This window comes from Lytechinus pictus, chromosome 4 (assembly GCF_037042905.1).
Source record: "Lytechinus pictus isolate F3 Inbred chromosome 4, Lp3.0, whole genome shotgun sequence".
Lineage (NCBI taxonomy): Eukaryota > Metazoa > Echinodermata > Echinoidea > Temnopleuroida > Toxopneustidae > Lytechinus > Lytechinus pictus.
This window is the reverse complement of record NC_087248.1, coordinates 23,939,825-24,011,913: the sequence shown is the minus strand read 5'-3', so window position 1 is coordinate 24,011,913 and position 72,089 is coordinate 23,939,825. Positions and strand designations below refer to the sequence as shown.

The 72,089-nt window shown below is 34.5% G+C and overlaps 2 protein-coding genes across 2 annotated transcripts in view; both read left to right on the top strand.

Annotated features, from left to right (window-relative positions):
- LOC129258287 (uncharacterized) overlaps positions 1-1,150 on the top strand; it is a 4,555-nt gene extending 3,405 nt beyond the window's left edge. Inside the window, exon 4 of the mRNA XM_054896579.2 lies at positions 1-1,150. This exon is cut by the window's left edge and continues 850 nt beyond it. Within this exon, the coding sequence (XP_054752554.2) occupies positions 1-808 (808 nt within the window). The 3' untranslated portion in view covers positions 809-1,150.
- A 27,058-nt stretch (positions 1,151-28,208) lies between these two features.
- On the top strand, positions 28,209-64,755 carry LOC129259306 (uncharacterized). Its single transcript, XM_064098996.1, has 17 exons — positions 28,209-28,380; positions 35,825-35,989; positions 39,202-39,369; positions 40,280-40,447; positions 41,358-41,528; positions 42,435-42,599; positions 45,142-45,309; positions 47,851-48,018; positions 48,960-49,127; positions 50,069-50,236; positions 51,152-51,319; positions 52,260-52,427; positions 53,368-53,535; positions 54,435-54,602; positions 55,504-55,880; positions 59,360-59,461; positions 62,656-64,755. Exons 1-17 carry the CDS (start codon positions 28,264-28,266, stop codon positions 62,669-62,671), a joined length of 2,793 nt encoding a protein of 930 aa, XP_063955066.1. The 5' UTR covers positions 28,209-28,263; the 3' UTR covers positions 62,672-64,755.
- Positions 64,756-72,089: the final 7,334 nt, after the last annotated feature.

Here is a 72,089-nt window from a genome sequence, read left to right as displayed (position 1 = left end):
CCGTGAAGCAATGTCCAAAATGCAAACATTTTCTCAACTAATCGATGAGATGGTCCAATTTTTGGTTGATCATCATCTTTCCAAGCGCGATACGTCTGCAGGTGATATTGGCAGAGAACTGGATGTGAAACGTAGGGAGATTCTGTGTCTTCTGTCTGATATCGGTTGTCTTGCCTTGCGGGGACTCCATGAGAGGAGACTGGTGTTCACTGAACAGGAGTTCCAGCGCTGGCCGGGATCTATGGAAACAGGTTGCCAAGTCGGAGTGCTCACTAAGCAAACCAAAACACCTTCGATGAGAGAGAGAAGACACCGTTCTCATTCTGCAGTCACATCTGTGCAGTTCCCTCATAAGCTCTTTCAGGAGTATCTATCAGGGAAGTATCTGGCATATCTCCACAATTCAGACAGGAGCGAATACGACAAGTTAATGAAGGATATCATCGGAAAAGCAAGAGAATTCCGGGAACTTCTGTACTTCACCTCAGCCCAGCAGAAGGAGGTCGGATTGGATATCGTATCTCGTCTAACCAAACAACGCATTGGTGATGAATTCATTGTTGATGTAGCATATGAGAGTCAAGACCAAACAGTGGCCAAAGCTGTGGCAGATCACTTATCGACTTCATCCAGGAAGAAACTTGAGATCCGGATGGGGATGCAGGCACACACGGTATCAGGACATATGTTTATCATGAATCATCGTGTAGTGGTAAGCGACTTTGTAAATGCTAACTATACAGGCATTCACCATGCATATCAAACCTATCATATTCACAATGTACATAATAAATTATTAATAAAATAAACGTGTAAGGGAGTATAAAAAACAAATTGATTACTTTGTTTCCTTTGAAAGCCCTAACCCATTTTAGCTTTCTTGCATAACGCGTATTATGATAAACAACGCGCATACGCAGTAGTAAGCGCAGTCGCCGACCAGTCGGGTCGGCGTAAGGTGTGCGGTGGCCTTTATATATTAGCCTATGTTGGTCATGTGGATAACTAGTCCAGTTAAGTTAAGGTTACACTGAAACCGAATCAGCTGCGAATCCATCCGAATATTCGGGAGGGTTCTGGACTATTCTTTTTTTCATCCGCGAATGCGAGTGAAATTCGGGATGGATTCGGAAAGAAAAGGCGCCGCTTGAAAAAAAATAAAATAAAGGAAAGTAAAGAAAAGAAAAGGCGCCGCTTAAAAGAATTATACACTGATATAATATTAGCAACAGTAAAGGAAAGACTATCCCTCAGCAAAGCACAATCATATCATTTTTCTTATATTTTCTTTTAACTATACCATTTTCCCAACAACTTCGCCGATTAAAAATGACCAGCCGTGCGCTGCCTGCATATTACTGGCGCCAATCAAGAATAATCAGCGCCATCTAAATCTAAATCGGCGCCGGACAATAATAATCAGCGCCATTTGGTTATAAATAGGCGCCAGTCAAGAAAAAATCGGCACTGCCAGAGTCTTAACCGGCGCTGATCAGGGATAATCAGCGCCACCTTTACCTAAATCGGGGCTGGTCATGATTAATCAGCGCCATCTGGCTATAAATCGGCGCTGCCTGAGTCTTAACCGGCGCCGATCAAGAATAAGCAGCTCTACCTAAATCTAAATCGGCGCCGGACAAGAATAATCAGCACCACCTGGTTAAAAATCGGCGCTAGTCAAGAATATTCGGCGCCTCCTGGTTCTAAATCGGCGCCAGTCGATTATGAATTGCCGCTGCCTGAATCTTACGTGACGTCGGTAAAAAAATATAATCAGCACTACTTGTTCTAAATCGGCGCCGGTCAAGACAAATCGGCGCTGCCTTTGCCTTAACCGGCGCCACCTAAATTTAAATCGGCGCCGGTCAAGAATAATCAGCGTCCCCTGATTCCAATAAATAGGCGCCGTTAGAATAATGAAGAAGGGCCTATTGCCAACCAAATCTAGATTGGCGCCGGTCAAGAATGATCAGCGGCACCTGGTTATACATTTTATTGTTAAATGATCATAACGAATAACAAAGCTTTTCGCATGCCTTACTGAGTGGACTGGGGCGGGGAAGACTAGTTGCCCACATGTCATGAAATCTTTAATTTGTTATTTGAAAAAAATCCAGAATCATACAAAAGTGTAGAGCAAATTCTTTAATTTTGATCTTATTTTGCAATGCTTTAATAAAAAAGGGTCAGTCACTTTTCTTCTTTACACATTCCACATTGTGCCACCTCTATGGCCTTTAGTGCAAGACAGCTAATAGTGTTTCACAAGAAAGTGTTCAAGATTTGACAAAAATATATTTCATAATTTTTCACTGGCGTAGGAATTTTTCCATCATTCTCAAGTAATTAATATTTAATTTGCTTAATTGCACTTCTCCCCTCAATGGCATTCTGTACAGGCCCTAAAAGCAAGCCACTGCCTGCAAAAGTGAATCATTTTAAGGTTAGATCAGACTGGGCTTTTTTAAGAGAGTATACAATTAGGGATGTTAATTACGCATATTTCTGCGCGTGTGGCCCTTTCTTCTTTAAACGCGTATCGCATATGTATTTTTATTTTTATTTATTTATTTCACATCTTTATACAGGGTAACCAATTCAGCTATACACGATAAAAACATTAACAAAGATAAAAAGCTGGTTTGCAATTGGGCCCTGTTAATCAAAATACATACAAATTATAAAGTACATAATATGCAAAATATACAAGAAATAAACCTTTAAAAATCCCAATCCTCATCAGAGACACACAAACACACACACACACCTCCATTACACTCTGCAGACTTGTAACATATAATAAATTCAACATTATGATTACATATTAATATTACATATTAAGCGAAAAGAAATTTTATAAATAATATACAATTAAGATACAAATGGTGTCGGAATATTTTTAAGAATTTAGAAGACGTTTGAATATTGCTAATGATTGAGCAGATCGAGTGTCTTGAGATAAACAGTTCCATTCACGTATGCCTACCGGTATAAATGTGTTTTTGTAATACTGCGTTTTGAATTTCGGGGCTCGTAGCATTAATTTATTAGTTCTTCGTGTTATACGCACTGATACATCATTATATAAATTTGGTACTTAATAAATGGGGAGCTAATCCATTTACACACTTATATACCATACATAATGTAGATTTCCTGTACAATTCTTTTAAAGAAGACCAGGAGAGAATTTGAAAAATACGCTCTGATGGGGTTTCCATGTATAACCGCTCACGATGTAAGCTGCACGTTTATGGAGTTTTTGCACCGTATTATAATTAGATTCAGATATATACGACCAAACATTTGAACAATACATTGCGTGAGGGAGAACGAACCCTATGTAAAATCGTTTAAGTTGTTCCACATTAAATATATGTTTGTTTCTTCTAATTAACCCAAGCTTTTGTTTCATTACTTTTACAATTGAATCAATATGGTTTTTGAATGTCAAAGTATCATCAATTATCACGCCCAAACATTTGTGCTGTGATACACGCTCTAAACTGGTGTTATTTATTATTACAGATAGTGTTTTGGCCCCCAAGGTTGATAACCGCTGTCGAGAACCAAGAAGCATTACTTTGGTTTTTTTATCATTTAATATCAATCTGTTTTTACATGTCCACTCATATACTTCTCTCATTGCGGAGTTAAGCTGATTTTCTACAGATTCTATGGTACTACCACTAACATACAACGTTGCATCATCAGCAAACATAACAATCTTCCCTGATTTGATACAAGAAGCCAGATCATTAATATAAATTTTAAATAGTAGGGGCCCTAAAACTGAGCCTTGTGGGACCCCAGAAGAGGTTGATTTTATACTCGATTTGATCCCTCCTATTTCTGTGTATTGTTTCCTAAAACAAAAATAAGATTTAAACCAAGCGATAGCATTATCAGAACATCCTATTGCAACCAGTTTTTGTAATAAAACATCATAGTTTACAGAATCAAAAGCCTTTCGCATATCAATAAAAGCAATTCCACAAAACTTACTCTTGTCAACTTCAGTTGCCCAATCGTCGACCATACACAATAAAGCACTTTCACAGGAATGCATTGGTCTAAAGCCAAATTGTTTATCACTAAAAAAATGTATATCTAATAAATGTGCCTGCAAATGCTTTTGTACCCACTTCTCCAAAATCTTGGAAACAATTGATAACAAGGATATTGGACGATAGTTTTCTACACATGATCGATCTCCAGTCTAATGGATTGGACGAATTTTGGCAAGACACCAGGCTTCCGGGTAATACCCTTTAGATAATGAAAGATTAAAGACATAAATAAGACTATCTATTACAGATGTGGAACATTTCAGCATTTTCAAAATTTTAACCGATATTTCATCAGGCCCTGTGGCCTTTCTCACAGAAGAACCATCGATTTCTTTTGAAACAAAATCGTATGATATAAGAGGAATTTCAAAAGTTTCGTTCTGATTATCAGAATTTAGTTCTGATAATGAATTGTCAGTTACTATATTTGTATACGTGGGCACAAAATCACTTTCTTTCACGTCACCCAGCAATTTCGAAACACTACCAATAAAGTAATCATTAAGTTTTTCAGCTACTATTTCAGGCTGAGTGACTTCATTGTCATTAATAAACAATTTTATAGCAAGTTGTCCAGAACTAGAGGACAGTTGTTTTAGGATTGACCATAATGCACCTGGGTCTCCAGACTTCTCTATCAATAAGTCTTGTACATACATTTGTTTAGCTTTCTTAATCAAACACGTTACATTGTTTCTCACTTTTTTGTACTCTTTCCATAAACTTGAGGAACTAGACTTCAGGGCCTTGATATGAAGATGCTTTCTTTTATTCATCAAGGCTATTATTTTACCGGTGATCCAAGGAGAAGGGGTTTTTCTCATTCTTTTACGTTTGTATGGCATATGTTTATCAATCACTGACATTATTTGTTTGTACCACTGTTCCCAAGCTGTGTCGACGTCATTTACACCGTTTATATTAGTAAAAGATAAGTTTGATAGATCATTTACAAAGTCCTCCTGATTGAATGTTTTCAAGTTTCTACATTGGATATCATTGTGAACACGGTCGAAACTCTTACAATTTAAACAAGTGTAGATCAAGTAGTGATCACTAATATGAGTTCTTATTACACCTGTGGAGTTGTGTTCATCCGGACATGTTGAATATATATGATCTATTAGTGTTTTAGAATACTGGGTCACACGAGTGGGAGATTTGATGAACTGTGACATAAGGGAACCCTGCATAACTGATAAAAGGGTTTGCGATGCAGAATCTAGATTCTCACTTTGTAAGTCGCAGTTGAGATCTCCTATTACTACGAGTTCACAATCAAAATCTAAAGCTTTACTCATCATCGCAGACACTGAATCGAAAAAATCAGCTGGAGAGTTTGGGGGACGATATAAAACACATAATAAAAGAGATGCTCCCTTCCGCAATTTGGTTCTTATCCAGATCGTTTCCAATCCAAAGTCAAGTTCTTTTATGTGTTGATATGAGAGAGTGTTTTTTACATAAACCAACACGCCCCCACCATGTCTGGTTCTATCTCTCCTTAGCATGTCATAACCGTCAATTTTCAGCTCATTGTCACCTACAGAATTGTCGCAATGAGTCTCAGTAAGGCTGATTACATCAAATGGAAAATTTTTGAATAAAAACTTGAATTCCTCTAACTTATTGGGTAAGGAGTTTATGTTTAAATGACAGACTCTCAGACCGAATTTTATTGTAAGTGAAATGCTGCCGTCATCGGCCAGTTCAATGTATTCTCCTTTGTCGTCAAGATCAGAATTGCCGTCTTCAATGTGAGACTTGGTAATTAAGTCACTCAATTCATTATTAGAGGCTAGAGTGGAGTCGAGCGATTCGCATACATCACTCGTTGACCGCGACTCGAAACTAACGTTTTGCTCAAATACTGGCATTGATGTTATTGCGAATTCAACCTGTGGGGCTTTGGGTTTTACATTCATTACGGGTTTAGGAGTCTTCTGGCTGTGTCCAGGCTGTCCATCCAGTCTCGTGGAAAATATCTTCCTTTGGGTTTCCATCGAAACTTTTGATGCATATAGTTTCGAAAATGTGGATTCTGGTCATAATTCACGATTGACGCATAATTTCTTGAAGTTGGACGAGACCACTCTTTTGAGTGAAGTGTGTTGCTCCTCAATTGGGCAATTATATTCTGGGCGAGTAGGCGAACACCATAGCCGTTGAGATGAACGCCATCTGTCGTCAAGTGTAGGCCAGGTTCAATATTGTCGTTGTCGACGAAGGACCATTCACGCTGATTGGTCAAAAGTTTCAGGCATTGGTTAATGTTGTTCACTTTGCGGAAGTCCTCTTCTTTTTCTTCCGAACGGTGAATAATAGATGAAATGGCAACTGAAGAAACAGAAGTGGTTCTAATAACCTGGTCGGCTAGTGATGCCATTTTAGTTACAAGCTCATTCTTGTCATCGTGAGATAGGTTGTTAGTACCGAGATGAAGTATGAGTTCATCCGGTTGACATTCAGTCGCAGTGGAGCATATCAAATCGAATGTATCCTCGATCCGCGCACCGGGTAGTGATTTTGAAAGAACTTTTCTTCTCTTGGAGAGTCTAGAAGAAACAATACTCTTTGTCATGGAGTCACCGACGATAAGTACATCGACCTTCTTATGGTTCTTGCTCGAGACTTCAGTCTTATTTGGAGTTTGAACGTTCTTATTTGTTATGGCATTTGAGGTTATTGATGCATAATGAGCTTGATGTTTGTCCCGATAATCATTCAGTTGTTCTTCAATGCTTGGACAATGAAGAGGATTTAGTTGCCCCTCCTGCAATTCAGAACTTGACACTGCATTCAGTTTAGATCTGGACTTATTGAGTTGATGATCTGAAGATGGATTAGTGATGATTTGTTCTGGGGTCTCTAAATCAATGACTAGATTGAGAGTCTCATTAAGGATGGGACTTTGAGCTCTATTGTTAATAGGACTCTCGGCAGTAGATCCTATTAAGTTTTCATCTATTGAAACGTGGTGTAAATGTTGGTCGCTCAGTTTGGTGACAATGTCACAGATGGATACTTCCAGTGAGTTTACTCTATTGGGTAAATCTGAGCAGTTTTCACATAAAGTTTCATTTGTGTTGCAATTGATCATATCTGCTTTGCATAGCAAGCAGCTACTTCGAACTGCGTTCTTCATGTGGTTAATGTTCCCACTTGTAGGGGCATCATGTACAGCCTCATTATGTATCAAAACAAAATGGTGAACAATTGTCCGGTTCAAGTTAGGATATATTTTCACAAGATTGTTCTCTATAATTTCATTATCAGTATCGGTATCACTGCCTGGCAATCCTGATCGGCAGATAAGATTAATGAGAAAGTTAATGCTAGATATGGTTCCTTTTGGGAGTTTATATATAAACGAGTCAGTACCTGGATGTCCTTTGCATTTGTTGGTAGCAATGCCGACCACCATAATGGCCCTCAAATGTACGACTTCTGTATCCAATAATCAAATCATTCCAATACAACATATATGTCACATCACGTTTTGTACTGTAACGATGGTCCAAACCAAAAGAAAATTCAAAAGTGAGGACGTACTTGCCGATAAGTTAGGCCTATTGCTATGTAAGCGTGCATGGGATCAGCCAGTAGAGATGCACAATATGTGTGGGACTACACGGAGCATATATGTTCATATTGTGGTAGCACATCACATACCAAGTTCACTCACGTAACAGCAGAATTTGAGTCATATCACCACAAGATACCAACATTTGTGAAGCAAAAGCACTCAAGGAACAATTCGCATGTCAGAATCAACAAAATTATGATCATTTGCCAATCAAAAGTGTAAGATTTCACGTAGAAAAAGCGAAGGATACCAACCTATAAAACTGGATTGGTGATGTATAAGGAGCACATGGATGCAGTCAAAGTCAAATTCATGTAGACTGACAATGTGCTCACGTGGCCAATTCAGACACTGAGCTAAAACTTGTGAGGTTCCTGAAAAATGCCTAAAAGAAAAAAAGGGGGTGCAAAACGTGCACGAGAGCGGATGCGGGAGGAGATGGAAAAGGATTCCAAAAAATGTCTGAAAATAACAGACATGTTAAAAAAAAGAGCACCTTGTAAGTATTCACATTTATCATGCTTATTACGTACTCTGAGAGTACTTCTCTTTAATACAATGCATAACACACAGTCATTCAATAATGATATAAAATTAAATGGTCTAGCCTATTTCAATGAGTCTTTAATTTATTCCGTGTTATTGATTTTATGCTAATGAAATGCCCGCTTTTCCATCATGAGTTTAAACAATTAGAAATATCCCTAAAACTTATGACAACACTTTTTTTATCTAACAAAATACTTAAAAATGACAAAAATTGTGCTTCAAATCCTTTTATTTTAAGGGCTTGTGTCACTGTTCACTGCTCCCGGCTTCCTATTCCCATGGCAACCCTTTGGGTGCTCTGCATTTCATATCACAAATGCAGATTTGGGACTAAAGTAGTTAAACGTGCTACAAATCCAAAGGCGGAAAATCGGGGGGGGGGGGGGTGTTACACCCACAAATGTAATAATCGCCCACAAATGTAATAACGCCCACAAATGTAATAACACTTTACCCACAAATGTAATAATTTCACCCACAAATGTAATAATGCACTTTACCCACAAATGTAATAATTTTTGATCGCCCACAAATGTAATAATGACTTTACCCACAAATGTAATAAATTTGAAGGGATTTTTGGCGAATCCGTTCTAAACTAAAATCCTATAGTAATGCGTTCATATAGCACAAAAGTGCAAAGTCTTTTTTCCAGACCCGGTTAATTAAACATTGTGTGTGTGTGTGCGTGTTTGAGTTTTGTCAGACGTGTATCAATCAGATATGATTATTTACGTCTGGGACCGACCTTTAACGTCACCATCCGAAAGACGTGACCAGGGCTCGAACTTCGAACCTCTGCATCAATTTGTAACTTCCCAACAGCTTGGATTACAGGCGCACGCCACAACGCCCAGTATATACATTATAGTACATTATTACATTATAGTACAAGTCCAAAGTCTTTTTCCAGACCCGGTTGTTTCAAAATTATAATATATGTCCAAAGTCTTTTTTCCAGACCCGGTTAATTAAAAAATTATAATGCAAGTCCAAAGTCTTTGTTCAGACCCGGTTGTTTCAAAAATTATAATATAAGTCCAAACTCTTTTTTTCCAGACCCGGTTGTTTTAAAAATTATAATATACGTCCTAAGTCTTTTTTCCAGACCCAGTTGTTTAAAAATTATAATATAAGTCCAAACTAAGATACGATAATGATATTCCAGTGGAAAAAAAAGAGAATCGAGCTTAGTCTTTTCTCCAGACCCAGTTAATCAAAACTGGTGGAATTAATGTCTTTGTTGTTGTTTCAACTTATACGGCGTATATTGTGAATATATGTGCTTAGAGTAAATTGAGAATCAAGCGTAGTCTTTTCTCCGGACCCGGTTACTTAAAACTAATAACTAAACCCTATAGCAATGCGTTCATATAGCACAAAAGTGCAAAGTCTTTTTTCCAGACCCGGATAATTAAACAATTATAATATAAGTCCAAAGTCTTTCCTCCAGACCCGGCTATCAAAAAATGAATTAAAAAACTTCAAAGCTAGGATAAATTTCAATTTTCCAAAGTTTCACCCAGTAAAAAAAATATGTCTTTACCCCACACCCAGTTTTTTTTTTTTAACTACGACCCCTACAAAACATTGTAATAATTCATGGGTAAAGCAAACATCCTTCTCCAGACTTGGTTATTATTTGAAAAAAATAAAATAGTTTTTACAAATATTCTAAAACGAATACCAAACAATCTAATTACTGTGGAATAACATGAAGACCGATCGTCGAAGATCGACTTTCCTCCAGACACAATTATTTCAAGAATAAAAAATCAATAAAATCTAACCCCAAAAACGATTCTTAGAACCAACAATCCTCAAATTAAGACCATCCATGTAGAAAAGCTTGTTGTTGTTGTTGTTGTTGTTTTAGCTTATACGGCGCGTGTCATTCAGTAGTGAATATTTGCGCCAGCATAATTTGCGGTAATTTTATTTATAACTTTTCTGTACTTGAGTCAATTCAGTAAAAGGAAGGTACAGCGCTGCATTATTCGCGCAATTTTGGAGAATCACAACAGACTGTCATCACAAATCACTTAACCACTTTAGATGTATTTTCTGGCCAAGCCCGGATGCGAAATTATTTTTCCCACCGAGTTCTGGACCAACATATGAATATTCATGACTTGCGTCTTCGGATTAAGAGTACGCATGCGCGGTCCGGTCGTAAGCATTCACGTTCAGTTGCTCAGAATGAATTAGCATCGTCAAATTACCGGTACCCATACATAGTTACATAGGCCTTACAGGCTTAGATCTATATATCCAATTCTTAAACACTTATCAAACCAAGGAGATATCACCTCTAGAGGTGATATCTCCTTGATCAAACTAGCTGCCATTAATGGCAAGACATGTGCTAGGCTAGGGCTCGCTTAGGCTAGCGCATTAACTTTTTGAGAGGGCCTTGGCCTTGGGGACTTTGAGCCTTGAAATTTCAAGGCATTTTCAAGGCATTTTCAAGGCATTTTGTATTTTGTACTTTCATTTGTTTTAAATAAGTAATTATAAATGTTTCAATTGTTTTTTTTTTTAATATTTAATGACACTAATGGTCAATACTACCAGTCACCAGTAACATTAGCAGCAGCAGTAGTAAGTGTACTAGCAGTGTCATCAATTGTAATTGTCACCATTATCAAGAGTTTTCAAACAAAGAATATATCAGTTATGAAAAATAGCATTATGTATTGGTAATGTGTTGTAATCCTGACTAATGATGATAATGACAGTAAATAATAATGATCATGATCAAGATAATAGTGCTTTGATGACAAGAATAAATTTGACATCTGACTGCAATTTTGACAACAATTTTCATACTTTAAATATAGCTAACTCTAAAGAACGATAACAAGGTTGATATCTATTCCATTATGATTTTCCTTGTATTATTTTCTTTGGCCAACAAAAATGTTTTAAGTCTTAATGATATTCTGAAAAGATTTGGTAAACTTGAACACAGTCTTCAATTTGTCATATCCAAATGGGTTATGTCAATGGCATGATGAACCAGAAACTTTGAGGGGCCAAGCATGGCATATAGAGCAAAATTTCTGTCAAAAAAAGAAGAAAGCGATTGAAACGAGCGAGTGAACAAAATTTGTCCCCCTCTTTCTATAGGAAAGCTAATTTTGCGATCGGATTGTTTAAAAAATAATATCACATTTACTCCATCTTTTACTTTCCCTCCCCCCCTTGTCTAAGTTTATTCTTGGTGGTGGAACTTCTTATCTCTCTATCTCTTTTCTAAATTGTATAATTGTTTTGGATCAGATTGACAAAACAAAGGGGAAAAAATGTTTACTTCTTTTTAACCATAATTTATATCGTTCAATAGTGAATTTCATGTCTCTACAATTTCAAGGAAATAAACAACGTATTTGTTTTGTGTCAATATAGTTTCAAGAAATAATAATTAATAAAAAATAATAATTGAATAATCAATAATTATTGATATTATCAATAAGTATTAAAAATTAAGGATTGATTAACTGTTTAAAGAAATAATTAACATTTACCCTCTCCCAACTAAGGAAATGGGGTGCGCCCTGTTTATTTTATATCCTTTTGAATATAACTTTATTTTGTTAGTATTCTTTATTCTGTTTTTTTAAGGTGAAATAAGTGTAGAAGATACAAGAAATGAGAATTGAAATTTAAAAGTGGTTGTAAGCAAAAAAAAAAAAAAAGAAAACTGACAAGAATCATAAAAATGACTCATTTTCAGTTTAAGCATTTGAAAATTTTAGCTTGCGCTCTTGCACCCCCCCCCAAAAAAAAATCCCTGTAGGATTTTTTTTTCCAAATGAAATATGCCCTTTTAAAAAAAGAAATATATACATTTTAGGTTCGAAAATCACAGATTTTGAATCGTGCTTGCATCAATTATTGTTTAGTACAGTACTAATCCTGCTCATGGTTACAAAAATGCATAGAATGTTGCTTTATGGTTGGAATATCACAATTTTTTGGCTCGCTTCCTGCACTCGCATCAATTATTGTACTCGTTCTCTTCCCGTTCACAAAAAAATGCTTAGAATGTCCAGTTTTCAGGTTGGAATATCACAAATTTTTGAGCTCGCGCTTTGCGCTCGCATTATTTTTATTGGTGAGTTATGTATCCTATTTAAAATGCAGTAATTAACTGTTTCCTTTACTGGTCAGTATATAAAAAAAAATAGCGAGCGTACAGTTATTTTTTAGTTAGATACACATCTTTTTCATGATTACAAAACCAGCTCAGAATATTTAATTTCCATGTCTTATTACACGACATGTCAAGAAGTTTTAGCTGGTGGTTCGCGCTGGCAACATTGCGCAAGGATGCCCTTTTAACAATGATTAGCCCCATAATTGACCAGAAATCAAGTTTTACAACTTCAGAATTGATTTTTTTTTTCAAAACCGCTTGCTCGCTATGGCTATGCTTTGTCGCTGAGAAGTAAAACCTAAATCAAAATATCTATCTTATAATTAAAAATCACTTTAGAAAGTCTTTGCTCAACTTAATTTCTACAAACACACAATTACTTCACGCAGTTCATAATCTCATTTTAAAAACACATGAATCTGTTTGCACAAAAACTCATTTTGATAAATGAGTGCCTTTTGGCGTTGACCCCCCCCCCCCAATAATAATTTTATGCTGCCCCTGTCCCAGGGAGTGGAGAAAAACATACGTTGAGAATGCCAGGATCAGATGACCGTGGTAATAATAATTATTGCAATGTAAATCGCCTAGAAAAAGTATGGATTATGTGTACACAGGTAACTATATCATTATTTTAATATGTCTCTATCATGAAATTATTTTTGTTTTAAATGTACAAAGGTTAAATTTTTTTCTCGCTCAGTCCCCTCGCTCACATACATTTTACCATGTGTGATGTCTGCCGCCTAAGTATTGTTAGTTCATTGTTCTGGATATCGTAAGTTTGAAATGCCTTGGCCTCGAGGTTTTCAGGCCTTGGCCTTGGGTTTCCATGCCTTGGCCTTGGCCTTTGGTATTGAAGCCTTGGCCTTGGAGGTTTGAGCCTTGACTACAACACTGAATAGCCGACTAATGCCATGGTTAACTTCGAACTGGTTAATTCCGAACTTTACGTTTAATTAGGGTTAGACAAATGTTAGCTTATTTGCCATGGTTTGTCTAGTCCGTATACAAAACCAGTCCTAGATAAAAAAAAAATTATCTTAGTTCGAGTCTAGTCTCTAGATCTAGATCTAGACTCTGATCTACGCTGTATCAGCATGGAACCACTAGTGTACCAAGGGGGGGGGCAGACTGCCCCTCTGACGAGTCACAACTGATTCAGGGGACGTGCCCCCCCCCCCTGAAAAAGCAAGGACCCCTCTAGGAAAAAAAACCCTAGCTACGCCACTGCAGTGCATGGAACGTATTCTAACGTCAGGTACAAACTAACGTCAGTGATCTTGATCCCTGTCTTCACCCCAAATTAAGGATTTCTTAGCTGAAACAAATTTGACAAGCAAAAAAAAAAAAGATCTTCACGTTCAAAAGAGGGGACATAAGCGCATTTTGACATTACAAATTAATTTGGTTTCTCAAAGGGGAGGGGGGGCACGTCCCCTGGATCAGTTGTAAATCGTCAGGGGGCAGTCTGCCCCCCCCCCCCCCTTGGTACACTAGTTGTTCCGTGCTGATACAGCGTAGATCAGAGTCTAGATCGAGAGACTAGACTAGAACTAAGATATTTTTTTTAGATCTAGGACTGGTTCTGTATACGGACTAGACATATTAAACCATGGTAAATAAAATCAAACGTAAATTTCGGAATTTACCGGTTCGAAGTTAACCATGGCATTAGTCGGCTATTACTATTAGTATTAGGCATTAGACAGGTCCAGATTTGAGGTAAAGTTAATGCGCTAGCCTAAGCTAGACCTAGCCTAGCACATGTCTTGCCATTAATGGCAGCTAGTGTGATAAGTGTTTAAGAATTGGATATATAGGCCTAAACATAGATCTAAGCCTGTAAGGCCTATGTAACTATGAACGTGAATGCTTACGACGGGCACTGGTCGAGGCAAAGTCCACGCGCATGCGTACTCTTAATCCGGAGACGCAAGTCATGAATATTCATATGTTGGTCCAGAACTCGGTGGGAAAAATAATTTCGCAGCCCGGATCGGTACATTGATCAGGTTTCTCAGCTACTGCATGATGCGCATGCGTAGCCTTAGGCCCCCCCCCCCCCAATACCAGTCAAGGCTGTGTGATGTCTGTTGACGAAATGATCTCCTTCATCCGATTTTCGAAATTCAGAGTTAGTACAAATGGTTAGGTTCGAGACAAAACAAACATTCTGAGTCTTGTGCAGTTATCGTGCATCGGGTTACTTTTCACATCTCATAGTTTGTTCAATAAATCAAATATTTACAAATTAATAAGATCGTACAAAAGACATATATGTATTCATATCAACACGTATATAATAAGTTCCCAACATGGGTTTATAAGAGTCATCAAACATGAGATTCATATATGAATGGAACTAAATACAACGTTCAATTATTTCAATTAACAATATGTTAAAACGACTCGAATATTACTATGTGAATCTTTGGGTCCTTCTTACGAAGGATACCAAAGCTTTTTGATGCGAGTACTCTGCTGAATTGAGAATTCTCTTTATATCCAATTCACTTTTATTTATTTCTAGTAAGAGCTTTTCCCTTTCTTGTGAGTATTCGGGACATTTTGTGAGATAGTGTAGAGTTGTTTCCGGCACAGCACAGAATGAGCATAGACCTGTTTCATGGTTGTTAACAAGCCGTCTATTCTCGTTAAGATCAATATTGTTCATTCGGAGACAATGTAAAATAGATGTGCTATATCTCTGATTTAAAACACATTTGAAAGTTTTCGAAACTGATTTTTGAATGTCCTTCAAAGGGGATAATGTTTCATCCCATTTTTTTGCCATATTTGTGTAAAGTACGTTTTAAGAATGCAGTTTGATTCATGCTTACTAATTTTGTTATTTACATCAATTTGGCTGTACCGTAAACCTTGTTTGGCTGCGATATCCACCACCTCATTGTTCCTGATATCACAATGGCCTGGGATCCATTCAAAATACACTGTTATTCCTTTATTATACAATTGTGTATACGTTAACAGAATTTCATTCACAAAGTTAGTTTCTTTTTTAGTTCTGATTGCCTCTAATGCGCTGAGTGAATCACAAAATACTACCGCTCCTGTATAAAGACCGGGTAATTGGTTCAACCAATTGAATGCTAGTATAATCGCTGCAAGCTCTGATCTATAAGACATGCTAGTATAATCGCTGCAAGCTCTGATTTATAAGACATGTGCTTATCTATAAGCACATGTTTAGAGCGTTGTCTTTATTCCAGACCCAGTAATTTAAAAATGATTTAAACAATCTTAAAAACAAAAGACTTTGTCATATTCTTATTCTTGTGGAATAACACGAGTATTATGCTTAGTCTTTCGTCTAGACATGGTTATTTAAAAGATAAACAAATTTTGAAAAAAAATCACAGCTAAGACCAATCTTCAAAACTAAACCCACTTAAAATGCTTGGGCTTAGAGTGTTGTCTTTACCCCTCACCCAGTTCTCTTTAAAATACAAATTAAGCGAAACAGTAATCTTAAAACTTAGACCCCAGCATCTTCCAAACTATAAAACCCTTGTGAGAAAGACCAATCTTCAAAATTCAACCCACTTAAAATGCTTGGGCTTAGAGTGTTGTCTTTACCCCTCAACCAGTTCTCTTTAAAATACAAATTAAGCGAAACAGTAATCTTAAAACTTAGACCCCAGCATCTTCCAAACTATAAAACCCTTGTGATAACGCATACTTAATTTGACCAGACCAGTTTATTAAAAAAAAAGAACAAAAACAAATTTAACCCTCTTCCAGCCTAACATCCTGTAATAAATAATATAATTAAACATTCATTTTTTCTTCCAGGCAAAGAAATTTATAATAAAAAACAACATCAAAACTTAGAGCCCGGGGAGCATTTCATGAAAGAAGTTGTTGACTGACGTTTTATCCGACACTGGTAGCACTGCTTCTTAGCCAATCAACATCAAGAACAGTTGTCAGATCTGACAACTTGTCGGACATAAATCTTGATGAAATACTCCCCCAATCATCTTATTCATGTTGAACAGGCATAAGAATATGATTGAGTCTTAGTTATGAGGATTTCATTTATCTTATTTTTGAAATGACAAGGTCTAGAATAAAGAAAACTCTCTAAACTTTTTTTTTATTGAAGGTTCTTAGTTTGAAGGATATTTGGGCCTTAGATTCTGTTATTCTTTTTTTTTTTTGGTTATTTTGAAATAATTGGGTCTGGAGGAAAGACTACACCATATTTCCGTGTTATTCAATGTTGATAAGATTTCGGGGTCTGTGTTTTGTTGTTGTTGTGTTTTAAATGACTTTTATAACTGGGTCTGGAGGAAAGACTACGCTATATTCCCATGTTATTCAACATAAATAGGATCGTGAGTCTTTGTTTGCTTTTTTAATTATTACTAATTTATTATTATTATCATTATTCATTTGTTATTTGAAAGATCTGGGTCTGGATGAAAGACTTCGCTACATTTCCATGTTAATTAAACATTTACAAGAGAGTTGGGGTCTTTGTTACTTTTCCACCAGTTTTAATTAACTGGGTCTGGAGAAAAGACTAAGCTCGATTCTCATTTTATTCCACTAGAATATCATTATCGTATCTTAGTTTGGACTTATAATATTTTTTTCTGGAAAAAAGACTTTTATTTATTTATTTATTTATTTATTTTGTTTTATTTATTTTATACTGCAGGGTAGGCCTGTTCAGTTCTTAAAACTGCTTTACAAAGGCGCCCTGCAGTTTAAAATACATGTCAAGATAACTATGAACAACAACAACAAACAACATCAAAAATACAAAATACAAAATATCTAAAAAACATCAGAAACAATTAACACCAAAATATAGAGTGGGAAGTGACAATTTAAACATACATAGCATTGTAAATCAAAGGAATATCATTTCGCTCTTTATCAATTCGTATGAAAGGCTTTGCATAATTTTTTAAAAACTAACAAGGAGGTACAAACTTGTAAATTTGAAGGAAGTGCATTAAATAATTTGGGTCCGACATATGCGAAAGATTTTCTTTTATGTTCAATTCTAGCTTTGGGAAGCTGAAGGGGGCATCGTAAAGAATACCGTGTCCTGTATTTCACGGGCCGTTTACATACTAAAGGTTTTAAATAATTTGGAACTAAATCATTCATTATTTTATATACAAGAACACAATACTGATATTTTATACGCTGATCTACTGATTGCCACTTCAGTGACTGCAACAAAGAAATTTGTGATGTATTATAATCTTTTTTCAAAAGCATTCTGGCATATTTATTTTGAAGTTTTTGTATCTTATCTAAATGTATTTTTGCACTGCTTCCCCAAGATGTAATACAGTAATCAATGTAAGGTAAAACCATAGAAAAGTACAGCTTCTTCATAATATCAAAGGACAGTAAGTGCTTAATCCGCCTTACACAACCTATTGCCCGAGATATTTTACAAACGATATTAGTAATATGTTCGCACCAAGTCAAGCCCGGATCGAGCATGACACCTAAGTATTTAATCTTTTTTACATTTTCTAATTGTATGTTCCTGAATTTCACTGACAAATGAGCACCCCTCAACTTTTTCTTTTGACCAAATACCATGGCTTTTGTTTTTTGCGGGTGTAAATGCATATTATTTAAGTCTAGCCATTTACTTATTGAATCAAAATCATCTTGCAAATACTTTTGTACCTCCTTAATTGATTCACCGTGATTAAAAATGGCGGTATCATCAGCATAAAGAGACATTTTAGAATGTACATGCAATTTCAAATTACACATGTCATTAATAAAAATACAAAATATCAATGGACCCAGTATAGATCCTTGTGGGACACCTGATTTTATCTTCAAAAATTCACTGCGACAATTGTTAATCATTACAAATTGCCTTCTGTCTGTTAAATACGATTCCATCCAGTTGTATTCATTGCCAGTAATACCATAGTACTTAAGTTTTGCAAGTATAAAATTGTGAGGAATAACATCAAAAGCTTTGCGTAAGTCCAAGAAAATACCACCAGTAACATGTTTTCGGTCCATTTTATCATACAAAAAGTCTGTAATCTCAGTTAGACAAGTGGCAGTAGAATAAGACGGTCTGAAGCCAGACTGACAATTTGCAAGTAGATCATTTACATTTAAGTACTTATACAATTGATCATGTATTGCTCTCTCTAGTATTTTGGACAGGACTGGAAGCACAGAAATTGGTCTATAATTGTCAATATCAAATGATCCTCCCTTATGTACAGGAGTAATTCTTGCTGTTTTAAAATCTTCTGGAATGACACTAGTTTGTAAAGTTGCATTAAATAAATGGGTTAAAGGGCCAGCTATACTCTCTGCTGCCAGCTTAAGAAACTTAGGGTGAATGCCATCTACTCCGACCGCTTTCGAACAATCAATATGTAATAGTTCTTTCAAAACATACTCCTTTTTTATTGCATAAAATTTAAATTCACAATCTGGAATAAACAGAGTTTGTAAATTGTTTAATAAATCTTTCGAGAAATTACCCGAAGCGGCTTGCAACCTTGAGCCGACTTCATTAAAGGCTTTGTTTAGAACGTGAGCTATTTCATTGTTAGGTATTTGATCATTATCAATTGTTAATTTAACATCATGACTCGTGGTTTTATTTTTCTTAGGTATAAGCTTCGATAAAATGTTCCAGTTCTTTTTTATGTCATTTTCGCAGTCCTTAAATTTGTCCTGATAATACTTCTTTTTCAAATTTTTAATCAAGTTATTAGCTCTGTTACGGGAAAACTGAAATTTATTCCACCAATAAATTAATCTTGTTTTTCTAAATTGCTTTCGATAATAATCCCTTTCGCGTGCTAACACCAAAAAATCATCATTTATCCAAGGTACCCCTCTTTGTTTTTGCCGCACTGATATCACGGGGGCATGCCTGTCACAAATGTCCAGGAGTGTGTTTTTAAAGTAGTGCCACAATTTTTCAACGTCAGTCCCACAGGAATAAAACTCATGCCAATCAACTTTCCTTACATCATCTTTAAATTTCTCACTGTCAAAGTACTTGAATGAACGACATTTAGTTATTTTCGGAGAAAGGGATTGATGTTTCCCTTTAATTGCGGTAAAAATCACAGAGTGATCACTAAGTCCAGCTGACTGCACTCCTGACTTAATAATATTGTCAACAAGTGCATCAGAAATACATACCAAATCGATTACTGACTGGCTATGTGGTGAAATTCTAGTGGGTTCAGATATAACCTGTGTCATTTGCATTGTAGTAAGGAGACTGGAAACTTTTCTAGAAAGATTATTTATGGTTTGCATATTACAGTTAAAATCACCAAGAAGGATGACGTTGTTTGTAACTGTATACAATTTATCAAGATTACTTTCAAGACTGTCAAAAAAATCTAAATGATTATCCGGTTTTCTATACAATATACCAATAAATAATGAGCTACTATTGCTACGTTGCAACTCCAACCAAATTATTTCTAAGGCAACAGATTCAAGATCCAATCTCCTTATATACGATAAATTTTCTGATATAAAACATCCCACTCCACCTCCATGAGTACATCTATCCTTCCTCTCAAACTTATAACCTTTAACAGAAATCAAGCTATCAGAATGTTCTTTTGTTAACCATGTTTCTGACACTCCTAGTAGATCATAAGGGTTATTATTCAGCCAACATTGTAAATCAGCAACTTTATTAACAATGCTTCTGACATTAAGATGAGCTAATTTTATACCTTTAATATCTTTTAGAGCAAAATCATTAGTTTCGGTTGACATATCATCATGTGCGTCGACAGAAATATTATTACAGTTATACACGACTTCAGTAGATAGATCAGGATCATTCCAAAAAGGTAATACACTTTGGAGAATACATTTCGGGCACTGCCAATTTTCAAACAGTTCATCTGAATCATAGGTCTCTCTTGAGACCCCGCCACAAACTATATGCACCCACTGTGAACATACAGTGCATAACAAAGCCTTTTGATTTATTTTAACAGATTTATTACAAATTGAACATGGGTATTTAATCATTAAATCTTATGTTGAAATTAGGTTGAGATTTTACTTCCTCCACTCTAAGCAATTTATATACATTAATCATTTTAATTATCAAATATATATACATGAAAAACCCGAATATGTGCAAAATAGCAACAGCAACAATAACAATAAAATGTAAGTTGTCACTTTGGACATATATTATAATTTTTGAAACAACCGGGTCTGGTAAAAAGACTTTGGAATTGTACTATAATGTTTTATTAACCGGGTCTGGAAAAAAGACTTTGGCTTATATTATAATGTTTGAAACGAACGGGTCTGAAAAAAGACTTTGGACTTGCATTATAATTTTTGAATTAACCGGGTTTGGAAAAAAGACTTTGGACGTATATTATAATTCTTGAATTAACCGGGTCTGGAAAAAAGACTTTAGACGTATATTTTAATTTTTGAAACAACCGGGTCTGGAAAAAAGACTTTGGACTTGCATTATAATTTCTTAATTAACCGGGTCTGGAAAAAAGACTTTGGACGTATATTATAATTCTTGAATTAACCGGGTCTGGAAAAAAGACTTTGGACGTATATTATAATTTTTGAAACAACCGGGTCTGGAAAAAAGACTTTGGACTTGCATTATAATTTTTGAATTAACCGGGTCTGGAAAAAAGACTTTGGACGTATATTATAATTCTTGAATTAACCGGGTCTGGAAAAAATACTTTGGACGTATATTATAATTTTGAAACAACCGGGTCTGGAAAAAGACTTTGCACTTTTGTGCATTATGAACGCATTACTATAGGATTTTAGTTTAGAACAGATTCGCAAAAAATCCCTTCAAATTTATTACATTTGTGGGTAAAGTCATTATTACATATGTGGGCGATCAAAAATTATTACATTTGTGGGTAAAGTGCATTATTACATTTGTGGGTGAAATTATTACATTTGTGGGTAAAATGTTATTACATTTGTGGGTGAAATTATTACATTTGTGGGTAAAGTGTTATTACATTTGTGGGCGTTATTACATTTGTGGGCGATTATTACATTTGTGGGTGTAACACCCCCCCCCCCCCAAAAAAAAAAATATTATCCTTTATTTTGAAAAGAGTATTTGACAGGGTCAGACTTTACCCCTTTTCAACCTTTTCTTTCATGGCGCCGGTGAAGTGCAAAAATATGTGCGCCGCTCGGCAGTGCGCCCCCCCTCCCCTTTCGCCAAAAGCTGGATCCGCATATGAAGAGGGACTATGAGCGACAAAAACACACGAACGATAAACGAATGATTACCGCAGACTAAATAAGAGATGCGAATTCAAACAGATGACCAACGATTTTTCAATTCGTCGGGAAATTTTAAACATGTTCAAAATTTCCGCGCGAATTTGAATAATCGCAGCTGTTAGTTTAGAAGAAATACGAACCCAAACACGAAGGGTTAATATGATTTCCTATCAGTCACCATTGAAAACGATTAAAAAAAAGAAAATGTGAAAAACTCATTTCCAACTATTCGTTACTACGCTACCATGTTGACACCTAGTATTACAGAGATAGCTCTTATTAATCCTGTTACTATGACTGTGATCATTACGACTGTTTAATCCATTTTCACTAAAGCAGTCCTTATCAACAGCGAACCGTACATGAATTATGACTCTTGAATGAGCGACATTATGAGTAAATCATTACTAAACTGAGAACTTACGCATGGTCTGAAATAAAACACACCATCCCGTCGAGACAAAGAGTTATGGATGCTCTCATTTGAATCATGTATATGTTACAAAGGGCCTCTTTACACGTTCAAATCTTGTATCATCATTGTATTTGTAATGATGATTCCTATTGTAATCGTGACTGTGATTAGCATTCATGATTCTCATCATGTTCTAGTTTGGTTTCACCCGTGCTACATATTCGTCATGTACAGCGCCCCCCCCCAAAAAAAATGTCCCTCTTATATGCAGCTTTATTACTTCAAAAAATGAAGAAAATATTCAATGAAATGTAAAAAGTTAGGAAGCTCATCTAATGTTCTAACTTCTATAGAAATTTCATTGGTCTCGCTTCAGTGGTTTTGAATACACAGTCTATAATGTAACAGTGGTGCTTTTCAGCCCATTCCAAGTTTGCATGCATGCAGAACTACTGTGTGTTCTGCACTTTCTAGCATATCAACCCCCTTTGACCATTCTGACCAAGGAAATCCCTGATCTGACCAGAGAAATCTCCATGATCTAAACAGGCTCATCAAATCACAACCTTGCGCATGTTCAGAAGGGCAAAACCAATGTTTGACAGCTCATTTTATGTTTGAAAACGGGAGATGCACAACAATTAAGACAACAGGTCATGTCTGTTTCATGGCTAATTCATGCCCAATACTGCATTTTGTTTTAGTTATTTTTTATAGTTATTACGCTACTGTGGTCAAGTTATTTCAATGTAACTTTGTAAAAGATTTTTTTTCTCTGGTAAAGTTCCTTTTTCGCAAAGGGTGATTAATTTGTGGATTCCCCTTTATTTTTCAGCTTATTTTACTCATCGATCATTCATTTTTCTTTCAAGTTGGTGCACTGATTCCCCTTATCACTCATAAAAAAACACATTTTTTCCTGTCCTTTTGAACATGCCCAAGTTTATAGTTTGATGAGCCTGGGTGAGTAGGGAAATGTCCCTGCTTAGATCCAGGATGTAAAAATAGGGGTTAACAATGCATAGACAATGCAGAAACGCATCAATGCTGCAAACTTGGAATGGGCAAAAACGCACCACTGTTACGTAACAGAGTGTATATTCAAAATCACTGAAGCGCGACCAATGAAATTTTCATAGAAGTTAGATCATGAAATGAGCTTTCCACTCATGAACATTTATTTGAGAATGCTACCACATTTTAGAAGAAATTCAGTCCTTTGTCAGAGGGACATTCTTTTTTGGGACGCGCTGTATAGCCTTACTTTGTGTGACAAGTATTGTAGAGTAGCTACTGACTTTGGATGGAATCATTAAGGCATGTTGACGGGTCAATATACGACCAAAATACCCTTACCTGGAACATATTGCAACAAATGATTTTTCAGTGGCTTTTTGTACTCTTTAACCTCAGGAATAACTAGAATTCTACCAAAATCAGCATTCGGATCCGCATGGCGTCCAAGATGGCCGCCATTCACTGAAAATGGATACAACTGACTCATTATCCACCCTAGAATCCTATTTCGATTCATATTCCATAGTCTTGGGGGTAAAAAATGAATTATAAGCCTTTAGTGTACCTGGCAAATCCAAGATGGCGCCCAAAATGGATGCCGGAGGCTAAAATCCACAATTTATCTAAGTGGCTTTAATTTGTTTTTTGTTCAATGGTTTTAAGGGTGAAGTATTGGAACAAGTTACAAGGACAGCAAGTGGTCTGGTGGGTCAAGAAATCCAAGGTGGTGTCAAAAATCCATGATGGCTTTCAAAAATGTAGTTTAAATTGGCTGTTGATGATTAAAATGGACATAGTCATTTCATATCCACCTGGGACAGAATGATTTTGGTTTCTTTACCATGTTTTCAATGGTCAAATAAGACATTGGGAAAAATGACAAGGACAGTCAGTGGTCCAGTATGTTCAAAAATCCAAGGTGACTTCCAAAAATGGAATCTAAAATTGTTGTTGCTACTTAAAAAGAAACGACATAGTTTGCTCAATATCCAGATACGTATATGATTTTCGTATCTATACCATGGTTAAATTGGTCAAATGATCCATTCGTGCAAGTAACAAGGGAGGTCAGTGGTCTGGTATATCCAAAATTTGATTCTGAAATAAGCTGCTGCTACTTAAAGCGGACATAGTTTATTTCATATCGGCCAGTGAGATATGATTTCGGTGTCTAAAATATGGCAACAAGGGTCAAATGATATATTAGGACAAGTGACAATGACAAGTCAGTGGTCTAGTATGACAAACATTCCAAGATGGCTTCCAAAAAAGGAGTAAAAAATGTCTGATGTTACTTACATATTGTCTTCAATATCTGTCTGGGGAATATGAGTTTGATGTCTAAACCGTGGTTTAAACTGAGGGTCAAGTAATACACTAGGGGAAGTTACAAGACCACTCAGCTGTCTGTATGTTTAAAATCCAAGGTGACCTTAAAAACAAAATGGGTGTAAATTGGCTGTTAATGCTTAAAAGTATGGTTACACTTCGTAATTCCGAAGGTTCTTTATTCCGAAGGTTCGTAATTCCGAAACACGTAAATTGCCTATACTTCGATGTTCGTTAATCCGAAAACGTGAGAGGGTTCGTTAATCCGAATATTTGTGGCGTTATTCCGAAGGTTCGATAATCCGAAAACGAAATAAGGTTTGTTGTTCCGAAGGTTCGTTAGTCCGAAAACGAAATAAGGTTCGTTAATCATTACGTTTTGGACTAACGAACCTTCGGAATTACGAACCTTATTTAGTTTTCGGATTAACGAATCTTCGGAATTACGAACCTCATTTTATTTTCGGATTGACGAATCTTCGGAATTACGAACCTCATTTCGTTTTCGGATTGACGAATCTTCGGAATTACGAACCTTCGGAAATACGATCCTTCGGAATAACCGAACCTTTGGAATAACGAAGCTTCGGAATTACGAATGTATGCGAAAAGTATATAGTTTCTTCGAAATACACATTGGAGGTATGATTTTCGTGTATACGCTAGAGTTTAAAGGGTCAAGTAATATATTGGGTTAAGTTGAAAGGACAGTCAGGTGTCAGATATATCCTAAAAGTGGCTTTAAAAATTTTAAATGACTGTTGTTACTTGGGGATATTATTTTGGTGTCTACACCAGGGTTTCAATGGTCAAGAAATACTTGAGGACTGGTTACTATGATATGCAATTATCCATTTTGCCTTAAAATCCAAGTTGGTTTCAAAAATGGGTTCCAAAGTGACTGCTGTTACTTCCAAATGGACATAGTTCAAACATTATCTACCTGTGAGAAATAATCTTGGTGCCTACACTTAAATACATGGTAATAAGTTATCATATTTTTTCATGAGTTGGTAACAGCACCCATTTAGATGAAATTTTAGAATCCAGGATGGATTATTTTTGACAAAATATAATGCTAACCAGCCTCGTTACTTGTCCAAATTTATTATTTGACCCTTCAGACCACAATTTGGACACCAATGTTATTTCTTACAGATAGATATAGTAGAACTCTGGCCATTATGGAGTGATATGAGTCGTTTTAGATGCCTTTTTGAAATCCTTCTTGAATTTTTAGGCAAACTGAACAACTGCATATCAATGTAACCAGTCCAAACGTATTATCTTAATCATGAAACCATAGTGTGAACACCGAAATCACATCTCCTTGGTGGATTTTAAATGAACTATGTCTATTTTCAAAGTAACAGTAGCAATTTTAGACTCCGATTTTTGGAAGCCATCTTGGATTTTCGACATACTGGACCACTGTCAGTCCTTGTTACTAATTTTCTGACTTTTAAAACCATGGTATAGACATCAAAATCACATGCCCTTGACGGATATTACATGAACTATGTCCATTTGTAAATACCAGCGGCTAATTTATACTATTATTTTAAGCCACCGTGGACTTTAGGACATACTTGACCACCCAACGTCCTTGTTACTTATCCCACTGCATTATTTGACCCATTTAACCATGGTAAAGGCGCAAAAATAATATTCCCGAATATTGAAAAACTTTATATGTTGGGTTTTTTTAAGTAGCAAGCATGTTTACGCCATTTTTGGAAGCCATCTTGGATTTTTGAACATACCGGACCACTGACTGTCCTTGTAACTTGTCCCAATGTATTATTTGATCATTGAAACCATGGTGTAGAAACCAAAATCATATCTCACAGGTGGATATGATATGAGCTATGTCCATTTTAAGTATTAACAGCCATTTGAAACTCAATTTTTGGAAGCCATCTTGGATTTTTGGACACACCAGACCACTAGCTGTACTTCTTCACCATTAGAACCATTGAATTTAAACCAAATTAAAGCCACTTATGATGAATTGTGGATTTTTTAGCCTTCGGCAGCCATTTTGGGCGCCATCTTGGATTTTCCTGGTACCCTCGAGTGCTAATATTTACTCTGTCTTGTATCAATGAATTTGTTTACCCACTGGACCATGGAATATGAACCGCAGTAGGATTCTAGGGTTGATAATGGGTGAGTTATATCCATTTTCAGTTACTGTCCGCCATCTTAATAATGGTATTTATTTATTCATCATCGTAATCTCAAGCAAGCAGATACAAAATGATTTACAGAGTACTATATAAAATGATTAAAATGCAAAACATTATTACGATAGCAGAAATTCTTAAATTTAGTAACAATGTTTACACAATAGGTGGCCCGTAACACATTCCAAATCCGTATTATAATTAAATGTTAAATTAAATAGAATGAGCACTTTACAAAAGAAAAATAGAGAGGGGAAAACAAAGCAATGACCGAGAAGGACAGTCGGGAGAAAATTAATAGAATTAAGAAAGAGTGTGTGGTAGTCCGGAGAGATAAAAGAAGGAGGAGTCTGAAGAGAGAATGTGAGAGAGCAGTGGGAATCAAATAAATAAAAACAAATCGAGTAGTCAGAGGTATACAAGGTATAGGAAGAAACCGAGGGCAGCAGACAATTGCCAATAGAAAACATAATTCTCACAACTGGTAATACAATACAATATATATGGCTACTGGATGAGTTAACTCATGCTTAAGTCTTGCTTAAGTGGATTGTTTTTTTTCCTAAATAAAAATCCCATTGATGAGGGAGTGATTGACTTCATTAAAAGAATCGAAAAAATTTTGAATGCATATATTTTAAACTGCCCACGGGGTCTATATTAAAGAAAATAGTGAAAATAACTACTTTCTCGTATGCGGATTTTGCTAGATTTTAGTATGTTATTCCTGATATCAAATAGTACCAGAAACAGTTGAAAAATCATTTGTTGCACTTTGTTCCGGGTAAGGGTATTTTTGGTCGTATATTGACCCGTCTATTGTCACCTCTGCGCTTTCGTAGACATTGTAAAGGTTTATAACAATGAAATGAATCGGTTAAATGTTTTCTTGCCAAGGGGGCTATATCCATGGGCCTTTTCACACGAGAATTGGTGCTTGAAAGGTCACGCAAGGTCCGCCCCTCAAGACCCGTTTTGGAGGTCGACCCTTTCAGACGTAAAATTCGTACCGTAATTTGAGTGAACTTAACTGGAATTCACCTCTGGAGTAGAATTTGAATTTGTGGTTGTGATTAGCGTTCGTGATTATAGTTTGGTTTCACACATGCTAAATATTCGTCATTAGAATTATTTTTCACAGGAATCATCATTCAAATTACAATTTTGGTACCGTGTGAAAGGGCGCCATGTTGTCTACAAAAGTCCCTAACCTAAGAATTACTAGAAAAATAAAATTTAAAATAAATAGGTTTGTTGCTGCATTAGGTTTCAAAATTTCCATCTTTGATCTCCTATTGTACCACTTTATCAGAAGAACTGGGAAAAGAAAATATTTCAAATAATAATAATTTCTAGGATTTTGGGATGTTTAGATTATTATTATTATTATTATCATTGTTATTATTTTGTCTTTATAGCCACTGATAATTGTTTAATATATTTCATTCGCATTGGTTTTGGTAAAATATTCATGAAGGACACGCGAAACAATGAGATAGATTAGACGTTATATGATATTGAACTATCAAATGAAATTTATCTTTGTCTCCACATACTATGACGTTCCGTGTTCTCATAAATACTGTGCATACTAGGAAGAACTGGTAATTCAAAAGCCATGTGGACGGACTGCTTCAGAGGACCTGGCTGAATTTATGTGCTCCTCCAGCACCCTAAGATCTGTGACGATCGAGATGCCTGTAAAAAAAGCGGATGCACGTATGCATGATGTGTTCTATTCGGTGCTTGCTCATAATGCCACGAATACAAAGGTACGTAGAACGATGATTTCTTCTTCACATAACAAAGAATAAGTGATGTCACTCAAAGTTTACGTTATCATCATTGTAAAAAACAATTACATATTGTTAAGAATGATTATAATCACCACTGCGGCTATCTGCAGGAAATGATAACACTTTATGGAGAATTGTCTATACGAAGATAAATTTCTATTTTTATTATTTACAGCTAAATACCCTGATGTGTTGTACTCGTTGCTTTCTCATATATAACACCACTAACACTACGTTTAACGATGATTTTTGTTTCACATCACAAATATTATGATGTCAAGTAAAAACATTTTCTTTTTAATATATCAACTGTTAATAGATAATCATTATGTTGTCAGCATTGTAAAAAAAATATAATTAGATATTATTTCCAGGAATGGTTTATCACCGCTGTGGCTCTCTACATGGAATTTCCATTTCTTATTTGAAAATATATAACACGCCTACTATTCAGACTACTTATGAAATTTTGAGGATCTTCCACTCTCTCCCTTCTCTCTCTCTATCCCTCTCTTCATTTCGAGTCTTTTCCCGTCTCTGTCCCTCCCTGGCCATATTCTATTTTATCTTATCTACCTTGTGCAGTTCTTTTGTATGCTTTATTTTTTCTTGTTGCGCGTTGTGGCCCAGTGGATTATTCTCCGGACTTTGAAAAATTGGGTCGTGGGTTCGGATCCCAGCCATGGCGTAATTTCCTTCGGCAAGAAATTTATCCACGTTGTGCTGCACTCGACCCAGGTTAGGTGATTGGGTACCTGGTAGGATTTATTCCTTGAACGCTTTAGCGCCTATTAGTATTGCGGCTCAGGTACAGGGTAATAATATGGTACCAAGTATCAAAGCGCAGTTGAGTATATGCACATGGTAACTGCGCTATATCAATGGACATATTATTTTATTATTTTTTCTTTTGTCCGTTCTTGTAAGATTTCATAAATGTCCTGTTCTTGTATCATGTTGTCATGCTGTGTTCTTGTATTGTTTTCTTCATAAAGCTTGTTCTTGTAACGTAATTAAGAACTAAACTGTAATGATTTGTTGTACATTTTTATTTCTGTATCAATGTGTCACTCATACATTGAAGGAAACTTTCAACAACAAGTTTTGTTTTCCAGTAGGTTTTACTTTGACACCATTATCTGTTGAAAATATTAAATGAAATACATTCTTGATCAATTCATTAATACAGTACTGTCGTTGCTTGGCTTTAGCAATAAGGCTTTGACAATTATAATTAATGATCAATGGTTCATTTTCCTAAATAGTTTCGAGTATTCAGAAAAAATGAAAATCTTGTGATGTGGCAGATGCTAAACTTGATATTTCAGAAAAAAAATCATATTATAATATGCCTTTCACTTTTCCATTTCATATCTGTTTTTTTTTTTTAAATCTCGGCCAACGGTCGCAGATTGAAATGAAAATATACCGGTACATTTTAAAGTAGACGTTAAACCATGAAGAACACATGAAATTCGCTAGGAGGATCAATTTGAAGATATGTTACATTTTAACTTGTTTCCTTGCCCAAAACACTTCATAAGCGCCATTGCGCCCCCCCCCCCCCTCCATCCTCACACATTAAGACCATCGTGATGATTTGCTTTACATGGAGCTGTGATTCACATGAAAATGCTTGATATTTCTTCTGTTGATTATTGTTAACCTTGGTAGTCCAGTCAATCTAGTCAGAATAGGGGGTACCCACCACTAATTGCAACACGAGATATTCCACTGCAATGCTTTCCAGGAAGGTCCCCTAGACAACATACTAAAAGTACAAAGAAATCCAAGCAGTGGAAATTTATAAAATTTGCATATTATACAAATTAGCCATGAACAATTAGAAAAAGAAGGAAAATAATAATTTAATACAAATTAAATGTCGAAAACAATTTAATTTGAATGGAAATTCGTGATAAATAAGTGAATTCAATGTTTTTAAGCAAAAGTTCACAAATTCTACCTAATTTGCATATTATCCAAATAAGCATTGTTATATGGAAAAAATGTCAAGATATTGTGATTTCTATCATATAGACGGCTTGAAAAAATTTCATTAATGTTGACATTAATATGCTTCTATATCACTCAGCATGAGAATGAAAATTAATTTGCATATTATGCAAATTAGCCATTAAAAAAATTGAAAATAAGGAAAATAAGATTCCAAATCAAATGTCCACAGCAAGTAATTTGAACAAAAGTTTATGGTTAATAAATAAGTTCAATGTCTTAATAAAAGCTAGCAAATCTGCCTCATTTTCATATTATGCAAAGTATACTTATTTAAGTATATATAAGTATACTTATATGGAAAATGTCAAGAAATTTTGATTTTTATCACATTGACTGCAGTGAAAACATTTCAGTTTTTCAAATTAATATGCTGCTATCACTAAGCATTCAAATCTATCCTGATATGATTTACATGTATATTCAAGGAAAAATACTGGAAATATGTTCTTCGCTTCCTAAGCTACGTTGTTAGTCTGACAAGATGATGGGATTGGCAAGAACAAAGCACAGTATTTGAATTAGCCAGTATGTAGTTCCTTTCTGCGCATGATCAAAATATTCTACGCATGATCAGAGGAAGGTCATTTGTACTAAAGTGACACGGTGGTTTAAAATCTAATGAGATAAGCGCCAACTTTGATGTCTTGATTATTCATATATTCTTTTGAATTGTGGTTTTCATTTACATCCACAAAAAACAATAATGCGTCCACGAACGACTGGTATTTCACTGTTTGCCAAGTACATTGTGCAACATGCTATGATACGCATTCAAAGTAGGAATGCAACAAATACCTTCATGAGGTGTTCATTTGTGTGCTATTCTGGGGGGGGGGGGGGTGTTTCATAAATATTGTCGGGCGACAACTGCCAGCGCTGACTAAAATTGTCAAAAACCATCTGGTTTGTTCATTGTCTCAATTAGGAATTTCTGTTTGCCATAAATATCAGGAAATTAATATTATTATTTGCATACGATTTGCTTAGAAACTATAGGCTATCTATAATATTTGGAGATGGTTGCCATAGAAGATTTATCAAAGAGGAAAGAACAGAAAATAGATGCTTCATCTTGAAGCAGCAACTGGATTTAGAAAGGACGTCTAATCATGATTCCTGTATCTGAGAAAGATGTCTATAATGCATTATGAATTTATGAATGGCTTTCATGTCGCTCGTATAGGCAAATGCCCATTGTTACTCTTATCATGGACCTCTGGTCAATGCTCTTATTAACCATGCCCAGAGATCTTGTGATCCATGCAAGTACTCATATTCACCATCAAGACAAGTGTTGTGCTACAAGGACCAAATATTCGAAGCTAATGGGCTATTATTTGTACTGGGTGTGACATCTTGTGCTGATCACTTAATAATCCAGGAGCTTGCTAGCGTGGACTATACTCGCAATAAATGCAAAGTCTCTACAAAGTCAAGAAGAGAGCAAGACTTGGATGGAAATAATGAAGCATTCAAGCAGTGGGATCCATGAAGAATGGACTCATCATTGTACAATATGAGTGGGGTAACTGCTCATAAAAAAAGTCAATATCAACCAAGCAAGAAGTGTAGGAAGGTCATCATGGTTAATAAACATAATCTACATGGAATTTTAGAAGAAAGTATCACATATGTGTTTCCTTGAATATTTGTAACATGTCGGATGCTCATATACTGTATATGCAAATGGGGTCGATTTTTTACTATTTTTTTAATTTAAAAAATGAATAAATTTGTAAAGTTATGGGCTTCAGTTCAATTCATATTGTTTTCTGCACTTGATTTCCAATATTATTTTCCTTATTTGTAATTTATCATGGCTAATTTGCATAAAATGCAAATTTTGTGATTTTCCTATCTGCTTGGATTTCTTGGGACTTTTAGTATGTTGTTTAGGGAACCTTCCTGGAAAGCATTGCAGTGGAATATCTCGTGTTGCAATTAGTGGTGGGACTTTTAATATGGTGTTTAGAAAACCATTCTGTAAGGTATTGCCATATTTCAATTTCAATAGATAATCTACTTGCAATTTTTTAGGGATGTATCACTCGTGTGTTTTCTTGAATATTTATAACATGTTGGATACTTTTATTTGCATAATATGAAAACTACACTACAGATACTTAGCTGAATACAAATGTATTCAACGTCCTTAGTGATAGCAGCATGTAAATTTCAACATTAATGAAATTTTCAAGCTGTTAATGAGAGAAAAATCGCAATACCTTGACATTTTTCCATATAAGGATGTGATTCTTATTTGCATATTATGCAAATGAGGTAGATTTGTTTGCACTTTTGAAAAATAAACATTGCATACAGTTATTAATCATGAATTTTTGCTCAAATTAAATTGTAGTTATGGGTTAGACCTCATACCAAATTTGGTGACCTTTGACCCGGTCATGACCTTTGACCCGGTCATGACCTTTAAACCGGTCATGACCTCTGACCCGATCATGCCCTTTGACCCGGTCATGACCTTTACCCAGTCAGCCACGCCCTTTGACCACATGCCCTTTGACCCGGTCATCCAGGACCTTTAGCCGGTCAGCCTTTGACCTTTAGCCCGGTCAGCCTTTGACCACACGACCCGATCGGTTGACCCAGACTTCCGGTCAGCCATGACGTCACCAGGAAATGGTATTACGACACAGTTATGCAACCACCGATGTCATCCAGGGAATTACCCTTATTGCACCGTCGGTATTTCACCACCGTTGCGTCATCGCCGCGTATGGATGACTTTCGGTCGACCTTATCACACGATGCAGCGACGTTGCACGGGCATATGATACGATGCACAAAAAGACATCTATGCAGTTTCCTATTTAAAAAGTTGTCTTTCTCCGCCTACCGGCGGATATGTCAAGTACGTGCCTCGCATGACGTCACCAGCTACGCAACCACCGTGATGTCATCCCCGGGAATTACCCTTATCGCGCCATATATCGGTATTGCACCACCTTACCCGTGGCGCAATCTTCATCGCCACGTATAGGATACGATGCGCAAAAAGATATATGATTTCTATACAGTTAAAAAGTGAAAAGTTATCTTTCTCCGCCTACCAGCAGATATGTCAAGTGCCTCGCGGTTCACGAATCGATCACCCCCATGCACGGCCAACGCCCGTCATTGAACTTTGGATATCCTATTCAAGGTGAAAACCGACTCTCTCTGCCTCTTCTTACAACAATAATTATTGGTAATCCAACATGTGATTTTAATAGTGACATCTTAGACTCGACTCCTTCCAGACTTTTACCCATCAAAACTCTCTGACTTTTCCATAATGTTTTGTTCATACTTCCATACTTTTCATTTTAACTCACATGACCTGCCCGGCTTCCTGACTCGCAAAAGTATACTATATTGAAACCAGTAGATGACTCCTTTAAATCAACTTCATTCATCCACAGTACAGGTGGTGATAACATGAAACACTATATAGTCAAGGATGATTCTTTATTACTATCATCATTTATTCTATTCCATTTCATAAAAAGGTAAAAATAATGTAAGTTATGTTCTCAAATTATGTTGCAACAACAAACTAATTGTTAACTGTTCATTGTTGATATTACAGTGAAGTTCTCGTTTTTCCATTTTCGCTTAACTTAATGGATTGTAACACATGTATATGGATGGCATTCAGAAAATATCGGCTATGAACACAATGAAGTTCAATCTGTCATTTATGTTGACGGCGTTTTCTTGGATTACTATTATTTGACAAGCTGATATTTGTACCTTCCATCTTCACCCTCCGTTTCTTCTCCACTATCATCATTATCGTCATCGTCACCTTGATACTGGAATAAACCATCGAATTGTGAACCATGCCTGGCTAACACTCTCTGTACGGCTTTCCGGAATACCATGCCATTCTCTAATCTTTCCGTGAGATCGGACACGATTTCGTGATTGATGTCAGCGTCTTCGAGGTAGACGTTCTGCTGCAAGAACTGAGAGTAAAGATCGAAAAAGATGCGTTTGACTGCCCACAGTAGTTTCACGTGAGCCTTTGCTTTAGCGTGTTCTTCTTCCATTCCTTCTGAGATGTATTTCTGATATTTTTCGTCTCTCAAGTCCTTGGTGGCTGTCATGGCTTGCTCTAACCACCCTCGATAAGCGAGGTTGTCTTCAGTTTCTTCCATGTTTGCTGTCATTGAAGATTCGTGTCCATCGCTTTCTGATACGATCGTTTCGGAACCATCGTTGGATTCTTCAACTCTTTGCATTTGAGAGGATGGGTCGGAGTCTTCATCTTCCCTCGTTTCTTCTCCAGTATCATGCTCGTTTTGTTCATGCCTCTGCATATCATACTTCCTACTAAAAGTTTTATCGCATCGTGAACAAGCATAACGGTTGGACATATCCAACATATTCATGTTGACTCGATGATTATTTGTTGGGAAATGAAGAAAATCAACGTTCAACCTTGTAATAATACGTAATCATGAAACGGGCGCGAAAGGACTTCGATTACTCACATAATTTTACGGATTCTTACGGATTTTTACGGATCCTTACGGATTCTTACGGATTCTTATTTTTATTACCCCTCATTTTATTGACGTAAAGTTATCAAATGAGGCTATGATGCCTCATATAAAGATAAATTGTGTTTACTGAATCGTTATTATATCAATTGTCAATTAATAGTCAGTGGTAACCATGAACTATGCAATTTCATAATTTTTTCGGCCATTATGTCCCTTTTCATTTTTGATTTAGGAATCTAAGAGAAAGTACCATGGGAATAATAACCGCTTGAACTCTTCCGAATAATATATCATGTAAAAACGTGGAATCAGAAAAGTATTTTTCTTTTGGTTATCGAATCGTATCGTGTTTTTTAGAATGTTTTTTGTGTAATGAAACACAATTTTTGGAGGCTTGAATATCAATAAATCAACTCAATTGTCCAAGTCTAAAATTCTTTAAAACCCTTTGAATGTTTAAACTGATTGTCCCATTAATCTTCTCCATTATAATCATGATAATTATGTTTCACATGACGTATAGACCTTATTATTTTAACCCAAGTTGTCAAAATTTATTTAAAGATATATAATTTTTTTACCTTGTGATGCAGGGTAAAATTAACCATTTATAGCAGATTTTAAAAAGATGTTCTTTAATCGGATTTTCTTGGCAGGATGTATTTGTCCAAAATATGATGCGTGACATTTTCGGAAACATGCAAATGCAATGATCAACATTTAAATTGAGTGATTTTCTACATGATATCGATTTGCATACCATGAATGCTATCATAACCGGATTTGTTTATTAATTTGTGGATAAAACGTATCCTATAATGATTTCGGTGTACATTGTTGTATAAGAAACGTCAAGTAATTTTGGCTTCATTTTTATGTTACTGTGATATCAGATTGAGACACTTTGGCACAATGAGGATCTCAGTGAACACCCCTCTGCATCACGTGATTTTGCTCAGTTCATCTGTAAGATGAATCATCTGAAGGACCTGACACTCCATGGTAGCTATCATGATTACTTCTACTCAACATTGTCGTCGATGGCATCAACTACAAAGGTTATATCTATTAGGACGTTTTTATATGTAAAACAATAATACAACAAAGCATATAAGTCCAGATTTTTAATATTCCTCATTATATTGATGTCAAGTTATCTAATAAGGCTATGATGCCTCATATAAAGAGAAATTGTCTTTTACTGAAATGTCTTTTATATCAACTGTCAATTAACATGATTAATAGTCAATTGTAACCATGAACCAAGAAATTTTATGAATCTTTCGGATACTTTTCCCCTTTTCATTTCGATATTGGAATCAAGGAAAATTAGCATAGGATTAATATCCCCTCATAATTTGATTCTTGAGCTCTACCGAATGATACATCATGCAATAAACATTATGCAACCAGAATTGTTTTTTTCTTTTAATAATCGAATCGTGTTTTGTAGAATGCTTTTTATGTAATGAAACACAGTTTTTGGAGGCTTGAATATCAATAAATTCTGCCAAAATATTTCATGTCATACACGTCGTAATCGTGAACAGCAATATAATAGACGGGTCTTCTCCTTTTTCCTTCTTTCTTTCTTTTATAATTTGCTTTGTCTTTCTTGGTCTTGTCTAGTTACCTATGGGTCCTTGTTCTTTGTAACGTTCTCCGTTTTCGTCCTTGTCTAGTTTCTGTAACTTTCTCCGAGCTCAGCTCTATTTTTTTTTACTATAACTATTTTTAGCTATCAATGATTACACATTAATTATTTGTTAAGGGCCTATCCACAACAAGCTTTTGCTTTACTTTAGGTCCTTCCACTTAGATTATAAATTTATATTGTAATTATGCATACTATTTAGGAATGATTTGTATGTTTTTCTTTGTATTTTGATTGATTTGTGGAAAAATAAATGAAATGAAATGAATAAATCAACTCAATTACCTAAGTCTAAACTTTTTAAAAACCATTTGAATGTTGCAACTGATAGACCAATTAACCTCTTGCATTATAATTAATGATAATTATGTTTCACATGACGAATAGGCCTGTTTATTAAAATCCTAGCTGTTGTCAAAATTTGTTATAGGATATATAACATTTTTTACCTTTTGATGCAGAGTAAATTTAACAATGTATAGCAGATTTAAAAAAGATGTTGTTTTATCCGGATTTTCATTGGCAGGATGTATTTTCCAAAGTATAATAAATGACTTTTTGGGGAAAAATGCAATCATCATCATTTTAATTTTCAAATTGAGTGATCTTCTACATGAAATCGATTTGCATACAATTAAATACTATCATAACCGGATTACTTTAATAATTTGTGGATAAAACGAATTATATATGATGTCAGTGAACATTGTTGTATGAGAAACGTCAAGTAATTTTGGCTTCATTTTTTTGTTACTGTGATATCAGATTGAGACTCTTCATGACCGGTGTGAGAATCTCACTGAACGCATAGGATTAATACCCCCTTATTATTTGATTCTTGAGCTCTACCGAATAATACATCATGAAATAAACATAATGCAACCAGAAACATGTTTTTTTTATACGTCCGTCCTAGACGGGACGTATTATGGTATCACGCTCGTTGTCCGTCCGTCCGTCCGTTACGCGATTACTTCAGTTTGACCTAACCAAGACTTATATAATTTGGTGTGTAGGATTCTTGCATGGATCCAAAGAAGCCTATTGATTTGGAGGTCAAAAGGTCAAATGTCAAGGTGACAGTGAATTGTTTTCATCTTTCCCTTCGGAAGTCGATCGATCCTGGCTTGTTAACACGATAACTTTAGTTTAACTTAACCTAGGCTCATATAATGTAGTGTGTATGATACTAGCATAGATCCCAAGAATTCTACTGATTTTGAGGGCAAAAGTTCAAGGTCACAGTTACATTATTTTATACTACCCTCCTGAAGTCCTTGTAAACACGATAACTTCAGTTTAACTAATAAGCTTGCATCTTACTCTTTCCGTGTAAACGCGACAACTTTTAATCTTGGCTCACATAATTTGGTGTGTATGATGCTAGCATGGTTCCCAGGAAGCCTATCGGTTTGAGGTCAAAGGTCAAGGTCACAGTAGCATGTTCTCAGCTTACAATTATTATTATTTTCATTTGTTTGGCTTTACCTGTGCCTGAAAGGAAAAAAGCGAGCTGAATCATTATGACCCGCAGGTCTCTCGTCCCAATATAACTGATTGGAGGGAAGTCCTTCTGAAGTCATTGAAAACGAAATAACTTTAGTTTGACTTAACCTTGGCTTATATAATATGTTTTGTTTGATACTAGCATCAATGCCATGAAGCCTTTTGATTTTGGGTCAAAAGGTTAAAGGTCAAGTCGCCATCTTTCATTTTTCTTGCTTGACCATTTTCCACTTTACAGGCGGGCGTATTATTATCTCGCCCTAGCGCCAATCTTGCTTCTTTTAATTATCGAATCGTATCATGTTTCGTGGAATGCTTTTTATGTAATGAAACACAATTTTCGGAGGTTCGGATATCAATAAATCAACTCAATTACCCAAACCTAAAATGCTTGAAAACCCTTTGAATATTGAAACTGACTGACCCATTATAATCATGATAATTGTGTTTCACATGACGAATAGACCAGTATTTTATAACCCAAGATGTTATCAAAATTTATTTTAGGATATATAACCTTTTTACCGTGTGATCCAGAGTAAAATTAACCATTTATAGCAGACTTTAAAAGATGTTCTTTTATCGGATTTTCTTGGCAGGATGTATTTGTCCAAAATATGATACATTACATTTTCGGAAACATGCAAATGCAATGATCCACAACTGATAGACCAATTAACCTCTTGCATTATAATCATGATAATTATGTTTCACACGATGAATAGGTCTGTATATTAAAACCCAAGCTGTTATCAAAATTTATTATGGGATATATAAAAAATTTTACCTTCTGATGCAGAGTAAATTTAGCCATTTATAGCAGATTTTCAAAAGATGTTGTCTTATCCGGATTTTCATTGGCAGGATGGCATTTTCCAAAGTATAATAAATGACTTTTGGGGAAACATGCAAATGCAATCATCACCATTTTAATTTTTAAATTGAGTGATCTTCTACATGAAATCGATTTGCATACAATTAAATACTATCATAACCGGATTATTTTAATAATTTGTGGATAAAACAAATTATATATGATGTCAGTGAACATTGTTGTATAAGAAACGTCAAGTAATTTTGACTTCATTTTTTATGTTACTGTGATATCAGATTGAGACTCTTGATGGCTGTTGTAAGAATCTCATTGAACGCCCCTCTGCATCACGTGATCTCGCTCAGTTCATCTGTAAGATGAATCATCTGAAGAACCTGACATTTGATGGTAGCTATCATGATGACTTCTACTCAACATTGTCGTCGATGGCATCAACTACAAAGGTCATATCTATTAGGATGTTTTTACATGTAGGACAGTAATACAAGCAAACCATTTAAGTTCAGTTTTTTTAATACTCCTCTTTCTATTGGCGTTAAGGTATCTATTGAGGCCATGATGCTTTATGTAAAGAGAAATTGTCTTTACTGAATTGTTATTATATCAACTTAATAGTCAGTGGTAACCATTAACCAGGCAATTTCATAAATCTTTCGGCCATTATGTCCCTATTTATTTTTTATTTAGGAATCTAAGAGAAAGTACCATGGGAATAATAACCGCTTGAACTCTACCGAATGATATATCATGAAATAAACATTATGCAATCAGAAACATGTTTTATTTTTCTTTTAATTATCGATTCGTATCGTGTTTTGTGGAATGCTTTTTATTTAATGAAACACTTACAATTTTCGGAGGTTCGGATATCAATAAATCAACTCAATTACCCAAATCTAAAATGCTTGAAAACCCTTTGAATGTTGCAAGTAACTGACCCATCAACCTCTTGCATTATAATCATAATAATTGTGTTTCACATGACAAATAGACCAGTATTTTATAACCCAAGATGTTATCAAAATTTATTTTAGGATATATAACATTTTTACCTTGTGATCCAGAGTAAAATTAACCATATACAGCAGATTTTAAACAGATTTTGTTTTATCCGGATTTTCTTTGGCAGGATGTATTTTTCCAAAGTATTATAAGTGACATTTTTGGAAACATGCAAATGCAATGATCAACAATTAAAATGAGTGATCTTCTACATGATATCGATTGGCATACCATGAATACTATCATAACCGGATTTGTGGATAAAATAAATAATATATGATGTCAGTGTACATTGTTGTAAAAGAAACGTCAAGTAATTTTGGCTTCATTTTTATGTTACTGTGATATCAGATTGAGACTCTTGATGACTGTTGTAAGAATCTCATTGAACGCCCCTCTGCATCACGTGATCTCGCTCAGTTCATCTGTAAGATGAATCATCTGAAGGACCTCAGACTCCATGGTTGGTATCATGATGACTTCTACTCAACATTGTCGTCGATGGCATCAACTACAAAGGTCATATCTATTAGGATGTTTTTACATGTAGGACAGTAATACAAGCAAACCATTTAAGTTCAGATTTTTTAATACTCCTCTTTCTATTGGCGTTAAGGTATCTATTGAGGCTATGATGCTTTATGTAAAGAGAAATTGTCTTTACTGAATTGTTATTATATCAACTTAATAGTCAGTGGTAACCATTAACCAGGCAATTTCATAAATCTTTTGGCCATTATGTCCTTTTTCATTTTTGATTTAGGAATCTAAGAGAAAGTACCATGGGAATAATAACCGCTTGAACTCTACCGAATGATATATCATGAAATAAACATTATGCAATCAGAAACATGTTTTATTTTTCTTTTAATTATCGATTCGTATCGTGTTTTGTGGAATGCTTTTTATTTAATGAAACACTTACAATTTTCGGAGGTTCGGATATCAATAAATCAACTCAATTACCCAAATCTAAAATGCTTGAAAACCCTTTGAATGTTGCAACTAACTGACCCATCAACCTCTTGCATTATAATCATAATAATTGTGTTTCACATGACAAATAGACCAGTATTTTATAACCCAAGATGTTATCAAAATTTATTTTAGGATATATAACATTTTTACCTTGTGATCCAGAGTAAAATTAACCATATACAGCAGATTTTAAACAGATTTTGTTTTATCCGGATTTTCTTTGGCAGGATGTATTTTTCCAAAGTATTATAAGTGACATTTTTGGAAACATGCAAATGCAATGATCAACAATTAAAATGAGTGATCTTCTACATGATATCGATTGGCATACCATGAATACTATCATAACCGGATTTGTGGATAAAATAAATAATATATGATGTCAGTGTACATTGTTGTAAAAGAAACGTCAAGTAATTTTGGCTTCATTTTTATGTTACTGTGATATCAGATTGAGACTCTTGATGACTGTTGTAAGAATCTCATTAAACGCCCCTCTGCATCACGTGATTTCGCTCAGTTCATCTGTAAGATGAATCATCTGAAGGACCTCAGACTCCATGGTTGGTATCATGATGACTTCTACTCAACAGCATCATCGTTGATAGCATCAACTACAAAGGTAATATCTATTAGGATGTTTTTACATGTAAAACAGTTATACAAGCAAAAAACATAAGTTTAGATATTTTCATTACTCCTCATTCTAATAAAATCAAGATATCAAATGTGGCTATGATGCCTCATATAAAGAGAAATTGTCTTTACTGAATTGTTATTACATCAATTGTCAATGGTAACCGTGAACCAAGCAATTTCATAAATCTTTCGGCCATTATGTCCCATTTCATTTTTTATTTAGGAATCTAAGAGAAGTACCATGGGAATAATAACCACTTGAACTCTACCGAATAATATATCATGAAAAAACGTGGAATCAGACATATATTTTTCTTTTGATTATCGGATCGTATCATGCTTTGTGGAATGCTTTTTATGTAATGAAACACAATATTCGGAGGTTCAGATATCAGTAAATCAAACTCAATTACCCAAATCTAAAATTCTTGAATATCCTTTGAATGTTGCAACTGATTGACCCATTAATCTTTTTCATTATAATCATAATAATTATGTTTCACATGACATATAGCCCATATAGGCCTGTATATCTTAACCCAAGTTGTTATTTTAGGATATTTAACATTTTTACCTTGTGATGCAGGGTAAAATTAACCATTTATAGCAAATTTTAAAAAAGACGTTCTTTTATCCGGACTTTCTTGGCAGGATGTTTTTTTATCCAAAATATGATGCGTGACATTTTCGGAAACCTGCAAATGCAATGATCAACATTTAAATTGAGTGATCTTCTACATGATATCGATTTGCATACCATGAATATCCTAACCGGATTACTTTACTAATTTGTGGATAAAACATATCATATATGAATCAGTGTACATTGTTGTATAAAAAAAAACGTCAAGTATTTTTTACTTGATTTTTTATGTTACTGTGATATCAGATTGAGACTCTTCGGCACGATGATGATCTCAGTAAACGCCCCTCTGCATCACGTGATCTCGCTCAGTTCATCTGTAAGATGAATCATCTGAAGAACCTGAAAATCGATGGTAGCTATCATGATGACTTCTACTCAACATTGTCGTCAATGGCATCAACTGCAAAGGTTATATCTATTAGGACGTTTTTATATGTAAAATAATAATACAAGCAAAGCATATAAGTCCAGATTTTTAATATCCCTCATTATATTGATGTCAACTTATCTATTGAGGCTAGGATGCTTCATATAAAAGAGAAATTGTCTTTACTGAAATGTCTTTTATATCAACTGTCAATTAACATGATTAATAGTCAATTGTAACCATGAACCAAGAAATTTTATGAATCTTTCGGATACTTTTCTCCTTTTCATTTCGATATAGGAATCAAGGAAAATTAGCTTAGGATTAATACCCCCTTATAATTTGATTCTTGAGCTCTACCGAATGATACATCGTGTAATAAACATTATTCAACCAGAATATTTTTTTCTTTTAATTATCGAATCGTGTTTTGTAGAATGCTTTTTATTTAATGACACACAATTTTTGGAGGCTTGAATATCAATAAATCAACTCAATTACCTAAGTATAAAATACTTTAATTCCTCTGAATGTTGCAACTGATAGACCAATTAATCTCTTGCATTATAATCATGATAATTATGTTTCACACGACGAATAGCCCTGTATATTAAAACCCATGCTGTTATCAAAATTTATTATAGGATTTATAACATTTTTTACCCTTTGATGCAGAGTAAATTTAACAATTTATAGCAGATTTTTAGAAAAGTGTTGTTTTATCCGGATTTTCATTGGCAGGATGTATTTTTCCAAAGTATAATAAATGACTTTTGGGGAAACATACAAATGCAATCATCACCATTTTAATTTTTAAATTGAGTGATCTTCTACATGAAATCGATTTGCATACAATTAAATACTATCATAACCGGATTACTTTAATAATTTGTGGATAAAACAAATTATATATGATGTCAGTGTACATTGTTGTATAAGAAACGTCAAGTAATTTTGGCTTCATTTATATGTTACTGTGATATCAGATTGAGACTCTTCATGACCAGTGTGAGAATCTCACTGAACGCATAGAATTAATACGCCCTTATTATTTGATTCTTGAGCTCTACCGATTAATACATCATGAAATAAACATTATGCAACCAGAAACATGTTTTTTTATACGCCCGTCCTAGACGGGACGTATTATGGTATCACGCTCGTTGTCCGTCCGTCCGTCCGTTACGCGATAACTTCAGTTTGACCTAACCAAGACTTATATAATTTGGTGTGTAGGATTCTTGCATGGATCCAAAGAAGCCTATTGATTTAGAGGTCAAAAGGTCAAATGTCAAGGTGACAGTGAATTGTTTTCATCTTTCCCTTCGGAAGTCCTGGCTTGTTAACACGATAACTTTAGTTTAACTTAACCTAGGCTCATATAATGTGGTGTGTATGATACTAGCATAGATCCCAGGAATTCTGCTGATTTTGAGGGCAAAAGTTCAAGGTCACAGTTACATGATTTTATACTACCCTCCTGAAGTCCTTGTAAACACGATAACTTAGTTTAACTAATAAGCTTGCATCTTACTCTTCTGAAGTCCTTGTAAACGCGACAACTTTTAATCTTGGCTCACATAATTTGGTGTGTATGATGCTAGCATGGTTCCCAGGAAGCCTATCGGTTTGAGGTCAAAGGTCAAGGTCACAGTAGCATGTTCTCTGCTTAAAATTATTATTATTATCATTTGTTTGGCTTTACCTGTGCCTGAAAGGCAAAAAGCGAGCTAAATCATTATGACCCGCAGGTCTATCGTCCCAATATAACTGATTGGAGGGAAGTCCTTCTGAAGTCATTGAAAACGAAATAACTTTAGTTTGACTTAACCTTGGCTTATCTAATATGTTTTGTTTGATACTAGCATCAATGCCATGAAGCCTTTTGATTTTGGGTCAAAAGGTTAAAGGTCAAGTCGCCATCTTTCATTTTTCTTGCTTGACCATTTTCCACTTTACAGGCGGGCGTATTATTATCTCGCCCTAGCGCCAATCTTGCTTCTTTTAATTATCGAATCGTATCATGTTTCGTGGAATGCTTTTTATGTAATGAAACACAATTTTCGGAGGTTCGGATATCAATAAATCAACTCAATTACCCAAATCTAAAATGCTTGAAAACCCTTTGAATATTGAAACTGACTGACCCATTAACCTCTTCCATTATAATCATGATAATTGTGTTTCACATGACGAATAGACCAGTATTTTATAACCCAAGATGTTATCAAAATTTATTTTAGGATATATAACCTTTTTACCGTGTGATCCAGAGTAAAATTAACCATTTATAGCAGATTTTTAAAAGATGTTGTTTTATCCGGATTTTCATTGGCAGGATGTATTTTTCCAAAGTATAATAAATAAGTTTTGGGGAAACATGCAAATGCAATCATCATCATTTTAATTTTTAAATTGAGTGATCTTCTACATGAAATCGATTTGCATACAATTAAATACTATCATAACCGGATTACTTTAATAATTTGTGGATAAAACAAATTATGTATGATGTCAGTGTACATTGTTGTATAAGAAACGTCAAGTAATTTTGGCTTCATTGTTATGTTACTGTGATATCAGATTGAGACTCTTGATGTCCGGTGTAAGAATCTCGTTGAACGCCCCTCTGCATCACGTGATCTCTCTCAGTTCATCTGTAAGATGAATCATCTGAAGAACCTGACACTCCATGGTAGCTATCATGATGACTTCTACTCAACATTGTCGTCGATGGCATCAACTACAAAGGTCATATCTATTAGGACGTTTTTATATGTAAAACAATAATACAAGCAAAGCATATAAGTCCATATTTTTAATATCCCTCATTATATTGAAGTCAAGTTATATATTGAGGCTATGGTGCTTCATATAAAGAGAAATTGTCTTTTACTGAAATGTCTTTTATATCAACTGTCAATTAACATGATTAAAAGTCAATTGTAACCATGAACCAAGAAATTTTATGAATCTTTCGGAATTTTCCCCTTTTCATTTCGATATAGGAATCAAGGAAATTTAGCATAGGATTAATACCCTCTTATAATTTGATTCTTGAGCTCTACCGAATGATACATCATGCAATAAGCATTATGCGACCAGAATTTTTTTTTCTTTTAATTATCGAATCGTGTTTTGTAGAATGCTTTTTATGTAATGAAACACAATTTTTGGAGGCTTGAATATCAATAAATCAACTCAATTACCTAAGTCTAAACTTTTTAAAAACCATTTGAATGTTGCAACTGATAGACCAATTAACATCTTGCATTATAATTAATGATAATTATGTTTCACATGACGAATAGGCCTGTTTATTAAAATCCAAGCTGTTATTAAAATTTGTTATAGGATATATAACATTTTTACCTTTTGATGCAGAGTAAATTTAACAATTTATAGCAGATTTTAAAAAGATGTTGTTTTATCCGTATTTTCATTGGCAGGATGTATTTTCGAAAGTATAATAAATGACTTTCGGGGAAACATGCAAATGCAATCATCATCATTTTAATTTTCAAAATGAGTGATCTTCTACATGAAATCGATTTGCATACAATTAAATACTATCATAACCGGATTACTTTAATAATTTGTGGATAAAACAAATTATATATGATGTCAGTGTACATTGTTGTATAAGAAACGTCAAGTAATTTTGGCTTCATTTTTATGTTACTGTGATATCAGATTGAGACTCTTCATGACCGGTGTGAGAATCTCACTGAACGCATAGGATTAATACCCCCTTATTATTTGATTCTTGAGCTCTACAGAATAATACATCATGAAATAAACATAATGCAACCAGAAACATGTTTTTTTTATACGCCCGTCCTAGACGGGACGTATTATGGTATCACGCTCGTTGTCCGTCCGTCCGTCCGTTACGCGATTACTTCAGTTTGACCTAACCAAGACTTATATAATTTGGTGTGTAGGATTCTTGCATGGATCCAAAGAAGCCTATTGATTTAGAGGTCAAAAGGTCAAATGTCAAGGTGACAGTGAATTGTTTTCATCTTTCCCTTCGGAAGTCCTGGCTTGTTAACACGATAACTTTAGTTTAACTTAACCTAGGCTCATATAATGTGGTGTGTATGATACTAGCATAGATCCCAGGAATTCTGCTGATTTTGAGGGCAAAAGTTCAAGGTCACAGTTACATGATTTTATACTACCCTCCTGAAGTCCTTGTAAACACGATAACTTCAGTTTAACTAATAAGCTTGCATCTTACTCTTCTGAAGTCCTTGTAAACGCGACAACTTTTAATCTTGGCTCACATAATTTGGTGTGTATGATGCTAGCATGGTTCCCAGGAAGCCTATCGGTTTGAGGTCAAAGGTCAAGGTCACAGTAGCATGTTCTCTGCTTAAAATTATTATTATTATCATTTGTTTGGCTTTACCTGTGCCTGAAAGGCAAAAAGCGAGCTAAATCATTATGACCCGCAGGTCTATCGTCCCAATATAACTGATTGGAGGGAAGTCCTTCTGAAGTCATTGAAAACGAAATAACTTTAGTTTGACTTAACCTTGGCTTATATAATATGTTTTGTTTGATACTAGCATCAATGCCATGAAGCCTTTTGATTTTGGGTCAAAAGGTTAAAGGTCAAGTCGCCATCTTTCATTTTTCTTGCTTGACCATTTTCCACTTTACAGGCGGGCGTATTATTATCTCGCCCTAGCGCCAATCTTGCTTCTTTTAATTATCGAATCGTATCATGTTTCGTGGAATGCTTTTTATGTAATGAAACACAATTTTCGGAGGTTCGGATATCAATAAATCAACTCAATTACCCAAATCTAAAATGCTTGAAAACCCTTTGAATATTGAAACTGACTGACCCATTAACCTCTTCCATTATAATCATGATAATTGTGTTTCACATGACGAATAGACCAGTATTTTATAACCCAAGATGTTATCAAAATTTATTTTAGGATATATAACCTTTTTACCGTGTGATCCAGAGTAAAATTAACCATTTATAGCAGATTTTTAAAAGATGTTGTTTTATCCGGATTTTCATTGGCAGGATGTATTTTTCCAAAGTATAATAAATAAGTTTTGGGGAAACATGCAAATGCAATCATCATCATTGTAATTTTTAAATTGAGTGATCTTCTACATGAAATCGATTTGCATACAATTAAATACTATCATAACCATATTACTTTAATATTTTGTGGATAAAACAAATCGTATATGATGTCACTGTACATTGTTGTATAAGAAACGTCAAGTAATTTTGGCTTCATTTTTACGTTACTGTGATATTAGATTGAGACTCTTGATGTCCGGTGTACGAATCTCATTGAACGCCCCTCTGCATCACGTGATCTCGCTCAGTTCATCTGTAAGATGAATCATCTGAAGAACCTGACACTCCATGGTAGCTATCATGATGACTTCTACTCAACATTGTCGTCGATGGCATCAACTGCAAAGGTTATATCTATTAGGACGTTTTTATATGTAAAACAATAATACAAGCAAAGCATATAAGTCCAGATTTTTAATATCCCTCATTATATTGATGTCAACTTATCTATTGAGGCTATGATGCCTCATATAAAGAGAAATTGTCTTTACTGAAATGTCTTTTATATCAACTGTCAATTAACATGATTAATAGTCAATTGTAACCATGAACCAAGAAATGTTATGAATCTTTCGGCTATTTTTCCCCTTTTCATTTCGACCTAGGAAACAAGGAAAATTAGCATAGGATTAATACCCCCTTATAATTTGATTCTTTAGCTCTACCGAATGATACATCATGCAATAAACATTATGCAACCAGAATTTTTTTTTTTAATTATCGAATCGTGTTTTGTAGAATGCTTTTTATGTAATGACACAAAATTTTTGGAGGCTTGAATATCAATAAATCAACTCAATTACCCAAGTCTACAATTCTTTGAAACCCTTTGAATGTTGCAACTGATAGACCAATTAACCTCTTGCATTATAATCATGATAATTATTTTTCACACGACGAATAGGCCTGTATATTAAAACCCAAGATGTTATCAAAATTTATTATAGGATATTTAACATTTTTTACCTTCTGATGCAGAGTAAATTTAACCATTTATAGCAGATTTTAAAAAGATGTTGTTTTATCCGGATTTTCATTGGCAGGATGTATTTTTCTAAAGTATAATAAGTGACCTTTGGGGAAACATGCAAATGCAAACATCATCATTGTAATTTTTAAATTGAGTGATCTTCTACATGAAATCGATTTGCATACAATTAAATACTATCATAACCGGATTACTTTAATAATTTGTGGATAAAACAAATCAAATATGATGTCAGTGTAAATTGTTGTATAATAGACGTCAAGTAATTTTGGCTTCATTTTTATGTTACTGTGATATCAGATTGAGACTCTTCATGACTGGTTTGAGAATCTCAGTGAACGCCCCTCTGCATCACGTGATCTCGCTCAGTTCATCTGTAAGATGAATCATCTGAAGAACCTGACACTCCATGGTAGCTATCATGATGACTTCTACTCAACATTGTCGTCGATGGCATCAACTGCAAAGGTTATATCTATTAGGACGTTTTTATATGTAAAACAATAATACAAGCAAAGCATATAAGTCCAGATTTTTAATATCCCTCATTATATTGATGTCAACTTATCTATTGAGGCTATGATGCCTCATATAAAGAGAAATTGTCTTTACTGAAATGTCTTTTATATCAACTGTCAATTAACATGATTAATAGTCAATTGTAACCATGAACCAAGAAATTTTATGAATCTTTCGGCTATTTTTCCCCTTTTCATTTCGACCTAGGAAACAAGGAAAATTAGCATAGGATTAATACCCCCTTATAATTTGATTCTTTAGCTCTACCGAATGATACATCATGCAATAAACATTATGCAACCAGAATTTTTTTTTTTAATTATCGAATCGTGTTTTGTAGAATGCTTTTTATGTAATGACACAAAATTTTTGGAGGCTTGAATATCAATAAATCAACTCAATTACCCAAGTCTACAATTCTTTGAAACCCTTTGAATGTTGCAACTGATAGACCAATTAACCTCTTGCATTATAATCATGATAATTATTTTTCACACGACGAATAGGCCTGTATATTAAAACCCAAGATGTTATCAAAATTTATTATAGGATATTTAACATTTTTTACCTTCTGATGCAGAGTAAATTTAACCATTTATAGCAGATTTTAAAAAGATGTTGTTTTATCCGGATTTTCATTGGCAGGATGTATTTTTCTAAAGTATAATAAGTGACCTTTGGGGAAACATGCAAATGCAAACATCATCATTGTAATTTTTAAATTGAGTGATCTTCTACATGAAATCGATTTGCATACAATTAAATACTATCATAACCGGATTACTTTAATAATTTGTGGATAAAACAAATCAAATATGATGTCAGTGTAAATTGTTGTATAATAGACGTCAAGTAATTTTGGCTTCATTTTTATGTTACTGTGATATCAGATTGAGACTCTTCATGACTGGTTTGAGAATCTCAGTGAACGCCCCTCTGCATCACGTGATCTCGCTCAGTTCATCTGTAAGATGAATCATCTGAAGAACTTGACACTTGGTGGTCGCTATCATGATGACTTCTACTCAACATCATTGTCGATGGCATCAACTACAAAGGTCATATCTATTAGGATGTTTTTACATGTAGGACAGTAATACAAGCAAACCATTTAAGTTCAGATTTTTTAATACTCCTCTTTCTATTGGCGTTAAGGTATCTATTGAGGCTATGATGCTTTATGTAAAGAGAAATTGTCTTTACTGAATTGTTATTATATCAACTTAATAGTCAGTGGTAACCATTAACCAGGCAATTTCATAAATCTTTTGGCCATTATGTCCTTTTTCAATTTTGATTTAGGAATCTAAGAGAAAGTACCATGGGAATAATAACCACTTGAACTCTACCGAATGATATATCATGAAATAAACATTATGCAATCAGAAACATGTTTTATTTTTCTTTTAATTATCGAATCGTATCGTCTTTTGTGGAATGCTTTTTATATAATGAAACACTTACAATTTTCGGAGGTTCGGATATCAATAAATCAACTCAATTACCCAAATCTAAAATGCTTGAAAACCCTTTGAATGTTGCAACTAACTGACCCATCAACCTCTTGCATTATAATCATAATAATTGTGTTTCACATGACAAATAGACCAGTATTTTATAACCCAAGATGTTATCAAAATTTATTTTAGGATATATAACATTTTTACCTTGTGATCCAGAGTAAAATTAACCATATACAGCAGATTTTAAACAGATTTTGTTTTATCCGGATTTTCTTTGGCAGGATGTATTTTTCCAAAGTACAGTATTATAAGTGACATTTTCGGAAACATGCAAATGCAATGATCAACAATTAAAATGAGTGATCTTCTACATGATATCGATTGGCATACCATGAATACTATCATAACCGGATTTGTGGATAAAATAAATAATATATGATGTCAGTGTACATTGTTGTATAAGAAACGTCAAGTAATTTTGGCTTCATTTTTATGTTACTGTGATATCAGATTGAGACTCTTATTGACCGGTGTAAGGATCTCAGTGAACGCCCCTCTGCATCACGTGATCTCGCTCAGTTCATCTGTAAGATGAATCATCTGAAGAACCTGAAAATCGATGGTAGCTATCATGATGACTTCTACTCAACATTGTCGTCAATGGCATCAACTGCAAAGGTTATATCTATTAGGACGTTTTTATATGTAAAATAATAATACAAGCAAAGCATATAAGTCCAGATTTTTAATATCCCTCATTATATTGATGTCAACTTATCTATTGAGGCTAGGATGCTTCATATAAAAGAGAAATTGTCTTTACTGAAATGTCTTTTATATCAACTGTCAATTAACATGATTAATAGTCAATTGTAACCATGAACCAAGAAATTTTATGAATCTTTCGGATACTTTTCTCCTTTTCATTTCGATATAGGAATCAAGGAAAATTAGCTTAGGATTAATACCCCCTTATAATTTGATTCTTTAGCTCTACCGAATGATACATCATGCAATAAACATTATGCAACCATAATTTTTTTCTTTTAATCATCGAATCCTGTTTTGTAGAATGCTTTTTAAGTAATGATACACACTTTTTTGAGGCTTGAATATCAATAAATCAACTCAATTACCTAAGTCTAAACTTCTTTAAAACCCTTTGAATGTTGCAACTGATAGACCCATTAACCTCTTGCATTATAATCATAATTATGTTTCACACGACGAATAGGCCTTTATATTAAAACCCAAGCTGTTATCAAAATTTATTATAGGATATATAACATTTTTTACCTTCTGATGCAGAGTAAATTTAACCATTTATAGCAGATTTTTAAAAGATGTTGTTTTATCCGGATTTTCATTGGCAGGATGTATTTTTCCAAAGTATAATAAATAAGTTTTGGGGAAACATGCAAATGCAATCATCATCATTGTAATTTTTAAATTGAGTGATCTTCTACATAAAATCGATTTGCATACAATTAAATACTATCATAACCATATTACTTTAATATTTTGTGGATAAAACAAATCGTATATGATGTCACTGTACATTGTTGTATAAGAAACGTCAAGTAATTTTGGCTTCATTTTTATGTTACTGCGATATCAGATTGTGATTCTTGATGACTGGTGTAAGGATTTCATTGAACGCCCGTCTGCATCACGTGATCTCGCTCAGTTCATCTGTAAGATGAATCATCTGAAGAACCTGACACTCCATGAAAGCTATCATGATGACTTCTACTCAACATTGTCGTCAATGGCATCAACTGCAAAGGTTATATCTATTAGGACGTTTTTATATGTAAAATAATAATACAAGCAAAGCATATAAGTCCAGATTTTTAATATCCCTCATTATATTGATGTCAACTTATCTATTGAGGCTAGGATGCTTCATATAAAAGAGAAATTGTCTTTACTGAAATGTCTTTTATATCAACTGTCAATTAACATGATTAATAGTCAATTGTAACCATGAACCAAGAAATTTTATGAATCTTTCGGATACTTTTCTCCTTTTCATTTCGATATAGGAATCAAGGAAAATTAGCTTAGGATTAATACCCCCTTATAATTTGATTCTTTAGCTCTACCGAATGATACATCATGCAATAAACATTATGCAACCATAATTTTTTTCTTTTAATCATCGAATCCTGTTTTGTAGAATGCTTTTTATGTAATGATACACACTTTTTTGAGGCTTGAATATCAATAAATCAACTCAATTACCTAAGTCTAAACTTCTTTAAAACCCTTTGAATGTTGCAACTGATAGACCCATTAACCTCTTGCATTATAATCATAATTATGTTTCACACGACGAATAGGCCTTTATATTAAAACCCAAGCTGTTATCAAAATTTATTATAGGATATATAACATTTTTTACCTTCTGATGCAGAGTAAATTTAACCATTTATAGCAGATTTTTAAAAGATGTTGTTTTATCCGGATTTTCATTGGCAGGATGTATTTTTCCAAAGTATAATAAATAAGTTTTGGGGAAACATGCAAATGCAATCATCATCATTGTAATTTTTAAATTGAGTGATCTTCTACATAAAATCGATTTGCATACAATTAAATACTATCATAACCATATTACTTTAATATTTTGTGGATAAAACAAATCGTATATGATGTCACTGTACATTGTTGTATAAGAAACGTCAAGTAATTTTGGCTTCATTTTTATGTTACTGTGATATCAGATTGAGACTCTTGATGACTGGTATACGAATCTCATTGAACGCCCCTCTGCATCACGTGATCTCGCTCAGTTCATCTGTAAGATGAATCATCTGAAGAACCTGACATTTGATGGTAGCTATCATGATGACTTCTACTCAACATTGTCGTCGATGGCATCAACTACAAAGGTCATATCTATTAGGATGTTTTTACATGTAGGACAGTAATACAAGCAAACCATTTAAGTTCAGTTTTTTTAATACTCCTCTTTCTATTGGCGTTAAGGTATCTATTGAGGCCATGATGCTTTATGTAAAGAGAAATTGTCTTTACTGAATTGTTATTATATCAACTTAATAGTCAGTGGTAACCATTAACCAGGCAATTTCATAAATCTTTTGGCCATTATGTCCTTTTTCATTTTTGATTTAGGAATCTAAGAGAAAGTACCATGGGAATAATAACCGCTTGAACTCTACCGAATGATATATCATGAAATAAACATTATGCAATCAGAAACATGTTTTATTTTTCTTTTAATTATCGATTCGTATCGTGTTTTGTGGAATGCTTTTTATTTAATGAAACACTTACAATTTTCGGAGGTTCGGATATCAATAAATCAACTCAATTACCCAAATCTAAAATGCTTGAAAACCCTTTGAATGTTGCAACTAACTGACCCATCAACCTCTTGCATTATAATCATAATAATTGTGTTTCACATGACAAATAGACCAGTATTTTATAACCCAAGATGTTATCAAAATTTATTTTAGGATATATAACATTTTTACCTTGTGATCCAGAGTAAAATTAACAATATACAGCAGATTTTGTTTTATCCGGATTTTCTTTGGCAGGATGTATTTTTCCAAAGTATTTTAAGTGACATTTTCGGAACCATGCAAATGCAATGATCAACATTTAAAATGAGTAATCTTCTACATGATATAGATTTGCATACCATGAATACTATCATAACCGGATTTGTGGATAAAATAAATAATATATGATGTCAGTGTACATTGTTGCAAAAGAAACATCAAGTAATTTTGGCTTCATTTTTATTTTACTGTGATATCAGATTGAGACTCTTAAAGACTGGTGTAAGAATCTCAGTGAACGCCCATTTGCATCATATGATTTCGCTCAGTTCATCTGTAAGATGAAACATCTGAAGAACCTGACACTCGGTGGTAGCTATCATGATTACTTCTACTCTACATCATCATCGATGGCATCAACTGCGAAGGTAATTATATAGTAAGAGGTTTTTACATGTAAATGAATAGTACTATAGATCAACTCATACGTTATTGGTTTCATTAAACATTATGAAACTGATGAATTCACCCTCTTACAATTGTCTTTTGATATATTTTAATTTTGATTTGTCTCTAAACAAGGTAAATTGCCATTGTTGTACTCTTGTGGTGCTCCGTGAACATGGTGAAGAGTATATGAACTGTAAAAAATAAAAATATTGTTTAATTCAAACGAGAAAAGACAAAATGAATGGTAAGTTAGTAACAACCCATTTTTAATGCCATAGCTTTCTAATATTAAATGAAATTTTAACGAATCACAGTGCTATGCTATTTTTTTCATTTTATTTTTTTCTGTGCAATTATTGATTCTCCGTTCGTATTCATAAAATGGGGTGTTTGCAAGAATATGTTGGTTTAAGTGAATTTAGCCTACAAATTCGAAAGCATTGTGTGGGGTACAGGAAAAGTAACTAAGAATCAGTTTTGGCGTTTCTTGGAATTAGGATTGAAATGACAAAAAAATAAAATCGTAGTAAAGAAAACACTTCATTGATCCGTAAGTTTTCCTAAGATATGTTTTGGATGTTTTTTTTCCTCTAGCGTGTTATATATTTTTTTTCTCTTCATTCTCTCCTCAATTTTGTAGATTAAATTGTTCATGTTACATATGTATAAGTTTATATAATCTGTTGTCTATATTATGTATTTGTACGGCATGCAAACAAGAAGAATTTCCATTTATGGACAAGAAATGAATACTTATACTTTCTTATACTTATACTTGTCAGTTGATGTAAATGGTAATAAATTAATATCATGTTTCCACTTGTATGATGTCTTGTAATCTCTTAGGGTCACTTTATTATTTTCTCATTTTTTGTATAGGATGACTGCAACACGAGCTCAACTGTGACTGATCTGACCATCACTGATATGACACTAGAAGGATGGCAGGGTCGTGGTTCGATGTTTGACAATGTGAAGAGGATCATCATACAGGTATTGGACAAGATGAGATGTGACGTCACCCACAGGATCCATCTACCAGCAGTGACAGAGCTCACCGTTCAAACACATGAGCGTGGGTATCACCCGGCTTCTCTCCACGATGATCACTGCTCACTACCCAATGCTCTCCACAAGGTCTCATCTCAGCTTGTCAAGGTCACATTCACAGATCTCAACATAGGTAACGACACGACCGAACGAACGATTCAAGCTTTCAGATCATCGGACGATCTCAAACATCTGAGGACCCTAAGGTATGATATATTCAGTTCACTGTAATACTCTGTTGGTTCATGACGAGCGTTTATCGGTTGATAGGTACACCCTTTTCAATTTGTCAAGGCGTGGTTTTAAATTGTGGAGAATAGGTATTTTGTTGGAATTATAATAGTAATCTCTTTTGGAGTCCTTGGCCAATGCTATAGCCTATATAAAATTATAAAGAAAAACAAGTGACCATCATAGAGGAGGGGGGGGGGTGATATTTACCCTCGTAAAAAGATAAAGGGAGAAATTATTATGTTTTATTGAATAGTGAAAATATAAGAATTGAAATAAAATGAAATTTAATTTTTTGTTTGTTTTTGCTTTAGAATACGCTTTATACACATACATGTATTATACATAAGACATATTTATGAATTATGAATAAAAACGATAAGGGAACGCTAACCCCTGATTTATTGTACGAAATGTAAAATATTTCAATTATTGTGGATTGAATAAGAAAACACTTGATCAAATAATATGACATGTATGTTGGGTCAAGCCGTGTTTAGATGCATGCACTGTAGGAAGAAATGTGTCATGTATGATTGTAATTGGGAAAAGGGAATACGCTAATTGGGTACCGCCATCTTTTCCCTCATTTGCATAATACATTTGATGTCTTCTTTTTAAAGCAAGCGAAACATTGAGAGTTCATAACGTTTCTAATTTTGTTCCTTTCGATGATGGGATTTTTTTATAGTTCTAATTTTGCTTTAGGTTCTTTACTTTTGGGGGTAAAATAATAAAGGGTTATGAAAAAGCGTAAATACAGCATTCAATGTGAATTTGCTTAATTTTTTTCAGTAGATTATAGTTAATTTAATCCCCTTTGGAACGTCTGTCTACAATTTTCTACCTTATGCATTGGCATAATTATGTTATCTCAGGGGTGGATCCAGCCTTCGCGAATAGGGGGGGGGGGGCAGAAATATGTTTCAGTCATATTTTCCCCGATCGGCCGCTCGATGAGGATTTTTTGGTTTCTTTGAAGGTGTAGTGAAGGTGTATTTTTTCCTAAAATTTGAACATTCTGGGCAATGTTTGTTATCCTGAAAAAGATGCGTAAGCAACTTAATAATTACTACGAACGCGAAGCACGAGCACAGATGAACTGATGGAAAAGGTACCTGTTAAAGACTGCATGCAGTTAGCCATGAAGACGTTACATATTTCAAAAATAAAATAATGCGAGCGCGAGCTGAAATTTTTGACATTTTTGCCTAAGGAATGGAAATTCTAAGCACTTCTTGTAACTAACAGAATTAGTAAGAGACTAAACAATTGATGCGAGAGGAAAATTTCGAGATTTAGACCTACTGAACGAGACACTCTATTCATGTTTTGTAAATCATTAAAAGGATGAGAAAATGGGAATCTTCCTTACATTAAAATGCGACCGCAAACCGCGAGCAGAAAATTTTTATGTACGTTTAGAGCTGATCGAAAAGGTACCTATTAAAGACTGCTTGCACTTAGCCATGAAGACGTTACATATTTCAACAATCAAATAATGCGAGCGTGAAGCGTGAGCTGAAAATTTTAGACATTTCTACGTAAAGAATGGGATTTTTTTTTTTGTAATAGTGAACAGGATTGCTATATAACTAAACAATTGATAATTTGATGCGAGCGGAAAAAAAACGAGATTTAGGCTTAAAACGGGACACTCTATTCACGTTTTGTAAATCATGAAAAGAATGAATAGGGGATCTTTGTACATTAATAATGCGAGCACAAAGCTCGAGCAAAAACTTTTTGATATTGTGATCTGAAACTGGAAAATGATTTAAATTCAGAGAACAAGTTGAGTATCTGTATAAACATACGCGTGCGTGTTTCATATTTAGACGTAAAATTTAGGCATTCTAAATAATCTTTTATCATGAAATCAAAGCGAGTGCGAAGCGCGAGCTTGAACTATTTGATATTCCGATCTGAAAAAAAGAGTTATGACATAGGACCGGGACATCCTTAGGACATGTCATCTTAAGCACGAGATGAAACAAAAGGGACATTAATTATTAAATTATTATCTTATTCATTAATGCCTAATGAGGGCGTGAAATCTGATAATATTATGGCCTGAAAACTGGACATTTAAAGCACTTTTGTAATTATAGATAGGATGTATCAGTTAATATATCTAAACCATTAAAGCAAGCCAAAAAAAATGTATACACTGTCTTGAAAAGGGGATTTTAAGTAGTTTGTTGTATAATCAATAATGAGACATACATATCTCGCCAATCAAAATGCGAGCGTGCTGCGCTAGCTGATACCTTAATTTTGATTTATCAGGTACCTTTTATTTTCGTGTATTCCATAAAATTTTCAAAATATCCCTGATATTTGATTGTAAAAACTTTTTACAATCAGACCTGAAAAGGGAAATTTTGAAAATTTGGCGAGCGCGCAGTGCGAGCAGAAAATTTTAATGTTCAGACCATAAAACTGACATTTTTACAATGCACTTTTTCAACATCAATTTGTAAATCCCACAAAATAATGAAAGTTCGATTTCCGAGATGAAATATGTTTTGTATATCGACTTCCAAACTATTTATAGAAACTTTATATAGAACAAGATATGAAAATCACCTAACAGGCAATGCGAAAATTTTGAGACATTAAAGATTCTTTTTATTTTCCAAGTCTTCCCCTCATCTTATTTTACTCACTCGTCTACCTCCTCTTTTTTTTCTCCTCTATTTCCCTTCTTTTTCCTTATTTTTTTCTTCTTTTTTTGCTCCGCCAATAGGGGGGGGGGCCGGGGCCCGCCTATGGATAATTTGATATCGTGTAGCCCTTACCAATCATGTTCAAACATGAATTAGCGGAATATTGTCTTGCATTTCTCTTGGGGTCACTTTTTTCCGATGGTCCATGGATTTGGGCAATGCTCTTCTGTTTAAGAACGGCAATAAGTTGCTTCTAAATTTTATTTCAGTTTAGTTTGATTCGATGGACATTTTTTTTTCATACTTACAATTTAACCGCCTATAACGTGAACGTACAACAAAGGGACATTCAAATGTTGTGGGTCTATCGTACACGCGTAAACTAAATTATTTTGTCTCCTCCTTTACCGTTGTTTAACTTCGCTTTCCCTTGAGCCCATCCAACAAATATCAGCCTTCCCCCATATCATGCAAAGCAGGTTTTTACACTGCAAAAAACTCTGATGTTAATTTAACACCAGCCCGGAATCTATATACGTCCACACTAGAGAAGTGTTAAACAACACCAGTTTCGTTTTGGTCTAACACCATATAGGTGTTTATACAACACCAATTAGTATCAAAACAGCATCGGTTTGATTCCAAACTGGTGTTGTTTCAATACTTCTCTGGTGTGGACATATATAAATTCCGGGCTGGTGTTAAACCAACACTGGAGTTTTTGCAGCGTACGACCATGGACCTACTACACATGGTACGACGAATGTGTGTTCTCTTCATATTAGATTCATAAGATGTGGGACTGATGAGAGCTTCGATTCTTCTTGTATTGACTCCAATGGTGAACATAAGGTAAAGGTGGAGATAGAACATGGCCAACCAGTTGGGTAAGTAACGAGACGTCATTTATAAAAAACATTCCTTTTTTCCAACATATTCAAATTCCCTCCCCAGTCGGGTTATAAGGGCTTTTTATTGCGTATTTGTTTATGCCAAAGGCTGTCATATCATATTCTTATGTGCACACGTGTAATGAAGTTCTTTCTCATTTTTACAATTAGCAATGATAGCACACATGGTATTTTACTATATTCAATCTTAGGTCATGCGATATTAATCAAATCCCTGTCTTGTGCTCGTCTATCTATTCTCATAATCAACATTCAGAAGGGAAAAACATGTTCTAAAATACTTGATATAGAGAGCTATTGATTATGAGTGTAGAGAAGCCTGGATGATACAGAAATGAGACTACATTTTAAAACGGCTTGAAATTCAGGAACTCGCTCAAGATATCGTTTATATAATATCAATATAATGGGTTGCCACGCAGGGCGTTGGGGTTGCCACGTAGTTAAGATTAGAGTATAGTAGCAACCCCTATAACCTTCTAAAAATCGATATGTATTAATTGAAAATACAATTTTTGTTCAATGTTTTGCTTGTCAGGTATACATATATTATTATTGTATTTTCTTTGATAATGTGTTTATAAAAAAGTGTTGCAGAACCAATAAATGGAAATGGAAATATCAATAACATCGATGAATATTACAACAAATGGTTTACAAAGAACCACAATTAGAAAATTTTGCCTTGTTAGATTACAAAACAAAGCCTGAAATTCTATTTTTTTATCAGTAGTTGTACTTGTACGTATATAATCTATACACCATTATCCATATGACTGTTCATGCTAGAAGCTCTGTGAAACTATGTTGAATTTGGATTTATGTACTAGATGAGTGCACTGTACTGTCAACGCAGATTCAAGTCTTGCTCAGTCGTCGATCCGAAATGTTTTCGTTTCCCAGTCCCCCACCCTTCCCGTTCCCTATCTCCGTCTGTTTCTCTATCTTTCTTCAACGTTCCCTTTTCCACCTTTTCTTTAAATATATATAGTCGGATAGATATTATAAACATTATTGCATGACCGTCAAGTTGGGTATGACTGGGATTCTTTTGCTGGAGGTTGTAGTATGGGGTGTCTACTTCAAGAATCCGACGGGTGCCGCCTGAGCACCCTTGGGCATTTTTATTAATGACGTCATAGACCACGCCCACTTTGGCACATACCTCTTAAATATGAATTTCATATTTTAAGGAATAAAACATGTCATGTTTGGTATCAAATTAAAGCTTATGAAAAATCAATTTAGATTTATGGATCACTGGACAATTAAATTACGCATATAGGTCAGTAAGAGGTCATTTAAGTTCATAAAAAGTTTAAATTGCCTTGCAAATGTAAGAAATACATATAATGTGGAACATACCATGTTTTAAATACAAACAAGTTGGATATTATGTGAATATATTGGTAAAAGTTAAGTTGAGGGTGTTGCATATCAAGAATCCGACCGTTGCTACTTTGTCATCTTGTGGAATTCTATTTTGTGACGCCATAAACCACACCAGCTTTCTTACATTCCTCTTAATTATTTAGCGGAATAAAGTTACCATGTTTGATATCGAATTAAACGAAATTCAAAATAAAATCCACATACATGAATCACTCGGCATTTAGTTTTCCAGGACAATTAAAGGCCATTTTAAGGTTATAAAAAAGGTCAAACTGGGCCACAAATGTAATTAATGCAACATACGATGTGGAATATCTCATGTTTAGTTGAGGGTGTGTATATTTAGGATGTGACGAGTTCTACCTCCTCACCCTTTGGCAATTTCTATTTCTGACGTCACGAACCACGCCCACTTTTCACATTATGGCCTATAAGTAATTATGACAGAAAGTTATACTTTATAGAATAAACCTAACGTGTTTGGTAACTAATTTAAGCTTGTGGCAAGTAAAATGCAATTATAAAAGTTACAGGAGATTAAATACATGACAAGATCACCCAAAATGCAGTATGGTAGGCCAAATGACGTCAGGCAATGTAACAAGACTTTAATCAAAACATGTAACATAAGCTTGGTATCATATCACCAATTTTCCTACATGAAATAAAACTGCACAGTGTTTTTTTGTTAAGTTTATGACCATCGTGTGTGCTTTTGTTTGATACCAAACAAAAACACATTTTTCATTATTATCTGATGCTTTTCAGCTATTGGGAATGGCCAGTATTGTCTCAAAATGACCTTTTATGACCTTGAATTTGACCCTGTGTAACTAAAGTTGGGTGGCTTAAAACGTTGATTAACAAAATTGCTCAAGGGGGGAAATGGCATTCTGATTTTGAATCGGTGTCCCCCAACTTTCATTCCCAGCAAAAAAATGCATTTATATCCTACTTTTTTTAATGTATTTTACTGGACTGACCACCCTTTCACATGGTTAAAAAAATCGTAATTTGAATGATTCCAGTGAGAAATAAGACTAATGACGAATATTCAGCACGTGTGAAACCAAACTAGAACATGATTAGAATCACGAACGCTAATCACAGTCACGATTACAATAGCAATCATCATTACAATGATGAATCAAGATTCACGTGTGAAAAGGCCCCGTATCATGTTCTGCCATGTATATCTTGTTTCGTTTCGTCTTCTCTCTGTGTGACTGAGCCTGCATCAGGGCCCGGTTCATAACAATTGCTATTGTGGTAACTTTTAACATATAGATTTTACTACCATGGTAACAAAGCTCAACAGCCAATCAGAATTAAGGATTCCATGAGAGTTACCATTGGATGGCAGAGTTACTATAATAGTTAATTCTATGCAACGGAGCCCGGGTGTTTAATTGAAAGTAGTGTACGTCAATCTCACTATTTTCCATTCTGTCCGCCCACATGATTTCTCTTTCTTTTTCTTTCATATACAGTATACGCATATATGATGTTGAATACACAATTTCTTGTTTAAACATTCAATGGGAATAGATACTTTACACACATTTGTGTGTATGGGACCCTTCCTTTTAATTTTCATATGCTGCTTTTTTCAATTACAATCATATTATCTCATTACAGTCACTGATAATGTAATTTTATAGAGTAATTACCATCCGTTAATTTGTATCTGAGTGACATTGCTTTGTATTGTGCCTGAAATAAAACGAATATCTACTTGCTAAATATTCTTTGATCTTTCCATTTTCATTTTCTCATAGCGAAATGTGGGGATAGCAGCGTCCAAGATCTGCCATTGAAGATGATGTAGGCCATCCGACGAGATATATGAGCTGAGATTTATGGCAACAATTACTGTTTCAATTTAGCAATTCAAAAGTTTTACAGTGCTGTTACTGATATAGCTGCTCTCGTACTCACTCGTCCAATGGTCAAGAGACCGACCTGGCCATTACCCTAATACTGGGAAGCTTTCGAAAACACAATGCAGCTAAAGAGGGTGGTATATGGCCTCAATAGAACTGAAAGGTAATAGATAATAGAACTGATATTTAGAACAAAAATAAAATAGATCTGCACCAGGTATCACATGCGTGAAACATTTCCCATAGACTCGTGTGTTAAAATGGCACTGTTAAACAATAAAGAATAACGTTGGAATTCGAGGCTTGAATATTGTTTACTACCAGTGGATAGGATATATACACAACAAAAAAAAGTAAGTCCCCCCCTAAATCAAATTGCTGTAACTTTTGAACGGATTTTGAGATATAATTTTGAGATATGATATTTCGTAGGTGGTTTTCTACTCTCATTAGGCAACTCCTGGGGGAAAATGAGATTTATCGAATGAGTCATGCATGAGTAATTCGAGATTGAATTAAAAATGACCATTTTTTTAAGTCACAAGAGTCGTTTTTCAGATTGTGCAAATACAAAGTTGGGCAAAAGTTGTTTTAGGTGAAATTGATGGTGTTATGCTGTTTTACTATCCATCATTTAGCCACTCCACACACAATTTTGATATCGTATGTTCATGGTTGAGTGAGCACAATATCGCAGGGGCCGCGGAAGCCGGGGGGGCAGCCCCCCCCCCCTACTCTTTCCAAAAGCATGTACAAAATGTAATAATGACCATACGATTGTGATTTTTTGCATGGTCAACCCCCCCCCCCCCCCCTCTTTGAAAACCGTTCCGCTGCCCCTGTATTGAGACGTATCATCATAGGGGCTTATGGTAGTATCCTCTACAACTTGTTAGATCATGTTAAAATTTGAAAATGTTGGTGGCTCCCCCGAATATAGGCCCCCCACCATTTTAAAATTATGGATCCACCACTGATTTGTCCATAAATTAAACTGATCATGAGAAATTGTTAGGAAAATAATACACTTATGCAGTATAAAGTCTGTGACATTGAAAATACCCATTTTCCCACTCTGATGCGTGCTCACTCATCCATAAAGAAACAAATCGATTTCATATTTGCACAGAATTCTGCCCATTAGTTGATAAACATTACTGCCAAATGACATTGCTAAAGACAGCCTTGAAAAAAAAGTTCCACCATATTGAATAAGGGGTTACTTATTCTTAAACATTTGCACCCATAATGTACACAAGTCTATGAGAGAGGAAGTCAAAATTTTAACAAAATATGAAATGAGGGTTTGTTTCATGGACGGTTTTTGTTACTTGTGCCAACAGTTATTTCTTGAAACTTCGCACATGGCTTCTGAGTAACACTATCCAAAAGGCGCGCACACCAAAATAACCATTCGATACGGCACAGAGTGGGGCCAAGGCCTTGAACTTTCTTCTCATTTGCATAATTTTCGAATATTGTGTGCTCACTGATGCATTAAACATCGGGATTTTAATAAAAATCAAATCAAATGAACTATACAAGGATTGTGACCACTGGCGTAAATCCCGGGGGGGATGGGGGGATATATCCCCCCCACTTTTCGAGGAGGGGGGATGGCCTGTACAAACATCCCCCCCCCCCCCACTTTTTACGAAAGAAATGAAAAAAAAAATCACAAGAGATAATTGTTTTATTGGTGAAAATTCTTCCAAAAATACTGCTTAACAAATAAAATAATATTATTGAATCATAAAATGCAAATAAAGAGCCAGTTCACCATTTCCAAACGAAATACTTCAAATTCATCAATGTTCGGGTCTTTGAGAAGGGATTAAGATGGAATGTCAAAAAAAAATTAATGTAATCTCTAATAAACCATTAAACCATCATGGGGTAAAAAAGATAATAATATTGGAGGGGTATTTGCCATATGGACATACAGTGGCGTAACTACGGGGGACATGGGGGGCACATCCCCCCCATCGGCTGACCAAAAAAAAAACGGGGAAAGGGGGAAGAGGAGAAAAGAGGGAGAAAGGAAGAGGAACGTAGTGGGAAAGAAGAAAATATTATTCATTATAATATTATATTATATTATAATTATGTTAAGTTACATTACATAAGAAACATTTTTATCATAACTTTATGAAACATAATTTGCCCAGGGCCTACGTCTCAATTGTTCCTGGTGCTCGCATTGTCTGTTTAACGAGATATATAATCCTGTTGTACCAAAACATCCCGTTTTCAAGTCAATATAAACCAAATATATTTCCTAGCACTTGAGTTATCATTGTTTTATGTAGTGACATATGCTATTTTTTTTTTTTCATGACTCAAAAGTGATTGCCCCATGTTAAGGTCTTCGTATATATGAAACATTTCCTGTTCGTGATTACGTTCGCATTTTTCATGGATTGGTGAGATATGTCTGCTCTTCATGAATTCCTAAAATGAGTCCTTAAAATGTCCCTTCTTCTAATCTGAATATCAAAAATTTTCAGCTCGCGCTTCGCGCTCGCATCATTTGGTTAATGAAATACGTATGGTCCTGGTTAATTCCTACAAAGAAAACTTAGAATGCCCCACTTCAGGTCTGAATTATCTAAGTTTTTAGCTCGCGCTTCGCGCTCGCATTGTTAAGCGAGACAGGTACCTACATGATTACACAAATTTGATTATAATGTCCCTTTTTAGGTGTGAATATAAAAAAATTTCAGCTCGCGCTTCGCGCTCGCATTATTTGATGAGTGAGATACATATCCGTTTAATGACATTGTCCTTAAAATGTCTCTATTAGGTCACTCACTCAGTCATTCAAAAATTTTCCTGGTGCCCCCCCCCCCCCCCCATTGCCGTGACCCACGGTACGCCACTGTGGACATATCAATGACAATTCCTTGCATATCTAAAAACATGATTGCAAAAAAATTCCAAAATATTTCAGTCATCCCCCCCACCCATCAACACGGATTTACGCCAGTGATTGTGACAGATATCCATAGTTACAAATTGCATTTTTTCCAATAACGTAAAAAAGAGCTAATCACATTTCACATGTTCATTCAAGCGTGAATGTTTAATTAAACGCCTTTGAATCATTGAAGCATATTAATTGGTCATAAACATAACGAAAAAGTTATGAATACTTGCCTATGATATTTGAAATCGTATATTTTGTTTTCAAATAAATGTTCATTGAACCGAGAAACGATGAATATTGTTGAAGATACTCTTTCCAAAAATAACTGTCATCATATTCTATCATTTTTATTGAAAGAAATGTGTAAAAAATCAAATTATAGCAAATTTGGACTTGTGTTTATTCAACCGTGAAATTTAGCCAAAAAAGTTGTATCGTCTTTTAGAAAGTACCTTTTACAAGCCTTCTGACTATTTTTCATGATGAGAATGTGGAATTAGTTCCAATAAAATGGAATCAAAGTCATGATATTTGGCTTGTGACTTTTGAAAAGTGACATTTTTGCCTTCTGACGGTGCTCGCTGAGGCATGACGTAAAATACGTCCATAACATTTGCTCAGAGGGTAGCTTATAAAATTACCTACACGCTCATGAAAAAAATATATTAAACACTCGCATTGGTTCGGAAATTATTGATGTTTGTTTAAGGGGGGACTTACTTTTTTGTTGTGTATATATTCATGCATTCATTGTTTACTTGAAAATTCCGTGTGCTGCTCTTTGCTTACAAAGTACATTTTGCAAATTTCCTGTAGAAAAAAAATTATGACACTGATGAATTTCCATAGAGTTATGATTGATTAGTTCAATCGTAACTCTTTGAAGACGGGGTCCAGAAAGCAGTAGGCTAACGAGATGCATTACTTAGAAACATGTAATGTAAATGGTGCCTATAGTATAATTATTGTTTTTTATCTGCAATTGAAATCTCATTATGTACACTTTGCATTTTACTATGTTCATTAGTCCGTTTTGATGAGGCATGAAATCGGGATGTATATGTATTGTAAATAACGTAGCTAAATGGCTCATACTAAAATAATCGAAGTAACAAATTATCATAGCATAGCATTAGAATTTCTACGAAATCTAATGCTTTGCTATGCTCGTCGTTTTTTTTTTTTTACAGTAGGTTATGTTATATAATTGATATCATAATTATGTATGCGGTATTATACATGTGCATATTATGTCAAGAACAAAAATCATACTTAATCTTGAAAATAATTGCACACAGAGTTTCCCAAGATTTTATCTCAGTATTATCATGCTTTGATTGTGGTAAGGATAAGTGGATAATTAATGCATTTAATTGATATCCATTCTGAGTGAATGAATTAACTTATGTGTACCCTATATAAGCAACAATAATATCAAAATGGCGGACGCCTTTGATCAGTTACTTTACCTACTCTGCATCATTCAAAATCAACAAAATTATTTCTTTTTCTTAAAATAGTTTGAATATTTTATTGTTAAAGGGATGGTCCGGGCTGAAAATAGTTATATTCAAATAAAAAGAGTAAAATTCACAGAGCAAAATGTTTAAAAATTTAATCAAAATCGGATAACAAATAACGAAGTTATTGAATTTTAAGGTTTTATCAATATTTTGGGAAAACAGTTATGTGCACATGGTCCGTCATGAATATTCGTTAGGTGGGCTGATGATGTCACATCCCCACTTTCCATTTTCTTATGTTATTACATAAAATCATAAATGTTTCATTTTCTCTTACATGTGTAAAAGATGTGTCTGCATTATGATGAATTAAGTTGCGGCAATAAATAACTAATGTACTTAATCAGTTATCAATCCAATTTTTTTAGTTCTTGGTAGAACAATATTGAATAAACCTAATTTCAAATACTAAAATACAAAGGAACAAATGGGGATATGACATCAGCCTACCTAATTAGTTAAGACATACCTAGAACTGTTTCACCGGAATAATGCAAATCTTTTACATTCAATAACTTAGTTATTTGTTATCCGATTTTGATAAAATTTTCAGCACTTAGCTCTGTGAACTTTACTCTATTTATTGAGATATAAATATCTCCAGCCTGGACCATCCCTTTAGGTTCATCTTGAGTGGAACACAAGATAAAATAAGTTGAAAACAACAATTTAAGATTACATGAACGGAGGTTTTATGATAGAGCTACACGCCTTTCATTATTTCAGGCTTAAAAAACGTCTGATTCAAAAGTTTTACTCCACAAAAGTAATATTGAGTGATGAAAATGTTTTTACTTGGTATTGTAGTAATCAAATTCATTACTTGTAATTATAATTATCATGATGTTCATTTTGTACAATACCCTTACTTTACCTTATATGTCATGTTGCAATATTCTTCGGGCAACATCATGGAGTGTCACAAATGTAATTCCACTGTTACCAAAGGAGAATTTTGTGCTGGAGTTTGTTACCCTGATCATGTACACACGCGCTCTCTTTATACAGTGTCTGAATGTTGATGATATCAATTATAAAAATGTACGTAACCTCCAAATAGATTGCATACCTATAAAAAAAAAAAAACCCGTTGTTTCCTGCCGAATCCTAATACTGGTTCTTTTTCAATCTCATGTCATTCAGATTTCATATGTTTTGTATTTTATTTGTCTATCTTATAATTGTTTTACGTATGTGCAGGACCCTTTTGTTAAGAACAGTCCATTTCCTTCAGACTTCCCCCTTTTAAATTTGATGTAATGCCAAACTGTTGCCTTTCCACTATATTTAAATAAAATAATGTTATCCACACCAACATCACACAAGAAAAGCATTTAATATGCAATTGTATAACTCTTTGCACGCTGTTGGCTCACAAATATATCAGACATTATCATGATCCAGATGTTTGGTATTCTTTATCGAATCTATTATCAGTGCGTTCCTTCAAAAGTGCGGTTAAACGCTATGCGTTCACACCAAGGTATGATCGCTGAGTACGGTCGGAGAGGTACTTCAGTGACCGATCGCGACCGATGCAAGCTTGATGTGAAAGCACATTGTACTCAGCGACCGATCGAAATGCCATATTCATCCATTGTGACGTCACAAGCGAGTTGGTCGCTGGGTACGGTCGCTGCGACCATACCCAGCGATCGTACCTCGGTGTGAAAGCAGTAATCAATACGTAATTCTCTCCCATAACCGTAATAGTTGTTGTACTGTATGTTTTAAGCTAAAAGATTGATATGATTTCAAGTAACCGCCTCACATACATGTATTATCTACATATTTGTAATTATAACTGTATAACACAATGGTTTGGTTGTTTGTTTTTTCTATACTGTCATTAGCTCGTGTGCTTTTCTAGGCATTTTCTTATTTGTTTTATATTTTTGAAAGTGTGCATCTTCTCAAGCATATAGTGTCATACCGCTGCATGTTTGTTTCTTATACCATTGATGTTAAAATATAATACGTCTTTTCATGTAAAATTGATTACCTTTAATTTTCTGATGGTCATACTGTGTATATTGTTATGTCATGCAGGAACGGAAAAATGAATTCGATTTCGCATATTTTCCAATGAATGCATAAAGCGCATTAATACATATATTACATTGTTGAAAAAAATCACGTTGAGCTTTAATCGCTGCGCTTTGTATAAGTACTTACATGTATCAATTCATATCATATATGGGATAACATTATTTTGCAGTACAATTATTTGTAGTGTTCTGATTATAGTATTTGTTGTGTAGTTGCTTATATTACGTTTATAGTGTCCTATGTTATATTTCGTAATTTATAATTATGTAACTTGAACGATATTATGAAATAAAAGGTTATAGGTTATAAAAACTATTTCGTCTCAAAATCCTTTTTCGGTGCTCCCTGTTATCATTACATGGATAGGAAATATAGATATATAGAAATCTAATACAAACCGGATAAAAATAAATTCCTGTATGCAAACCTCACTAATATATATTATTTAATTGCGAATACATCATGTGGCTGGTTTAGATCTTCAAAAAGCATTTGATACAATTAATCATGGCATCTTATTGAAAAAGATAAATAATGGGTTTAAACCAGGCTACTGTAGTATGGTTCTAATCCACTTGTCGAATCGACATTAAGTAGTGGCTATTCGCGATATTCGTTCCCAAATGATGCCTATAACGTGTGGAGTTCCACAGGGAAGTATTTTAGGCCCAATTCTATTTTCAACTTATATCAATGACATGTCTATTTGTATAAAAGCTGACTGTCAATTATTATTGTATGCAGATGATAGCGTACTACTTTGTTCATGATTTGAAAGCATTTCAACGTAATCAGTAACCGATCGAAATGCCATATCCATTGTGACGTCACAAGCGAGTTGGTCGCTGGGTACGGTCGCTGCGACCATAATCACCAATCGTACCTCTGGTGTGAAAGCAGTAATAAATACGTTATTCTCTCCCATAACCGTAATAGTTGTTGTACTGTATGTTTTAAGCTAAAAGATTGATATGATTTCAATTATCTGCCTCACATACATGTATTTTCTACATATTTGTAATTACAACTGTATAACACAATGGTTTGGTTGTTTGTTTTTTCTATACTGTCATTAGCTCGTGTGCTTTTCTAGGCATTTTCTTATTTGTTTTATATATTTGAAAGTGTGACATCTTCTCAAGCATATAGTGTCATACCGCTGCATGTTTGTTTCTTATACCATTGATGGTAAATTATAATACGTCTTTTCATGTAAAATTGATTGCTTTTACTTTTCTGATGGCCATATACTGTGTATATTGTTATGTCATGCAGGAACGGAAAATGAATTAGATTTCGCATATTTTCCAATAAATGCATAAAGCGCATTAATACATATATTACATTGTTGAAAAAATCATGTTGAGCTTGAATCGCTGCGCTTAGTATAAGTACTTATCTATAGAATGTTAAAACATGTATCAATTCATAGCATATGGGATAACATTTTTTGCGGTAGAATTATTTGTAGTGTTCTGATTATAGTATTTGTTGTGTAGTTGCTTATATTACGTTTATAGTGTCCTATGTTATGTTTCGTAATTTATAATTATGTAACTTGAACGATATTATGAAATAAAAGGTGATAGGTTATAGAACTATTTCGTCTCAAGATCCTTTTTCGGCACTCTCTGTTATATATCATTACATTGACAGAAAATGTAGATATATAGAGATCCAATACAAACCGGATAAAAATTAAATTCTTGTATGCAAACCTCACTAATATATATTATTCAATTGCAAATACATCATGTGGCTGGTTTAGATCTTCAAAAAGCATTTGATATAATTAATCATGGCATCTTATTGAAAAAAAGATAAATAGTGGGTTTTAACCAGGCTACTGTAGTATGGTTCAAATCCACTTGTCGAATCGACATCAATTAGTGGCTCTTCGCGATATTCGTTCCCAAATGATGCCTATAACGTGTGGAGTTCCACAGGGAAGTATTTTAGGCCCAATTCTATTTTCAACTTATATCAATGACATGTCTATTTGTATAAAAGCTGACTGTCAATTATTATTGTATGCAGATGATAGCGTACTACTTTGTTCATGATTTGAAAGCATTTCAACGTAATCAGTAACCGATCGAAATGCCATATTCATCCATTGTGACGTCACAAGCGAGTTGGTCGCTGGGTACGGTCGCTGCGACCATAATCAGCGATCGTACCTCGGTGTGAAAGCAGTAATCAATACGTAATTCTCTCCCATAACCGTAATAGTTGTTGTACTGTATGTTTTAAGCTAAAAGATTGATATGATTTCAAGTAACCGCCTCACATACATGTATTATCTACATATTTGTAATTACAACTGTATAACACAATGATTTGGTTGTTTGTTTTTTCTATACTGTCATTAGCTCGTGTGATTTTCTAGGCATTTTCTTATTTGTTTTATATTTTTGAAAGTGTGACATCTTCTCAAGCATATAGTGTCATACCGCTGCTTGTTTGTTTCTTATACCATTGATGGTAAATTATAATACGTCTTTTCATGTAAAATTGATTGCTTTTACTTTTCTGATGGCCATATACTGTGTATATTGTTATGTCATGCAGGAACGGAAAATGAATTAGATTTCGCATATTTTCCAATAAATGCATAAAGCGCATTAATACATATATTACATTGTTGAAAAAATCATGTTGAGCTTGAATCGCTGCGCTTAGTATAAGTACTTATCTATAGAATGTTAAAACATGTATCAATTCATCGCATATGGGATAACATTTTTTGCAGTAGAATTATTTGTAGTGTTCTGATTATAGTATTTGTTGTGTAGTTGCTTATATTACGTTTATAGTGTCCTATGTTATAT

Coding starts and splice junctions, on each gene's coding strand:
- LOC129259306 (XM_064098996.1), top strand. CDS start 28,264: ATGTGCTCCTCCAGCACCCTAAGATCTGTGACGATCGAGATGCCTGTA. Junction 41,529..42,434: donor TGATAGCATCAACTACAAAG/GTAATATCTATT, acceptor CTGTGATATCAG/ATTGAGACTCTTCGGCACGA. Junction 50,237..51,151: donor CGATGGCATCAACTACAAAG/GTCATATCTATT, acceptor CTGTGATATCAG/ATTGAGACTCTTATTGACCG.